Here is a 72,089-nt window from a genome sequence, read left to right on the forward strand (position 1 = left end):
CCCGAGAGAGAGAGAGAGAGAGAGCGAGAGCGAGCGCGAGCGCCCCGGCCGCGCGCGCACTCACTCACTATATTCAGAGCGGTCAAGTTTTTGAAAGCGTGTGAAAAGAGTCAATTGCGTGTGTCTCACGGTGACTGCTTGAGAGTTGGCAGCTCTGGTTACGTTGGTTGGTGCTAGCTTGGTCAACATCAGCTGTCTGATGTTGACCAATGATGTTGACAGAATGCTGTCTGTCAAATTAATTTAATTCAAATAATGTGTATATACAATTCAAAATGTAATATGAACAAAACGAATATGAACATATTCACTGGGTAAAGGTGAAGGTAGCTTGAAGATGTCATGTTTCAAAATCACTTGACATCACCCAACATTACTCTGGAGGCAAAAACGTCCTCTTAGGCTTCGGCTATGGCTCTAGGGTTGTTGTGAAGGTAGGGGCGGAGCATAGAGACTATGCCGTTTCTCGTTTGTTACTCTAGAGTAGACCAATTCACTTTATTGAGGCATACTGCCCCCATCTGGTATGGAATGTGGAGTATGACTTGATTTTTTTGCCAGACATTACACATGGCTCCTTTAATATGACAACCACTAATTATTTTAGTGAAATCTCTGGTGTTTTTTTGTAAGCTGACCCTTACTGCCACAAACTTTTTTTGTCTTGTACTGTGGCCTGGTTGTATTGGGCAGTTTTTGAAACTTGCCATCAAATGTACAAAATTATGAGATGCTAAACCAAAAGAAAACATTCCCAAGATGTTGCTGTTGCATTCCTGATTTTTTTTTTTTTTTGTAAATAAAAGTTAATTATTTAACATTTTGAGGCTACAGGTAAACGGGTAGGTAGTTTCACAACGTTTGTAAAGTGTTTTGTGTTGGTAAAAGTATAAAACAAAGTCTAATCTCTTGAACTGAAGACCTTAAAGGGATAGTTCACCCTAATGAAAAATTAACTTACCCCCATGATTACTCACCCTCAAGGCCATCCTAGGTGTATATGACTTTCATATCAGAGTACAATCGTACTTATATTTGTAAAAATTATCCTGGTTTATTCAAGCATTTTAATGGCAGTGAATAGCTGTTGAGATTTTGAAGCAAAATAAAGTGGATAAATCCATCATGGTAGTAATCCACATGATTCTGGGGCTTAATAAGGCCTTCAGAAGTGAATCTAAGAGTTTTTGTAAGAAAACTATCCATATTTAAAACTTTATAAACCATAATTTCTAGCTACCGCTAACTGTCATATGCACGTTCACGAGAGAGTGGCGTTTCAGTGAATAACTTAGACGCACAGCTTAAGCATAGCTTGCGCTAATCTAGCAATAACAGATGGTGAAAGAGCACATTCAATGGTGATGTCATTACTGTTTTTCAGTAGATGGTGTCAGCACAGCATATAGCTCTACAGGGTGGAGTTCAGACATATTTGCTAATAGTACTGAAAGAAGGTAAAAAAAATAATTTTGTTTGTTTGCCATATGCCAGGGCCAGAGAATTCTCTACTGTCTGTCAGGTAGGAGGAACATTTTCTGCATGTCACTTTATAAGAAAAATCAGTTTTGTTAGGTGTGGCAAACACTGTATTCTTCTGAGTATCTTATAGTCTCACATACAGAACTTGAACAAGATGACAAAAGCTCAGGTTCACATTGTAAAATACTCAAGAAATATGTATAGTACAAGCAAAAATGGAGCTCACAGACTCTCTCTGCTGGTCACAAAGTGAACAATTTGCTTAGTGTTCACTTTTTGTGGGCCATCGGAAACCACTTGTGGATTTTAGTTAAATTAGGTAATTTTTAAAGCCTTTTACAATGTTATTATTTTTACTGAGTTGAGTTTATTTATTTGTTAATGTCATGCTAACACTAATAGACATTTTTAGGATATAAGCTGTTATTTATCAGTGCTTTTATCTCGTCTCTGCAGATGTTGGGCTTTGATGCTGAAAATAAACTGGAGAGTTTCCTGCCTCCTGTAAGTATCATACGTGTGTGTGTGTGTGTGTGTGTGTGTGTGTGTGTGTTTGTGTGTGTGTGTGTGTGTGTGTGTGTTTGTGTGTGTGCATCCCCTCAGTGAAACGTCTTGATGTATATGGAGAGGAGGAGCTCATCAGCACTGACAGTTTTTGATTTATATGGAGAAAATCAGATATGTGTCCTCTGATTTGTCACTGAAGTTGTTTGATGATTTCCTCTGTTGTGTCTAATAAGGTAATAGCGAGTGTGATTGGAGGATGTTGGGCCTCTTTCTCTCTCATTAAAGGTGCCATGTTGTTAAAAATTGAGGTAAAAATATCCAAAAAATGACCTACACGCATCAAAAGAATGAAGAAGAAAAAAGGGGCGATGATTGTCATTAAAAAAATGTCAAGTTATAGTGCTGCAGAGATATCAACCTTAATTAGCATTAGCATTACTAGCCACGGCCCGACAGGTGTCGTAATACCAGTTTTGGCCATGGGAGGCGGTATGCGGGCAACATAACCACCAGCCAACCTGCAATACACGAATAACTCGCACGGCTTGTGGGCGTACTTGAAGCTGATGTCAAGCAACCGCGCTCGAATCACAAATCAAATCCGATAAGAAAAGGAGCCGAAACAGAGTAAACATCGGCACTGCTTTCCATCGCTGGAGACAACTGATGGACTTGAAAGAAATGAGCTCGACTCCGAACTTGCAACATTTCTTTTGGATTGGTAAAGATGCTGTTAGTATTTCGCTAGAAGTTTGTTTTATATGTTTGCGTATTTTTTTCGGGAAGTTATAACATAGAAATGTATCGAAGGCTGTTCGATAAACGTGCTAATGTTAGCGATGGCTAACCGTAGCTGCGTTTGATAGTAAGCTAGCTATAACTTACCCACAGATCCGATCCGGTTTTCACCTGTTATCTACCAAAGCCCGTCTCTACCAAGCTGATGCTAAAATGTAACATTACCTAAGAAGCTTGAAATGTCTTCGATGATAATGAACCCGAGAGAGAGAGAGAGAGAGAGCGCGCGCGCGCGCCCGGCCGCGTGCGCACTCACTCACTATATTCAGAGCGGTCAAGTTTTTGAAAGCGTGTGAAAAGAGTCAATTGCGTGTGGTCTCACGGTGAATGCTTGAGAGTTGGCAGCTCTGGTTACGTTGGTTGGTGCTAGCTTGGTCAACATCAGCTGTCTGATGTTGACCAATGATGTTGACAGAAATGCTGTCTGTCAAATTAATTTAATTCAAATAATGTGTATATACAATTCAAAATGTAATATGAACAAAACGAATATGAACATATTCACTGGTAAAGGTGAAGGTAGCTTGAAGATGTCATGTTTCAAAATCACTTGACATCACCCAACACATTCCTCTGAAGGCAAAAAGTCCTCTTAGGCTTCGCTATGGCTCTAGGGTTGTTGTGAAGGTAGGGGCGGAGCATAGAGACTATGCCGTTTCTCGTTTTTGTTACTCTAGAGTAGACCAATTCACTTTATTGAGGCATACTGCCCCCATCTGGTATGGAATGTGGAGTATGACTTGATTTTTTTTTTGCCAGACATTACACATGGCTCCTTTAAGAAGTGAGTCATTGTGAGTGAACCCAATCATTTAACGGTTTATTCATTCAGGAACAAAACAGCGTCATGTTGCTCAGAGACACAAAATTTGAATTATATTTGTTGTCGAAATAGAGCAAAAACAGTTAATATTGTGTCTAAAACGTAAGTGTCTTAATAATAAATTATTGTTTATTGAACTGCTGTATAAAATTCAATATCATATTTGTAATCTTGCTTTTTGGTGGAAAACGTCAAACTTCGCTTGATACTAATTAACTATATGACATGATATAAATATACTCATTTCTGCCCCAATATCTTGAATTTTGTGATCATTCTAAACGCATTTTAACAAACTGAAACATGCCGTGAAAGAACTCTAAACTACTAGACTTGCTATTGTCTTAACTAAACTTAAGTTAGTATGTATTGGTTTGTGTTTTATATGTATTAAGTAAATATTATACAAGTTCAAACTGTTGTAGCTTTTTATATATATATAATTAAAAAATAATAGGATGCAGAGGTATACATTTTTTTTATTTTTTATATATATAAAACATTTTTTCTTTTATTGTACAGTTACCAAATAAACCAAATCTAATTCTCGGGTCATGTAACTGTTGTTTTAATAGTGATAATAATTGTAGATCCACATAAATAAATAAATAATTAAAATGTATAGTCTAAAACACTGGAATATACACATCATCATAATAATAATGAATTATGTAGAGCAGCTATTAATGGTTCTGAATCTAAATATACAATTATTCTGAATAATTGGACTATTTAACTTTTATCTAAAATCTAATGACTATTAAAGTTTTTAAGTGTCATTATTTATCCGGACCACTTCTAATGTCTCCAATAAGACAAAAAATGCAACCCAACAGAGGCTCTTTCTGAGTCAGTGAGCGCTCCTCTGAGGAGAACAGCATCCTTTGTGCTGTGAACATAACCCTTTTAATCAATGTTTCTGATTATTTTTTATTAATCTGTGGTTCTCTGGTGTCCAAACAAATATGTTCCCAGGTCATGTTATTCTCTCTCTTTCTTTTCGTGCTGATGAAAATAAAGTTGGTTTGCAGACTATTAAAAAAAAAAAAAAAAACCCTGATAAAATGAATGCTCATTTTACATTCAGATCATGAAAATAATACACTTTTGATTTCTGTATGAGTGAGCGTTTCTGATGAGTAAATATTAAGCATGCTAATTTCCAAAAAAGTAATGTGATGATAATACTTTATATGGCATTTATTGTATATACAGTATGGTACACACAGTAAATTTTTTTCCAGAGCTGGGTAGCAATGTAATCAGATTACAAAAATCAAGTATTCATAATTAGAGTATATTACATTTAAAATGCTCATAATCAGATTACAGTTACTCCTTTATGGATTACATTATTGCATATTATTCACACAATGGGAGTAAATACTTCATAATTTATGATTCTCCCAAATTCATCTTTTTTTCTCTCTCTCTCTTTTAAAACTTCATCTTTGTGTCTCATACATTTAGTTTTGGCTATTCACAATATTGAATGTTCATGTAAATGTTATCAGTTTTCAAACCATGCTTCTGAATTTGGGTGAAAAAAGTGCCTCTCAATCAATGAGATCATGTATGAACACAAATAATTATGCAAGTTACTAAATACTGGTGATGTCTAGCTGTGAAACACTATACAGTCCTCATCACTTCCAGAAGGACCTTAACTGTTGAATTGAGAAATCTGACCTGAAAGAATTTGGCTGTGGACAAAACAAATAAAATATTTCTGTTTTTAGTGTTCAAATAATTTATTTTACATGTTTATGATTTTAATAATTATTAGCTTTTTAATCAACTCACAAACCCACTGCAGTTCTTACATTAAGCCCAGTTTGGGAAACCCTAAATTTATGTCATTTTTAATGCATTGTATGATGATGGTATCATTTAATCAACTCACAAACCCATTCTTTCTATTGCTTTTTTATATCAATATGGTTACGTTTTAATGGTAAGTTTTAAAACAAGTTAGATAAAAAAGTTATTTAAAAAGTAGTCAGAAAACATTACGCTATTAACTACAGTTTTCATCATGTTACCTGTAATCTGTAATGGACTACAAGTAATAATTGATGACAGACCATTAGATTATTCGAAAATAATACACACCTGAGATGGTGATGCGGACACAATGTGAAGTGCTTTTTTTGTATTATTAGTGTTTTAAAAATTATTCGAAAATAATACACACCTGAGAATACAAAAAAAATCACATAATACATTATGAATAATTAAAGCATATTATTATTACTCCAAAAGGATTAAGGACAATCCCAAAAGACTTATAGTTTTAGGCAAAGATTGACAAAAAGAGCAGGATGTGTCAATGGTATTTTTACATTTTTGTAAGTAATGCTTAACAGGGTCAAATCTGTGAATAATTTTGTAAGATATTTTTCTTTAACTTTATTCATTAAGAATTTTTTATTTATTTATTTTATTTTTTTATTTTTTTTTTTGAGGGAGTGACCACACACGTGGCCAGTTGATATCATCATAATATTATTTCATTAGTGTGCAGAATTGAGGTAAAATGGTCCAAAAAAAGAATCTGACTTTGTAATTACACTTTTGCATTGAGAAACAAATATCAACCAGTGAATTCAACAGAAATCATTGAGCCAATATTATTGTGTCTAAAGAGCTTTCCAAAGAGATAAAAGCTATATTAAATTCTTTCTTGGATACTGTAAATGAATATTTCAAAACAAAATCTGAGTGACTGAATAAATTATTTTTATCAAATAACTGGGATCACTCATTTATTTATTAGTTTGGAAACTTTAGCATTTCACATAATAAAGGCTGTCCTGTAATACTTTCACTGGTGAGAAGTTCCTCATGCAGCAACACAGAGACAAGACCCTTGTCTGCTCCTCTTTACAATAAGAAGTGTTTTGCTGCCATCTGCTGGACAAATGCAGCAGCGCAGTATTAAACACATGATTATTGCTGTTATTTTATTATGAAAGTTATACCTAATGAAAGTAGATAATATTTAATTTATTAAAAGCACATCAGAATATCTTTAGCAACAATATAGTTTATACTATGGTGCAATCATATTTTATTATTTCCTTGGTTAGAATAAAGAACAAACTGAGTAAAATCCATTAATTCATTAAAATTAGTCATGAGAAATTTGTTCTAGTTAGTTTTGTGTAAGTGTTTGAAGTGTTCAGACTTACAGAAGTCAGTTTGATCAGAGCTTGTATCTGCTGTGTTCAGGTTCAGGTTTGATGCTGAATATAAGCTGCAGTGTTTCTGTATCAATCTGCTTTAAGTTTAGTGTGACTTTATCTCCACACTGACTTCTGACTGACACGAGTCTGTCCTCAGTGAAGTGTCTCTTCACGCTGGAGGAGGGAGTCCTGCTCATCAGCGCTCACACTTTATTGATATATATGGAGAAAATCAAAATGCTGCTTTCTGATTTGTCACTGATTGTGTTTGATGATTTCCTCTGTTGTGTCTAATAAGGTAACAGTGAGTGTCATTGGCAGCTGTGAGTCTCTCCCTCTCTTTAGGGGGCTGACAGGAGCCAGTTTCTTCAGTGTGTTTGGGAGCAGACGAGAAACTTGTGCTGGGTTCTGAGTTGATGAAGTAGTGTGTGTCGAGCTGAAGGAGAAGATGCAGAACTGTCTGATGCTGATGTTGTTTCTGTGTTATATGGTAAAACTCATCACCTCTGGTAGGTACATACTGAGGGTCAAGATGTAATCTATTTTAAAATGAGCTGAAATAATTTACATGTAATGTTGTACTTTACTATAATTTACATGTACTGTTACGCTTTACTACATATTGCAGTATGTTTGGTATGAACAACATATATTGTATGTTTGGTAATTGTCTCTCTCTCTCATGTGTAGACAGATATAGAGGTCAGTGTCATCATCGGTCCTGGGATATTACTGATGCTGCAGTGGTGTGTAGAGAGCTGGACTGTGGGAAGGCTGTAAATCCAACATATAGTGCTCACTTTGGACAAGGATCAGGACCAATTTCAACAGGTTATGTACAATGTAGTGGATCAGAGACTGCACTGAAAGACTGTAGTTCAAACAGCCGGTATACACAGGAGGACTGTTATCATGATCTTGATGCTGGTGTCATCTGTTCAGGTAAGCTGCTCCAAACCTCAGTCTGTTATTTTATTACTCTCTTTCATAATTCACACTCAAGCAATAACATATTTATGCTGGTGTTTACAAACATTATTATCAATCTTATGAAACAGGAAGTCTGTTTAACTGTTTTGTTCATAATAATATAGGCTATTCATCTTAATTCCTTATTATCTTAAAATAAACTATGATGAAGAGAATCACCATTAAATATGTCATGTGTTTTGTATATTCAGACAGTCTGATCTGACAATCTTATAATGAAGATTATCAAATTATGGATGGAAGATAAAATTACATATCTAGGGTGAGCGGGAGGGACATGTTTGTAGTTTTGTCGTGGTCATGAGATCATTTTGTCGAGATTAACGTCATTCTTATGTTTACGGCTATATTTTTATATTTATTGATATTTATGCTTATTTCCCCTTTCAATTCGTGTATCATTTTTACCTTTTTGATTTTTTTATTTATTTTTGCTAGTTAACATTCTGTATAATTATTATTAATAACGCCTGACAATTTAAACCAATAAAGTTTTGACTTTATGATTGTATTTATGATCGTATGTGACCTGTTGTGTTTTCATTTACAAATGAAATAAGCAAATGATTCAATTATCAGCGCAAATGTATAATTATAGTCTAATTATAATTATAGCCTAAATTATAATTATAGCCTAAATGCCAGGAAATTTATGTTTATGTTAAATTTTAAATTTAAATTGCATTTTAATTTTAATTTTATCATAATTTATGTTGGAATAAACCTTTAAACTGCACTTCCATTACAAATTTCCTTAAATCATAGAGCACAGAACGTAAAGAGATCAAAATGAATGGAAAATAAATCAAATACCTAACGAATATAATAATAATAATAATAATAATAAAAATATACAAATATTACGGGTAAAAGACGATCAGTTTAATGGACTTACAAGACTGGGAATGAAACATATTTTCTTGTAGGACTATTTTATTTTATGTACTTTATTACTTTTCTTGTAGGACTTTTTTTTTTTATGTACTTTATTATTTTGTTAGGTTTGTTGTTTTTTGAGTGGATAATGCTGAAAAAATATTTGTATTTATTTTAGATGCATTAAGTAACTTTAAAAACTTTCTACAAAAAAATAAAATAAAAAAATTATCTTATATGATATGTTTTTAACCATTTAATAAATATGCATATTGCTTGTCTGCTGGGTATTTTATTTTTATATGCATCATTTATCAGACTATAGAAGTGTTAATTATAAAATATATATTTCTTCTCTATACACCACATGTAATAATGTAATAATATAACAATATATTATGACTTAACAATGTTTAACAACAGAACGTTAGAACACCAGTTCAGTTCATATCATATTCATCAATATAAAACAAACGCAGTGGTCGGTTGTGATGTCATGGAAATTTCATCTATAGTTAAAGAGTTATTCAAAGCTGCAGACAACATTATGAGAGCTTCTTCATTGCTAACAAACAACAGTATGTAGCTGTAGATTTCATTTTGGTTGATTGTAGGCAAGTATCCTCTTGACAGTGTTCCTATTTTGTTATCTCTATGTTCATACAGTATACACTCACTGACCACTTAAACTGCCTGTTTACACTAATACTGTATCTAATAAGCCAAGTATCCTCTTGACAGTGTTCCTATTTTGTTATCTCTATGTGCAAGTGCACATGAAGTGTGCCCATTTGGGACAGGCCATAAATGAATGGGCCAGCTAAGCTTTAGATCTTCATGGCTGAAGTAGCAACATATAAACAAGTAATAAACATTGTCCACAGCTCACAGAGCAGAAGACAAAAAGTAAAATGAATGTGCTGTGCAGAAGACAAAAAGTAAAATGAATGTGCTGTGAAATGAGCTAATCAATTAGAATTGTAGCTGTAATGTAGCTTTGTTTTTTTTTCTTCTGTAATTGTAGGTTTAATGTTGATATGTAAATAGTGTTTTTTTTTTTCTGAAATTTTGTCTGCTCCGCTTTACAATAAGATTTTTTTTTTGTCTCCATCTGCTGGCCGAATTACACATGACAGTGTAAAACACACATCTACACCTCTACAAATGTATTTGATTTGATGCCAGATTATTATCTTTAGAACGAAAGCCAATGTTATTTACAAATCTTATCTGAATAGCCCTGAATAGTTGTACACAATCAGTCCAGTTAATTTTATAATGTTTTAACATAAAGTTCATTGTGCTCTTGGTTAGAACATCAGGACAGTGTTGTTAAAATACACTTAATAATAAATAAACGGTTCACTTTCACAGGTTATTAACATTTGTAACTCATTCATAAATGGTTCACAGGTGTTCACTTTACATTAAAGTTAATTTTAACAGGTGATTTGCATTTATAACTTATTAATAAATGGTTCACAGGTGTTCATGTTACATTAAGGTTCACTTTCACAGGTTATTAATGTTTATATCTCATTAATAAATTATTTACATTAAGGTTCACAGGTAACTACTATTGGAATTAAAATTTGTATTATTGATATTTCAACAAGCCATGGTTGTGCTTTTAATGATTTTTTTTCTGCCCCAAAATAAAGTTTGATAATTTCAACTTGATAAACAAAATATATCAGTTTCTAATCATTGCTGTGGATAGGCATCATTAACTTTTGCAACACATCATGGGTAAGGTATTGCATTAAAACCATCCTTTTTATTTATGCATTTTTTAACTGCTTATCAATGATTTATAATGCATTTGTAAATGAGTTATTAATCATTTATGAACACCATTATAAACACTTTATAAAGGGAACCTTAATGTACAGCGTTACCCTAATTCGTTTAATTTACAGTGGAATGGTTTTTTTTTTAATTTCACGATTTCGGGGATGAGTTCCTGAACATGATGCATGATGGGATATGCTTAGCCTCAAATACCGTTTTGGAGCAGGACAGTGTTGGGTGTAGTGTGCGTTAAGGGGACCAAGCTTTGACCTTTTTAAGACCTTAGATAGTCTTGCACACGGACCAAAATCGCGAATGGACCGAGGGGGGCCCCACTCCCTACCTCATACCGGGCCCCGCTTCAGCTAAGGACAGCCCTGCTGTGCACACTTATTTCTTATTGTGTGCACAGCACACACTCTCAACTGGCCAAGACCACAAGTATTTGAACACACATCTATACACAGATGCTGCTGTCATATAAATGAAACCATTGTAATGTACTGCTACTTTTTGATACTTTTAATATTCTTTCGGTTGGAAATTGTCCTTACCTGCAGTACTGAGTCATTCAAAGCTGCACACAACATTTTAAGAGCTTCTACATTGCTGATAATCGATATTATTTAGTTTCAGGTTTCATTTCGGTTGATTATAGATAAGTATCTCACTTCATCGAGTGCACATTTTATCTCGATGATAATGTCTCGTTGAGTCTCAGTGAGCTCCAATGATTCAATGATTAAGTTTAATTATTTTAACAATTCGGTAGTCATCAAGTTTACCATCTCAGTCCTTTACTGCCACCCAAAGGAACAGATCGGTATTGCAGTATTAAACACACATGATTAAGTTTAATTATTTTAACAATTCTTCATTGTTTTTTTTGTTATCTTTTATTAAAAAAAATGTCTCTCTAATATACTATATGTGTGTGTGTGTTTATATATATATATATATATATATATATATATATATATAAACTAATAGATACTGTGTTGACAAGCATTGCTAAAATACGCTTCTGAATAACAGTAATTAAAACAAATCTTTTACATTTGATTTTAAAACGAATATTTCTAAACATGAACTCAAAGCAAAAAGGATGAAGAAGTCTAACAGTGTTAGTATTTCTATATCTGCAGTTGCTCTAAATATCTGCAAATGCTGGGTTTTGATGCTGACATATCTGCAAATGCTGGGTTTTGATGCTGACCATAAACTGGAAAGTTTCCTGTCCCTGAAATCAGTTTCCTTTATGAACGGAGTCTTGTTCATCAGTGCTGACGTTCTTTTAATAAATATGGTGAGAATCATAAATACGTCTTCTGATTTGTCAATGAAACTTTTTGATGATTTCCTCTCTTCTGTCTAATAAGGTAAAAGTGTCTTTGATTGGCTTCTTGTTTGGTGGTTGTGCAGCTTTCTGTCTCTGTGTCTCCTGCACCTGTTAGTTCTGAGTTGATCAAACAGAGTGAATAATCAGTAAAGATGGAGTGTTATTTAACTCTCATTTTTTTTTGTCTTTTCTGATCAGACTTGCTGCAGCTGGTACGTACACATTCAGGGTTTGTGTGAGTTCATGTTATGCAGTGATTGACTCTGTGATATATAGTATAGAATATAGTTCATAGTTTGATTTGTGTGTGTAATATTTGCATTAATATAGAAGTGAATTTCCTTCTCTCATGGTCATTTTCTCTATTCCTCTCTTTCTCAATATATGCTGATGTCCATCGTCTCACACATACATTTTATGTACATCTTTCTATATCTTGTCTACAGGTAATGTGAGGCTGGTTGGGTGGTAATAATTCCTGTGCTGGTAGGGTGGAGGTTTATTATAAAAAAGAGTGGGGAACTGTGTGTGATGATTACTGGGGTCTGGCAAACACTGCAGTCGTGTGTAAAGAGCTGGGCTGCGGTGATACTTCAAATATAATGCATGTTGCTTACTTTGGACCAGGATCAGGAAAAATATGGATGGATAATGTGCGATGTAGAGGGTTGGAATCCTCAATATTCAAATGCCCAAAAGCAGCAATGGGTAGCCATAACTGTAAGCATAATGAAGATGTTGGAGTTATTTGCTCAGGTAGGATGATTTTTGATGAGCTTTCATCATCAAAAGCACCATTACTATTAAAATACATGCATGTACTAAGAAGAGTTTCAGAATTAGATTTCGAACCACTTGACTAAGGAGTGATGTAATACTGAGTGAGAACCATCAACCAATTAATATTGACCTGTGGGTAAATTCGCTGAATATTTGATCAATCGAGCATCACCACATTCAGTAGAAGTTGTACATATAAAAGATCTACAGTACATGACAATAACAAATTTCAAACAAATCTGAAGTAAAAATGTTGGTTTATGATTTGAATTGTGATTGGGTTAATACATGTTTAATAACAGTACATGTATGACCTGAATCAACAGACTTGATTTAATTTCATATGTAACATTGGTAACACTTTAGATTAGGGAAAACATATAAACTATTAACTAACAGTTTTTTTCCACACTGTAACATATGTTACAATGTTTTAAATGGTTTGTCGTCACTATGATTTCAGGCATCAGACTGGTTGGAGGTTCTCGCTGCTCTGGGAGATTAGAGGTGCCTCATGGGAATACATGGCACACAGTGTGTGATGCTGTCTTTGACCAGCAGGATGCAGAGGTTGTGTGTAGAGAGCTGGACTGTGGGGCTCCTGTACAGGTGCTGGGAGCAGCTGCTTTTTACAAAGGAGACACTCAGATGTGGACACAAGAGATTCAGTGCAGAGGAAATGAATATCAGTTTGCTTTCTGTCCAGTATCACCTTCACACAGCAATTGTTCCCATAACTATAATACGAGAGTGGTGTGTGCTGGTAGGCAAACACAAAACGACTCTGATTCAAAGCAAAACAAACCATTTATAGTGTCATGCCAAATTTATTTCCTCTCTTTCTCCTTATTTCTTGTGTATGTCCTCTTTCAGAATCATTAAGATTAGCAGGTGGTGGCAGTTCCTGTGCTGGTAGAGTGGAGGTTCTTCATGATGGTCAGTGGGGAACAGTAGCTGATCTTGGCTGGGATTTGGATGAAGCTGCAGTGGTGTGTAGAGAGCTGGGCTGTGGAGAGGCTGTAGCTGCACCTAAGCGTGCCCACTTTGGCCAGGGGAAAGGACTAGTCTGGATTATTAATGTGATGTGTACTGGAGAAGAATCTGCACTGAAGGACTGTGGATCACATAACTGGGGAAAACATACGGCTAATCATGCTGATGATGCTGGGGTCATCTGCTCTGGTAAGCTGTTCTAGACAAACAATGGTGCTTGAAGTGATGGGAGGGTAAAATTTGTCCTCTGAATTTATCCCATCTAAGTAAGCGTGCACACACAGGAGTGAGTATTGTTCATTCGCTCCCCCCCACCCTACATTTTCCTGCTAGTACTGAGAATCAAACCCACAACCTCTGAGTTGCAGGTCTGACTCTCTAACCATCAGGTCACAGCTGCCCCCACAACCTGGTGAGCAATGAGCATTAATGAGTGAGCAACAGCTTTTCATTTCGTTGCAAACTTAATTTGAGCTATTGCTTTTTGAAAACCAAACAATTTGGTTCTCATAAGCCAGACATAAAAATAGTTAATGTAAATGTGCCAAAATAAATCAAATAAAAATATTAGAAAAAATAATAATATCCTAGTCATCATTAGAGTGCCATTGAAGTCTTAAGGCGGAATTGTGTGATGTTTAATTTGTTGTGTGATGTTTTTGAGATCTGGGCCTGTATTCACAAAACATCTTAAGGCTAAAATTAGCTTATTACTCACTGATTTAGGAGAAAATCGTAAAAATAATGGGTGTGTCAATCCAAAATTTAAGACTCCTACATTTTTCATTTCATTTCAGTATTTCACAAAGCGTTTTAGCACTAAAACTAGCTGCTACATCTGTGAAATGTTAGGAGTAGTGAAGAGGACTCAGTAAGTCAGTAAGACCAAACCACAAACTATCCTAAAATTGCTGTTAATCTGCCTCAGAAGGTAAACATTTTATACAGACGATAATGAGCTTTTAAAAAAAGGTATCGCCTTTTTATCCCAACTCCAAAATTTTCCTTTGATTATATCCTTGTAACAGCTGTTCTTGCGGTCCAGTTTTGTTTTCTTTTACGTTTGCATGTCTTACTTTCAGCCATTATTATTCTACTCTGTTAATTAAAAGGTGTATTAGTTATTACAATGCTAACAGACTTCTTGTGTCCTTGTAACCAAATGGTTTAAAAAATGTACTAAACAGTTTTTTTTTTTTTTCTAAAAGTGCTGAAAGTTTTCTGTGATGGGTAAGTTTAGGAGAAGGGTTAGGGGTATGTGTGTCTGAGTGAAAGAGCGAGAAGAAGAAGAGAAAGAGTTTGTGTTTGTGTGTGTGGTTTGTGGGCATTTTTTATTGATGAATCACACCTGCATTATAAACAGAGACAATGCATGTGAAAATGTATTGTTGTCAGTTGGAGTCTGTATCACTCCAAACATCTCTTGTGTCTAGTCGAGTCGGAAACAATATCAATTCAATATCTGTACAATATCAACAATATCAAGTCTAAATCACATTTCTGAAAATATTTTATGTAAAAAAAAAAAAAAAAAAGGCATGAAATAACAGCGCATGTGTTTTTTTTTTTTTTCATTATCTGCCTTGGGTATGTGGTCATAAGCCACTACTGTTCTTTTTTGTTTTTTTTTTCTTTCTTTTTTTAAAAAAAAACATTACTGTTATAATGTGCAAATTTTTGAATACCAAGATAAATGCAATTTTTTACTTAATATTGTATTTCAATCCTGATATAAGTTCGCCAGTAAGATGGCTTTATGATTATTTTTGTACATTATAATTACTTATGTGTTAACATGCTTGTGAGGATCACAATTAGAAAATCTGAAAGTTACAAAAGTACCCATCTTTCTAGGTGTCAGGCTGGTTGGAGGTTCTCGCTGCTCTGGGAGATTAGAGGTACTTCATGCGAACACAAGACTTTCAGTGTGTAGCGCCGCCTTTGACCAGCAGGATGCAGAGGTTGTGTGTAGAGAGCTGGACTGTGGGGCTCCTGTACAGGTGCTGGGAGCAGCTGCTTTTGGTAAAGGAGACATTCAGATGTGGACACAAGAGATTCAGTGCAGAGGAGATGAATCTTACATATCTGTCTGTCCAACATCTTCTCTCAAACATAACTGTACCCATAAAAATGCTGTAGGACTGTCATGTTCTGGTAAAAGTATTTTTCAACTTAATATTAAAATGTAAACTATCTTTTGCTTACTAACTGTTTTAAACTGCTTCACTAAACCCCCAATTCTCTGTCAAGGTTACACTAATCTCAGACTGGTAAACGGCCCTGACATCTGTTCTGGTCGAATTGAACGTGAGTACTTCAGTAAAAGGGGGCACAGTGTGTGATGCATGCTGGGATATGAGAGCTGCCAGTGTCCTCTGTAGACAGCTGAATTGTGGGATTGCTGTGTCTGTTGTGGGATCAGACTGGTTTGGAGAGGGAAGTGGTGAAATCTGGGCTGATGTGTTTGATTGTGACGGGAATGAAAAACAACTCTCAGAATGTTCCATCTCTTCATGGAGTCGTGCTGAATGTTCTCACAGACGAGATGTTGGAGTCATCTGCTCTAGTGAGAGGATTTTATTAAAAAAATCAAAAGTTAAATACATTAAATACATAAGTTACGTTGCAATAAATGTTAAATACATAAATCACCTTGTAGTGATTCCTCTCTGGCTCTTCATGATGGTCTGGTGCGGTTGTCTGGAGAGGGACAGTGTGAGGGGGAGCTGGAAGTTTTCATCCATCAGGTCTGGAGGAGAGTTCTGCTGGACTCCTGGAGTCTCACTTAATCCTCTGTGGTCTGCAGACAGCTGGGCTGTGGCTCTGTGCTGAACTTCTATGGCTCCTCTTCATCCAGTCCTGAACACAGTCATGAGTGTGTGACAGGCTTCCAGTGCTCTGGGAGTGAAGCTCATTTGGGGAACTGCAGCTCTCCACAAACTCTCAACTGCAGCTCCACACAACAGCTGCCCATCACCTGCCTTGGTGAGAACAACAACATCTGGACAGATATTTTTTAGTTGTTAGTGATGAATAATGCGTTTTACTTTTTTTTAGGTCGCGGGTCCATCAGGCTGGTGGGTTCTGGGGGAGACTGCGCAGGGAGGCTGGAGGTTTTTCACAGCGGCTCATGGGGGACAGTGTGTGATGACTCCTGGGATATTAAAGATGCCCATGTGGTGTGCAGACAGCTGCAGTGTGGAGTGGCCCTCAGTAACCAGCAGGTACCAGCCTGGTTTGGTCCTGGTTCTGGACCCATATGGCTGGATGAGGTGGAGTGTGAGGGGAATGAGACGTCCCTGTGGAGCTGCTCTTCTCCAGGCTGGGGAAAACATGACTGTCAGCACAAAGAGGATGTAGGAGTCGTGTGCTCAGGTAAACAGTACACTAGTGTGCATGTTTTATCAAAGAAGTATTTATTGTTTTCCACAAAATATGCAATTATTAAACTCATGTGTGATGAGGAGTGGAGAGGTCTTGTATTACACTGATGGGGTTTGTTTTGCAATAATAACTGACTGTAGAGTTCGTGGCTACTTACCAAAAAATAAATACGTGGACATGAAATTTAGTTTTTTTTAGTGTAAATTATGTTACAATTTTAAATATCCATGTATATTAAGTAATATTACTATGAATGTTTCCCAAGGTATTATGTATTAAACATTTTAATAACATTAAAAGATGCATGTGTTAGATGCATTTTGTGCTTGCAGCATGCATTAGACTTGGATTAATCAGTTATTTCTGTGATATTTTAGGTTTAACATAACCTGAACCGAATTGTTTTAATGCACCTTTTTCATTTAGAGTTTAAAGAGATCAGGTTAACTGAGGGCTGTGAAGGGAATGTGGAGGTTTTCTACAATGGATCCTGGGGTAATGTGTGCTGGAACCAGATGGACAGAGACACAGTGAGTCTGATCTGTCAAGAGCTGAACTGTGGAAGATCTGGTGCTTTGTCTGATTCTACATCAAGAGTAAAATCAGCTCCTAACTGGCTGGATAAAGTAACATGTCGACCACATGACTCAAATCTGTGGCAGTGTCCATCTTCACCCTGGGGACAAAATAAATGCAACGAATATGAAGTAGCGAAAATCATATGCTCAGGTAGGATGATATTTAAATGATTTAATATGATCTCAATAGTCATGTTTTTTTTGTACATACCTGTTTACTGTATGTCTAATGTGGTGAGTAAACTAATGAAATAAGCTGAAGTGACAAAATTATTTTTGAGGCTTAAATATTTAGCAATTTCACTCTAATGATTTGTTTTCAGTTAGAGATTAAATGTGCTGTTGTTCATTTTTATTCTCAGAGGATCAGACATACGAGTCTCCTCAGAGTCGTCTGTCATGTTCTTCCTCACCATCTTCTCACAAGAGACAGTGTTCAGGTAATTTATATATATATATATATATATATATATATATATATATATATATATATATATATATATATATATATATACATACAACAAATGTGTTAATTGTTTCATAATGTAAACAGTATATTTTCCTAGTAAATAATTATTATTAATATCTGCATATTTTAAACAAATATTATTTACCTCCAAAATGAATTATGCTGTAAAGGCATCCAACTTCAGTTTTAGTGTGTTTTGTTGTGAATGTTGCTGAAGCTGCTCAGTGCTGTTTTATATGTGTTTTAGATCATGTTCCTCTCAGACTGAGTGAAGGTAAGGGCCGGTGCTCTGGGAGGCTGGAGGTGTATCATAACGCTGTGTGGGGCTCAGTCTGTGATGATCAGTGGGACATCAGCGATGCTCAGGTGGTCTGCAGGCAGCTGGGTTGTGGAGCAGCACTGAGGGCTGATGGGAATTCAGTCTTTGGGGCTGGTGAAGGTGTTGTGTGGCTGAACAGAGTCGAGTGCAGAGGGAATGAGATTCACCTGTGGGACTGTCCTCTCTCCCTGAAAAACCACACTGACTGCTCCCACAAAGAGCACGCTGGACTCACCTGTGCAGGTCACCGCAATCACTGAGGAATAATATTTATTTTTATATCATTTTGGAGTGTATAATATTTGTGTATTTAATACATTTGTATGAATTGTATTTACTTTTTTTTTACATTGGCAGATTTGTCAGTGTCCACTGCTACCAACAACATCAGCTTCTCCTCCAGTGCGCTTAACATCAGTCTCTCCTCCACAAACTCCTCCAGCAGCGTCTCTCTCCGTCCCCCCAGAGCTTGTGATTGTTCTGGGAGTTGTATTCTTACTGCTTTTAGTGCCACTGCTTATACTGATTCAGCAGAACAGAGTGATGAGGAGAGGTAGGAGAGATCCAGAGACTGTCATATTGTGTTTTATTCAGTATGTGATCAGTCATGTGTTTGTGAACTGACAGCAGGTTTGTCTGTCTACACTCACAGCTCTCTCTAAGAGGAGACACAGGACGATGTCTGAGGCCGTTTATGAGGAGATTCAGCACAGACACAATCATTTCACTCAGAGGGGTGAGACATGAGCCATCAATCTCATTTAATAGCATTAATAAGAGTCTGTCAGACAGTTGATGTTCATCTATTATTAGTTCTGTTAAACCTCCTGCTTCAAACCACAGAATTCCTGACAGAAAACCACAGAGCTGCAGGTGCATGTTTATGTGTGTGTTTTTCTAACTATGTATATTTTTGGAAGGCAGTTAAGAACGGGTTCATGCGAGGTTACGTGTGTTTGCTAATAGGCCCAACAAAAAACATGGCGTTTCTGTTTCTAATGCTTTTGTGTGTGTGTTGTCACTAACTCAGTGCTACATGATCCTAAGGAAATGATGATTCAGTCTGTTTGTAATGATGAACATGTTTCTGACTGCTCTGCTCTTCTTTAACAGGGAGTCTCAGCTCTGAAGAACTGCATTCTGGGTATGAAAATGCTGATGAGATTCTCTCAGGTCAGAGAGCTGAAATATAATTAAATAATACCTAAAATAAATAATGGTCAGACTCCAAGAAATATCTAAAGTGTAATTCACACTTATAAAATCACACATATAAAATGTAATTCTATCACTAAATGAAATATTTGACAAATGACTGAAAGGCTGTGTTGAGGCTGTTCTTAATACTAAAACTTTTATCTTATTAAAAAAGTAAAAGGCTGTATATTATAATAATGTCAGCAATGCCAGGTCTCAAGACCTGCAACAGCACAATTTACATTTTGTTTTAAAAAATATTCCACAAAACCCCAAATATATGACATGTTGTTGATGCAGAAGAGATGAAGGAAATGATGCCAGGCTACTATGATGATGTCATCACTGATGGACTGAAACCAGATCGTAAAACAGGTGTCACTCTGTTTTATATACATACATACACATGTATTTTTCTTTTGATGATAAATTTGTAGAAGACACACAGAGAGCTATAATTATGTCATGAGAGGTGGACAGAACTCTAATATTAATGTTTTTGCTTTTTTATCTGTTTGTTTAACATAAAACCTTTAAAATGATACTCAGTGAGTCAGTACTGATATGATAACATTTGTTTTGTTTATATCTTCATGTATGTGTAGTGGACTCACCAGAGCATTATGATGATGTAAGGGGAGAACTTTAAATGTGTAAAAGGCGAGTCACACAGAACTGCCTTTTATCATCACCTGCTGTATTATATATATATATCATGTTACATAATGAACATGTATTTAAATCATTAATGAATCATCAGGTTTATCAGGTTTAATCGAATAGTCTCAGACAGTCATGAGAAGAAAGAGATAAGTGACACAAGCTGTGTTACACATTACAATGTGAGGTTTTATTTCATGTGTATCAGAGGGAGATCAGGAGGAGTATGATGATGATGTGAAGAACAGCAATGAAGATGAGAGAAACATGCTGGGTTGGTTATTGTTACCTTTTTACATAATCTACTTTCAATCATTATATTTATAATTTAAACCCAATTTCAACTAAATAATGCTGTACTTACAATAATTTAAAAATGTATTTGCTTTTTTTTTTTTAAACAGACGATGATGATGATGTGGGGGAGTAGTCAAATAAAGAGGGAGGAGCCATATGACTCTGAGGAGACTGTTTATGAAATCATATTACAGTTACTGGTTCTACTGAGAGTTTCTTATATTTCTACTAATGCATCAATGCCTTCTGTTTTTGTTATTTTAATATTTTTTATGAAAGTTTACATGCTTTATCAACAAATCTTAGTATTTGTATTTTTGTATTTGGCCTTTTATTTTGATATCAATGCTTTTCAACTAAAACAAAATATACCTAAATATACAAAAAATTAATCATGTCACAAAAATATTTTTAAAAGAACGGTTAGAAGAAAGGAGAAATTATGCAAAATTCTATAATGTTTAAGAAAGCACTTTTAGGCAGTTCAGCTTATAGCTAAATATTATAATAAAATATAGATCTACCACTTATTAGATATTATAAAGCATCATGTTTTTTCACAAACGTGAATTAACTCAAGTAAAACAATTTAATATTTTGTTTACAAGAAATATTGCTGGGAAAGACAAGGGTATGCACATCCTTGCGGTTAAAAAAAAAAAAAAGTGTGGTCTAAAACGAAATGCAGAGTTTATTGTGTGATGGTCTATTTTAACTCTAAACAGTCTCATTTTATGGTTGATACTGAATTATTTGTGCTGAGCTTGAATATTTTGCAGCAATAGCTCCATATGCAGATTGAGGTTGAGCTGACCTTTCTTAGTTCTTCTCTTCAACAACTGATATGTGGCCATTTTCTTCTCCTTATATATTTTCAGCGCCTCCTCTCACTGAGCTTTGTCTTTCAAGAATTCCTACACAGACACGCACAATAAAACATGCATCAATCATTTGCCAAAGAATGTAAAGGATGATTAAAATGTGTTGGTTTACATGACATAACGAGTCTTCCTTAATGACATCACAAAGAAGATTGATTAGGAAACTGAAAACTGTACAACAATTCCATCATACTGATGGCTTAAAGAAGTGCATTTGTCAGTTTTTATTTCCTCACCTCTTGTTTTCTTGCACGTTCCTCCTTTATCCTTTCATATTCTTGCTTTGTCTTCTGATACGATGACATTTTCTGCTTCCTTTGGATGAATGGAGTCTTATGGGAGCTGATGACACAAATCAGAAATGTGGCTTAGTGTGTGTGTGTGTGTGTGTGTGTGTGTGTGTGTGTACTAAGCCACATTTCGGGATATTCCTCCTCTAACTGGATTGATGATGGTTGCATTTTCTTCCTCTTTTCAGAGAAGTTTGTTATATTCATGTTTTATCTTCTTCTTCCTTTTGAAGGCAAATCCCTGACCTGAGAAAGAATGAGAGGGAGATGAGATTCAAACAGTACACACTCTACATTTAGTCCTAGTTAATATTTGTTGTATATTTCGGTCGATGACATGACGCTCTTTTTTCTGGATCTATTACGTTGATCAAAAATATGTTGTGGCAATTTATAAGAAAAATACGTAAGTTAACTTTTTTTGTATAACATGATATTAACGTTTTCAAAAATGTAACCAGCGTTAAAGCAAGGATACATATCTAAGAACTAAGCACGTGCGTTTTACAGATTTTTCTCATTTCGGACGTCTTTATTTGTCACTGACCATTATGTCAGATTTGTTTATTCAGTGTTAACTTTCTACATCTAAAACACATTTTCTGAAAAAGTGGCTATGTTTAAAGTGGACTAACGTTACTCACCTTCTTTTAAACTACCATCAAAAACTTTGTTCTCTGGAACCCATTTTCTTTTCTTTTTGTCGTTGTGTGTTAAACCGCCATGTGCACATTTGTTATTTAAGTATTTTCCTTTAATCCGCCCTTTAGATTTCGCGTATTGTTTTAAAGGTTCCATGTTTCACGTTAACATTTAGTCATTTGTGAACAAAACGGATGTTTGTTTCTCGCGTAAAGACGCAAAGTAATGACGTAAGGATGGTCGCAAGGCATTACTATTCAAGATAAACACCATTTGTGTGAGGGCAACGTATTCGTTTCTCCATTCAACAGAACGCACGCTGGTACACTCAACATGGCCGCGCAGTCGGTCGCTCAGAGGAATCATATCCTGATTCGACTACTTATGTCTTAAATACTGTGTCAACAGCTGTTGCTCAGCCTGCTCACACTAAATATTCTCTCTTTTCTGTGCCCATGAACAATGGCATTTAATGACATACCCGTCGACACTTTAAAAAGAAAAATAGATGAACTTAAGCGCTTTCTTTCCATATCATTAAGTATCTCAAATGCGCACACTGTGGACTTTTACACGCGTGATGTTTGGAGCACGTTTATATGTGTCCAGATGACGTGCTGTGTGCTGTCAGCTCCACACAAGACCGCATGAGGGCGATAGAAGGTAAGATGCTCTCAATCTGATTTGCATTAATATATATATATATGTATATATATTTATATATATATATATATATATATATATATTTATATATATATATATATATATATATATATATAATATAATATAATATAATATAATATAATTTTTTTTTATAAAAACATTTTTTTAAGATGCTCTCAATCTGATTTGCATTAATATATATATTTATAGAAGTTGGTGGACATATCAGCCCTGCTGAGGGCAGCGAAAGCCCACTGTTTACCAGCTCCGGGGGTCTGTATGCAGCTGGAAGATCTGATGCAGAATCTGAGACTGATGACTGGAGACACTACAGCAGGTAACTGCAGGCAGATCAGAAGCACTGAAAATCACATTTATATTCCGCTGGATCTTTATTGTGATTATTATGCATGTCACATTCAGGTTATTAGAAGGTCATATTTCATGCATTTTCTGTAATCTCCATAGGAGACTCATCAGACAAAGTAGTAGCACCGGATGAGTTTATGAACTGTAAGAAGGCCCATGAGGTTCATCTGTTTCTGCTTCTCAGGTGATAGATGTGGGTTCAGGGAAAGGCTACCTGTGCTCCTATCTGTCCATGCGGTTCAACCTGCAAGTGTTCGGGATCGACTCCTCCAGCACCAACACACATGGAGCTCATGAGAGGAACAGGAAACTGAAGAAGTTCTCCAAAGCTTATCAGAAACCGAACAAAGCCACTAGGAAGCAAACTCTGGACAGTGAGGATGAGAGTAAACAACACAGCAGAAACTTTGAAAACAGTGATGGCATCAAAAACATTATTACTGAGGAAAAGGAAAGCTTTGAGGCTCGAGCGGATAGCAGTGCTTTATCACAACAAGTCACCAATGATTTATCTGCTTTAGATAATGCTGCAGAATGTCCATTAGACCCGAATGATTCAGATTCAGGAAGCAGCTTCCTCAGTATGCTGTCTCTAGACGTCATAGAGGATGTCTCTCCCCGCGTCCACCCCAGCCAGCTGAGTCTGGAGGAAAGAGAGAAGAGGAAGAGAGAGAATCTGGAGAGGAAAGCTGGAGAAGGAAGGGGGAACATCAGAGATGACAGCCTGTTTTCCCCTCTGACCTCATATGTCACCGCAGAAACTGAGCTCAAGACGCTGATCACAGAGCTGGAGGTGAAGAGATGATAGTTTTGTACAAGGGAGAAAAAATAAATAATAATAATAATAATAATAATAATTATTATTATTATTATTGTTATTATTTTAATTTATAAAACCAATTATGTAAATCATTGTTTAAAAATAATTATTGTTATTTATTCACTATGAAATAATTAGTAATACATTTTAGAATTATTTTAAGAAAAATAGTGTAAATATGTAAAAATAAGTAATTTTGATAAATAAATATTAAAATTATAATAATAATTCTACAATTCTAATTCTAAAAAGAGCACCAGGGCAGAAAATGTGTTTAAAAAAATGTACAACAGTAAATCTGTCATTTAATTCATTGTTAAATAATAATAATTAAAATAATAATTTAAAATGTTTAAATACATTTTGTCAAAATAATGAAAACAAAAGAAGTAGTAATAATAATAATAATTTATTATTCATTGTAAAATAAATAACAAGGAGAGATAATAAATAACAATGAAAACAATATTAATTATAACAGTAATTACTGTATTATTATTATTATTATTAAAATGTAATTGTAATAATAATTTTAATGACTACTACTACTACTAACAATAATAATAATATTTTAATGTATAAACATTATTGACATGATTGTTATAATCACAGTTAAACTAATTATCATCATTATAATTAATAAATAAATTAAAGAATTTGACTGTTGTTTTTATAATATAATATCATATCATATAATATTGTGCTTGAAATACTAAGTGGGTGCTGAAGATGTTTGTTTTTTTTATTCTATTTGAAGCATTACTTTTTTTTCTGGTAAATGCACTGTAAATTCATTAAATATGACATTCAGGATCAAAATAATTGATGTACACTAAACTCATATAATAGCACTATGCTGCAATAGCTGTCCCAGCTGCTGGCTCTGATTATAGAGCTGAAGTTGTACCATTGCTATTACAGCTCAGCGAGACGCCTGCGATTATCCTAATCATGTTAATGAGGTGGAATTGAGCTCAAGAATGGAGAGGGACTTGGATGTGTCTATAGCACATTATTTATGATCGATGAGAGATGGCAAACGGTCTGTGTTGATTTCACTAAATTACCCCCCATTTTTTCTTTCTCCCTCTCTCTTTTCTCTGGCTGGTACCCAGAATGCAGTTCTGGTTGGTCTGCATACGTGTGGAGATTTGGCCCCCAGCACTCTGAGGATGTTCGGGGCCAAACAGGAGCTGCGCGCCGTTTGCAGTGTGGGCTGCTGCTACCATCTGCTCTCTGAAGAGTTTGATCAGGACAGACAGGGTAAGAACACTTCCTCTCTGCGCGCGCGCACACACACACACACACACACACACACACGTGGGCAGATCAGTCTCTATCAGAACGGTTGAACAAGTCTTCAAACAAGACAAGCTCGGTGGAATTGCGTTTCTCTGTATAATATTTTTTTTCCGGCAATGTGCAGCCCTGTACCAATATGTAGTTAATAATAATAATAATAACAATAATAATAATAATAATAATAAGTTTATGTGTATAATATTTTTAATAATGATAATATTATTATTATTGTTAAATGTGTTATTATTTTTATAATTGGAACAATATGATATACAATATATAATGTAATATAATTTAGTAATATAGTAAATATAATAACTGCAACAATGGTAATAAATGTATTATTAATTATATAACATAATTATTATTTATAACATAATAATAATCTAAATTTTTATATTATTTTTATATTATATTTATTGTTATTATTATTAATAAATAATACACTGTTGTTTATTAAATAAATTACTTAATTCATTGTTTATTATAATTATTGTTATTTTAAGTTTACTAGTCTCTAAAACAACTCCATTAGGCCCCACTGACTTTTACTGTGTGGACGAAAGCATTGACAGTTTTTTCAGATTATGTTCAAAGAGAATACAGATTTGGAACAACATAAGAACACAGTTTTTATTTTTAGGTGGACTTTCTAACTTGGTGTTAGTTTTAAGAGAGCATGTGGTTTCTGTCTGCCTCTTAGACACGTTCTCTTAGAGCAGACAGTGCAGAAACGATTGGAGTGCCTACAAAATATGATATTTTCATCACATAATTACTGTGTTATGAAGCACAGCAGGGATAAAATAATATCTCAGTGTCTTTTAAAGCCCGGTGATCACATCACAGACCCTCGATTGCTGCAGGGACAGAGCTAAAACACATGAAGTGTGTGCATAAGCTGTCTCATCCATTAAATCCAACATTGACCAAATATTTATATTTACCCAATCCTCATAAAACAGGGATTTGTTTCTGTGTAGAATATATTTAGTCCATAAAGGATTATTATGGGGTGTAAAATTGTGTGTGTGTGCCAATTTCCAGCATAATTAGATTGTTGGTGGAATGCTGAGCTTCACTGGAAGTTTGGGTAAATCAAAGTCACATTTGAGAAGGAAGCGGATACCACCCACTTTACCAAACAAAGCTGAAGGCTCTGCATACCAAAAGCTCTCAGTATTTTACCTAAAAACATTTGAAGCCACTTAAGTTTTATCAAAGTGTTCATACTCTCAAATTCAGTAACATTCAGACCACCTTCTTCTTACCCTTTGATAATATCAGATTTTCTAATATAAAGAGTTTTGTGCCTCCAAATAAAGTCATACATTTTTGATTGCTTATTTTTATAATACCTGAAGAGGGAGCTAAAGAGAGAGCTGGACAGATCAGTCTAGATACATATTCAACTTTAGATAGAAGAATTCTCCCAAAAATAGATACATCTCTCTGTAACCAGCTATTCAAGATACAGATGGCTTTTTGTATTTTATTTTCAAAATGTTCTTTCATACTAATCTTCAAATCTTTGGAAATAAAAAATGCCTAGATATTTCACCGTCTCTTTAACTGGAATGTTATACAAGGACAAATCTTGAATGGGGTGTAGGGCCAAACGTTCACATTTGTTTAGATTTAGTTGAAGGCCTGAAGCTTTACAAAAGGAATTGAAGGAATTTGGTCTTTGTTTTGTAAAAATAATGCCGTATCATCTGCTAGCTGACTGTTTGCTAAGGTTTTCCCAAATACATTTAATTTCTTCACAGATACATCCTGACTAACCAGAGTGGACAGCATATCTACAGCTAAAATAAATAAAAGAGGGGACAATGGGCATCCCTGCCTTATTCCACGGCCAATCACGGAAATCTTTGTGTAGTACCAAAAGGGAGAGAAACGGAACTATTCATGTCTCTGTAAAGCATTGGAGTAGGATCTGTGCATTCAGCACCATTAATCATTAGTGAAAGTTACTTGATTGCCGTCTTTTTTTCTAATCTGCAAAAGTAAAAAAAATAGTATTTTTACCCTCTTCTATCTATTTAGCTTTAGAACATATATATGCACCTTTAGCTTTCTTAATGTAAAGATTGTCCAGTTCCATTTGTAGAGAGACCATTTTGCTTTTTTCAGTATCATTCAAAACACTCTCACTACAACATTTATTAATCTCATAAATAATATTATGTTCCTGTTGTCTCCTTACTTTGGCAAGTATTTTAGTGTAATTAATAGATAATTCACAAATTTTAAATTTGAGGAACTCTTTTGTCATCCATGGCTTCTGGTTGGCACTTGTGGTGGTGTTCTTGGTGACTGTCACATCATCAGTGCACTTTTTGATGTAAGCAGTCACTACTCCTGCAGGTCTGTGTGGTCATGGTAGGTGGCTGCCTCTTTAAACACGTTCCAGTCTGTGTCCTGGAAGCAGTCCTGCAGTGTTGAGGTAGCATCATCTGGCCAAACTGTGATCTGCTTTTGGACCGGTTCTGCAAGTTTGAGAAGTGGTCTGTATGCTGGTATTAGCATAACAGAGATGTGGTCTGAGTACCCGAGATGGGGGCGGAGTGCAGCTTTGTATGCATTTTTTTCTGTGTAATTCAAGTCCGATGTGTTGTTTTCTCTTGTTGCAAAGTTCACGTGTTGGTAAAACTGTCTTAAAGTTTGCGTGATTGTCTAAGTGTTTGAAGTGTTCAGACTTACAGAAGTCAGTGATCAGAGCTTGTATCTGCTGTGTTCAGGTTCAGGTTTGATGCTGAATATAAGCTGCAGCGTTTCTGTATCATTGAGTGTTTTTTTTTTCTGTATAAAAGATTATTATGAGAACCAAATAAAAATACAAGAATTATCACTGCTAGTGTATTTACTTCATTCTGTCACGCTGTGTCTTATAATCTGTGTCTGTGTGTCTGATATTATAGAATGATGTGCTGTGAAATGAGCTCTACATGAAAAAAAAATAGATTTGTAGCTATAATGCATCTGTAAACAAAGAAATTAAGTTTCTGTCCAGAAAAATAATCAACAGTAAGAAGCTCCCTCATGTGGAGACACAAGGACTAGACTCTTGTCCGCTCCTTTTTACAATAAGTAGTGTGTTGCTGCCATCTGTTGGATGAATTACACATTACAGTATTAAACACATCCACAGCAAATGTATTTTCATATAATATCAGAGGAATATCTCTGGAATAGAAACCAATGTTTATTTACAAATCTTGTCTGAATAGACCCTCTATTTGTGTACACAAACACTCCAATTCATTTTGTATCATTATTAAAAAAAGTTAAGTGTGCTCTTGTTAGAATATCATAACATTGTAGTAAAATTATCTTAATGTTATGCACATTATCCCCAAAATAACTTTAAATGTTTAGTTCATTAAAATTGATAAATTTATAGCAAAAATCAACTTTCTTTCTGTGCGAAGTAAAGTTTTAGTAAGTGTCTGAAGTGAGCAGTCAGTGATCAGAGCTTGTATCTGCTGTGTTCAGGTTCAGGTTTGATGCTGAATATAAGCTGCAGTGTTTCTGTATCAATCTGCTTTAAGTTTATTGTGACTTTATCTCCACACTGACTTCTGACTGACACGAGTCTGTCCTCAGTGAAGTGTCTCTTCACGCTGGAGGAGGAGTCCCGCTCATCAGCGCTCACACTTTATTGATATATATGGAGAAAATCAAAATGCTGCTTTCTGATTTGTCACTGATTGTGTTTGATGATTTCCTCTGTTGTGTCTAATAAGGTAACAGTGAGTGTCATTGGCAGCTGTGAGTCTCTCTCTCTCTTTAGGGGGCTGACAGGAGCCAGTTTTCTTCAGTGTGTTTTGAGGAGCAGACGAGAAACTTGTGCTGAGTTCTGAGTTGATGAAGTAGTGTGTGTCGAGCTGAAGGAGAAGATGAAGAACTGTCTGATGCTGATGTTTCTGTGTTATATGGTGAAACTCATCACCTCTGGTAGGTACATACTCAGAGTCCAGAGGTAATCTATTTAAATGAGCTGAAATGTTTTACATGTACTGTTACACTTTACTACATATATTGTTTGGTTTGTTCACTAATTGTCTCTCTCTCATGTGTAGACAGTGTGAGTGTGAGGTTGGTGAATGGCAGTAATCCCTGTGCTGGTCGAGTGGAGGTTTATCATGATGGTCAGTGGGGAACAGTGTGTGATGATTACTGGGATATTGCTGATGCTGCAGTGGTGTGTAGAGAGCTGGACTGTGGGACGGCTGTTAAAGCAACATATGAAGCTCAATTTGGACAAGGATCAGGTCGAGAGCTGGACTGTGATGTTTTATGTAGTGGATCAGAGACTGCACTGAAAGACTGCAGTTCATACAGCGAGATTGCACAGTACTGTTATCATGATCTTGATGCTGGTGTGATCTGTTCAGGTAAGCTGCTCCAAACCTCAGTCTGTTATTTCATCTCTCTTTCATAATTCTCACTCAAGCAATAACATATTTATGCTGGTGTTTACAAACATCACTATCAATCTTTTGAAACAGACAGTCTCTGTTTAATTGTTTTGTTCATAATAATATATTCATCCTAATTCCTTGTCTTACAATAAACTATGATGATGAAAATCACTATTAAATATGTCATGTCTATTATTAAATATGTCATGTCATTATTATTCAGGCAGTCTAATTTATGATAAATGAAGACTGTTAAATTACAGGTGGAAGGTAAAATTACATATAAAATTTGTGCTGATTAAGTGAATTAATGAAAACACAAAATGTGGAAAATTTAATGCCAGTTTTCTCTAGTCCTCCAGCTGAGTAGAGATGTTTAATTAATTATCTGCTTTTATAATTCAAAGACTCAGAGCAAAGACTTCGACTTGTGGACGGGCTTCACCTGTGTTCTGGGAGAGTGGAGATGTTTCGTGCAGAAGGATGGGGTTCAGTGTGTGACGCTGTCTTTGACCAGCAGGATGCAGAGGTTGTGTGTAGAGAGCTGGACTGTGGGGCTCCTGTACAGGTGCTGGGAGCAGCTGCTTTTGGTAAAGGAGACGCTCAGATGTGGACACAAGAGATTCAGTGCAGAGGAAATGAATCTCAGATACACGTCTGTTCACGATCATCTTCACAGATTTACAACTGTTCCCATGACAATGATGTGGGAGTGATCTGTTCTGGTTGAGTATTAACATTCGGCAACTCTTTAGATGAATTGCATACACATGTAATATACTGCTGTTGTTTTGTTCAATTATCTTAACTCTAGTTTCATACTGTTTAAAAGAGCTGTCAGTTGTTTGTCCAGGTTACACAGATCTCAGGCTGGTGAACAGTTCAGACGCTTGTTCTGGAAGAGTGGAGCTTCAGTTCCTCAAAGAGTGGGGCACAGTGTGTGATGCATGCTGGGATATGAGAGATGCCAGTGTCCTCTGTAGACAGCTGAATTGTGGGATTGCTGTGTCTGTTGGGGGTCAGACTGGTTTGGAGAGGGAAGTGGTGAAATCTGGGCTGATGTGTTTGATTGTGACGGGAATGAAACAAAACTCTCAGAATGTTCCATCTCTTCATGGAGTCGAGCTGAATGTTCTCACAGACGAGATGTTGGAGTCATCTGCTCTGGTGAACACATTCACACCACACTGAAGTCATGGGTTTCAGAATAAAACTACACATTTTAACAAATGTAAAATATGTTAGATAAATATTGAAAGAGAAATAAATACTCTCTCCAGACAGTAAAGCTCATCTGGAGAACTGCAGCTCTTCACAAACTCTCAACTGCAGCTCCACACAACAGCTGTCAGTAAAGAACTTTGGTGAGAAAATCAGCATCTGGGCAGATTCTCCAGTTGTTTGTGATCAATAATTTGTTTTTCTTTCTCTGAATATCAGGTCGTGGGGTCCATCAGGCTGGTGGGTTCTGGGGGAGACTGTGCAGGGAGGCTGGAGGTTTTTCACAGCGGCTCATGGGGGACTGTGTGTGATGACTCCTGGGATATTAAAGATGCCCATGTGGTGTGCAGACAGCTGCAGTGTGGAGTGGCCCTCAGTAACCAGCAGGTACCAGCCTGGTTTGGTCCTGGTTCTGGACCTATATGGTTGGATGAGGTGGAGTGTGAGGGGAATGAGACGTCCCTGTGGAGCTGCTCTTCTCCAGGCTGGGGAAACACAGACTGTCAACACAAGGAGGATGTAGGAGTCGTGTGCTCAGGTAGACAATAATGTAAATAATTAATTGGGAGGAGTCAGAATTGTTAAATTCTGTATGATTCCCATCACTTATATAAATCGCTGTCATTCCATGAGAGCTGAGGTTGATTCTTGTCAGTTTTCATCTAGAGTTTAAAGAGATCAGGTTAACTGGGGGCTGTGAAGGGAATGTGGAGGTTTTCTACAATGGGATCCTGGGGTAATGTGTGTTTTAAAACCAGATGGACAGAGACACAACGAGTCTGATCTGTCAAGAGCTGAACTGTGGAAGATCTGGCAGTGACCCCATTTATTCAGAGGGACTGAAGCCTCATAATTGGCTTGATAAACTTAATTGTCGACAACATGACTCCACTTTATGGCAGTGTCCATCTTCACCCTGGGGACAGAATGACTGTGATAATGAAGTCGCCAATATCACCTGCTCAAGTGAGATGATATTAACTGATTTAACATGGTACCTTAATTGAAATATGATTATTTTTGTCTTTTAAATAACTTTTCTGTTCAGTAGTAAATTAAATTGTAACGTTTTCAATCTCAGAGGAACAGAGGAAACGTGAGTCTCCTCAGAGTTTTCTGACATGTTCTACCTCACCATCTCCATACAAGAGACAGTGTTCAAGTAAGATTAATATAAGTTCATTATTATCACAACTTTAATCTTTGTTGTGAATTTTGTACTCAGTGGTGTTTGATGTGTGTGTTTTAGATCATGTTCCTCTCAGACTGAGTGGGAGATAAGAGCCGGTGCTCTGGGAGCTCTGGAGGTGTATCATAACACTGTGTGGGGCTCAGTCTGTGATGATCAGTGGGACATCAGCGATGCTCGGGTGGTCTGCAGGCAGCTGGGTTGTGGAGCAGCACTGAGGGCTGATGGGAATTCAGTCTTTGGTGCTGGTGAAGGTGTTGTGTGGATGAACAGAGTCGAGTGCAGAGGGAATGAGATTCACCTGTGGGACTGTCCTCTCTCCCTGAAAAACCACACTGACTGCTCCCACAAAGAGCACGCTGGACTCACCTGTGCAGGTCACAGCAAAATACTGAGGAATAATATTCATTTTTAGATAATTTTGCTCCCACAAAGAGCACGCTGGACTCACCTGTGCAGGTCACAGCAAAATACTGAGGAATAATACTTCTGCCACAACAACATCAGCTTCTCCTCCAGTTTCTCCTCCAGTGCGCTCAACATCAGTCTCGTCTCCACAAACTCCTCCAGCAGCGTCTCTCTCTGCCCCCCCAGTGCTTGTGATTGTTCTGGGAGTTGTGCTCTTACTGCTCTTAGTGCCACTGCTTATACTGATTCAGCAGAACAGAGTGATGAGGAGAGGTAGGAGAGATCCAGAGACTGTCATATTGTGTCTTATTCAGTGTGTGATCAGTCATGTGTTGTGAACTGACAGCAGGTTTGTCTGTCTACACTCACAGCTCTCTCTAAGAGGAGACACAGGTTTGAAGACTGAGGCCGTTTATGAGGAGATTCAGCACAGACACAATCACTTCACTCAGAGGGGTGAGACATGGGCCTTCAATCTCATTTAATAGCATTAATAAGAGTCTGTCAGACAGTTGATGTTCATCTATTATTAGTCCTGTTAAACCTCCTGCTTCAAACCACAGAATTCCTGACAGAAAACCACAGAGCTGCAGGTGGGTGTTTGTTGTGTGTGTGTGTGTGTGTGTGTGTGTGTGTGTGAGTGTGTGTGTGTTTGTGTGTTTTTTATTTTTGGTTTTTTTTGTTTTTGTTTGTCTGTTGATTGGGTTCATGTGAGGATACTTGTGTGTTTGTTAATAGGCCCAAAAAAGGGAGTTATGCCTATAATGCTTTTAAATGTGAATAATTAATATTTGTGCTGTGTTGTCTTCTTTATGATGCAAAGGAAATGAGGATTCAGTCTGTTTGTAATGATGAACATGTTTCTGACTGCTCTGCTCTTCTTTAACAGGGAGTCTCAGCTCTGAAGAACTGCATTCTGGGTATGAAGATGCTGATGAGTTTCTCTCAGGTTCGAGAGATGAAGCACACCTTCACTCCACATTCCACTCAAAAAAGACCCCTTGTTAATGAATTCACATAAATTAATAAATAAATGAGTGAACTAATTATTTTACATATTTGATTAATGACCCAATACTATTAAAATACTGCTGTTCACTTATATATTAACAGTTTTATCTCCTTTTTTAGCAAAAGAGTTCAAGACTGCATCAGGTCAGTAACCTATTTAACTGATCACATGATTCACTACCAGATGTTTAATAAACTCTGATGAAAGAACATATTTTGGCTTTTGTATCCAAACATATTGTGTGTTGATGCAGAAGAGATGGTGAAGGAAATCACACCGGGATACTATGATGATGTCATCACTGTTGGACTGAAACCAGATCGTGAGACAGTTGTCACTCTCTTACTCTACAACAGCATAGAATATAATATAATTAATAATAATAATAATAATAATAATCCTTTAAAATCAAGATTGTTACAGATAATATTTTAAACTACTGCCTTAATTGTTTTTTTGGTTTACATTTAAATTGACTCATATTTTTGTGTGTAGTGGACGCACCAGATAATTATGATGATGTCATCATTAATAGACTGAGCTCTCAAGGGGTAACAGGTGAGATGCACAGAACTACATTTTCTATGACCCTTTTCATGTTTTAATGAGGATCAGACATGTGTTCTGTGTAATCAAGTCACTGAAGGGAAAAGGGATCCTTCAAATGTGATAAAGTGTTTTATAAACTGAAATTATATTTTTATGTCATTCTTGATCAGAGAGAGTTCAGGAGGAGTATGATGATGTCATGAGTGTGAGTGAAGATGTGACAAACCTGTCGGGTAAGTTACTATAACCCTTTTGTTCTCATTTTTATTATCATCTTAAATTTGAATATTTTTTATATTTTTCCAGTTGTTTAGACTTAAAATATTTATTCAATTACGGTATTTGACATGATTTAAGATTTTGTTTTTAATAACAGATTATGATGATGTGGAGCAGGAGTCAAACAAAGAAGGGGGTCATTTGGCTCAATGATCTCATCCACTGCTTCGGTTCAACACATCTGAACAAAGTTTGAGTTATTGATATATTGATATTGTTATTAATATTTCAAATCTCAGGTTTTTATATTTTCCCCCATTTTTTGTATTAAATCTGTTATGCTTTTGTGGGATTTTGTTGGATTTTTTTGGCCTTTTTAATAGCAAAAAAAAAAAAATGTTTTGTATGTCAATAAGAGATTACATGATTCGTTAAGTCAAATGATCTTACATTATAAAGCAGAAACACAGTGACAATCAAAAACATCCTAAATATAAACACAATGACCATCAGTGATGTAACAGTCCTCCGCTTTATGTCAATAAGAGATTACATAATGCTGAAAAAATACTTGCATTTATTTTTGGATGCAATAAGTAACTTTCACAATAGAAAGAAAATGAATAACAATCAACTAAAATCAACTATTATTATCTTATGTGGTCAGGGCGTGTTATGAACCAATAAATAAATTTGCATATTGCTTGTCTGGTGGGCTTTTATATTTTACTTATAAACTACTTTTATATTCTACATTTTACTGTATAAGTACTGTGTTATATATGTTTAATTCAACGACCTGTAACACGTTTAAAATATTTATTCTCTATACACCATATGTAATAATATAATAATATAACAATATATTATGACTTAACAATGCTTAACAACAGAATATTAAAATCCCAGTGCAGCTCATGTCATATCTATCAATATATAACAAGCACAGCTGCATGTTGTGTGACGTCACAGCAGTTTCATCAATACACAAGGTAATGTCCTTCTACTTTTTTTTTTGACACAAGAGATTCAGTGCAGAACATTCGACGCTGTCCATTGTTAACTAATAAAATGTACCCATGATAATGACATAGGACTGATATGTTCTGGTAAAATGTTTAACCTCTTTGTGGAGAATAGAGTTCCAGTTGTTAAATACTCAAATTAATTTATTTGATCAATAGCATAATATGAGATCTCTGACTATATTAAACAGAGATTAGAATTAGAGAATTACTCAGATTATCTCTGTTCTCTCTTTAATGTTGTTTATTTAGTATTTGTTTGTTTAATATTTTTTTATTTGATTAGAATTAGAGAATTACTCAGATTATCCTGTGGTTACACTGATCTCAGGCTGGTAAATGGTTCAGACTCTTGTTCAGGAAGAGTGGATCTTCAGTTCCTCAAAGAGTGGGGCACAGTGTGTGATGCATGCTGGGATATGAGAGCTGCCAGTGTCCTCTGTATACAGCTGAATTGTGGGATTGGTGTGTCTGTTGTGGGATCAGACTGGTTTGGAGAGGGAAGTGGTGAAATCTGGGCTGATGTGTTTGATTGTGACGGGAATGAAACAAAACTCTCAGAATGTTCCATCTCTTCATGGAGTCGAGCTGAATGTTCTCACAGACGAGATGTTGGAGTCATCTGCTCTAGTGAGGGATTTTTATTGAAAAAAAAAAAAAAGTTACATACGAATACATGTATTACCTTGCGATCAGTGTTGCCAACTTTGCAATTTTGTTACTAGATTTAAGTTACTATAACCCTTTTGTTCTCATTATATTATCTTTATTTATGTTTTAATATTCTTAAAAATGTCAATTTTTTATTTTAATTTTCATTCACTTACAACATTTGACATGGTTTGTTTTTAATACCAGATTATGACGATGTGGAGGAGGAGTCCAACAAAGTAGATGGCCGAATGCTTACATCCAATGTCTTGGTTCAAAAAATTTGAACTCTTAAAAGCTTTGAGTAATATGTTACTGATATGTCAAATCTCATGTTTTTGTGTTCTCCCTTTTTTTGTATTAAAACTTCTATGGCTTTGTGAGATTTTTTTGTAGTTTTTTTTTTTTTTTTTGCCTTGATAATAGCAACACATTTTTGTGTGTATTTCAGTAAGACATTACACAGCCCCTGAATCCAAATGTCTGATCTTACCTTTTAATGCACAACCGTGGTGACAATTAAAGACATCCTAAACATAAGCCCAAATGACCATCAGCTGGGTGGTCATTAGTATACGTTATTGACTTTTTAACATTTTTTTTGATCAGTAATGATGGAGAGTTCTGTGGGATCTTTACTGTAGTACTTTAGGTTGGGGTGCAGTTCAAAAGTGGACTATGTAATTATATATAGGCTGTTTTTATTTATTAGGCACTCTTCACCTTTTTCTTAATGGGGAAAAGCAATAATGAGAATTGTGATAATTGTGGGGTTTAAAGAAAATGCTGAGTATGTCATATTACACTGTATATATTATCTGAGGAAAGACGGGGTGTTTCAAGATAGGGTTCAGGAGGCAGGGCGGGAGTGGAGTCTGATAGGGATACTAGGAACAGAAGGAGAGGGAGGGAGATAAGGATCAGCAGGAAAGCATTATTTAAATTTCTTAATGACATAGGGTTAATGAGCAGAATATGAATACACTTAAAATTACATGATGTTACACACTCTTGTACAGTATGTGGCGGTATGCACCTAAAAGTTATTTGCAATCCGCCATTAACCAAGAGAAGAAGATTATGTGCTCTTCCATGGGAGTGGAAAAACCTGTGTTCCTCTATCCTAGCTTTTTTGAGATCTCATAAAAGTCTCATTATTTATGGATGCCTCTTTGTGATCATTCAGCACGACACCACATGATGCTGGTCTGCTCCTAAAAAGGAAAACGTGAATTCCTTCAAAAAGAAATGTTACTTGGGTCATGGATGCCCAGGGATTACACCCACTAAAAGACAAAGTGCAAGCATCGACAGAGGCTCTGTGTCCTACCACTGTCACTGAATTAAAAGCCTGTTTTAGGGTTGTTGAATTACTATAACAAGTTTCTACCTAATTTGTCCAGTGTCCTAGCTCCCCTCCACAGACTGTTAAGAAAGGGCACTCAATGGTGCTGGGGCGATTCCCAAACCAAGGCTTTCCAGAAATCAAAGGAACTTCTACAGTCTGCAGATGTGTTAGTACACTATACTTCTGAGAAAGATTTGATCCTCTTGTGTGATGCCTCTTCATACGGCGTGGGAGCTGTGCTTTCACATCGAATGGAAGGTAACACTGAGAAAACCCCTGTGGGCAGGGCCGTAGCTGGGGTTTGCGGGGCCCCGGTGCAGGTTGTACCCGTGGGCCCTGTTTGAAATTGTGTAAATAGCACAAATGTAACAATGCTTAAGTTTTTTCAAGGTTGTAGGTGTCCAGGTACAGAAACTGAATAATCAAATGTAAATAGGATTGCATGGTCTTCAATGTATAAATTAAAGATTATTTAATATTAATTCTTGTTAAAACTACAAAGTAATTCAGTAAAGAGCAGTAAATAATTTTCTCCCATTTAATTTATTGGATTAACATTAAGGACACTGACAGCAGCTAGTAAATTAGGCGTGGTCACTTTAAGAGATAATACATCCAATATGATACACATCTGATTTCTTTCTCAATTGTTTACTTTCAGTTTAGACATAACCGACCATTTTTGAGAGGATAATCGCAAAGACGAGTTTTTATATGTATATTTATTTTAAGAGCAAGAAGAGACCGAGACCAAACTCATTTCGGTGTTCAAGGACTGTGAGATGCGGATGTCTGTGCGCGCTGTGTGAAGAGGAGAGCGAGCTCAAGCTTGAGTGAGATTTTCATGTATTTTTGTGTTTGTATGTTTAGATTTTCATGGTGTATTTGTTCGTTCAAGCATGGGATGAAGCGAAGAAAAGCTTGGTTCGGTGTTTGCTAGGCTCTCCGTGTGCGTAATGAACTCGGCGTGCGAACTCTCAGTTGAGTTTTTCCGCGTCTTGTGTTTGAATGCACTGTTTTGAATGTTTAAATTGGCAAGACTTAAAACACGTGCAATTGATAAGATTTCGTGACGACGCGCAAGGCCGTCTTCTTATGCTGGTCTCGGGCAGTCGGTCGAAATCATCCGGGGGGGCCCCCCTCAGCCGTGGGCCCCTATAATCGTCACCACCTTTCACCCCACTAGCGACGGCCCTGCCTATTGTCGCGCGTCTTTTAAATGAAGACTCTGGATTCAAACTGTATGAACGTGTTCACTTTACTTTCTTTATGCAACGTTAAACATACATAACTCACTGGCGCTTCCTCGTCGCCCTTTCTCGTGACATCATCAACCATTCGCCAACCTAGAACACCATAGCAACAACACCACATCTCCCCTTTCTAGAGATCAAAGGGTAGACTACCTTTGTCTCAACAGACCTTAGAGGATTATTCTGCCTCTTTTGCTGGAAGGTCTGCTCCTATCTAACTCTTAAACAAACCAAGTAATTATAACATTTGTCTTCATATTTCGAACATTCTTTTTTTTTTTTTTTTTTTTTTTTTTTTTTTTTTGTATGTACATTAAGTGGCAATGTATTTGTAACTATAATGCAGCAGTAAACCACACACTTGTTTACAGGTTCAACCTTGCAGGTTTCACGATCCGTCTCCCACACCTAGTTCTAGGTGTAGACACCACATCAGGAATGTCCTGCTCCTCTGATTCCTGAGTGACAGGGTGCGACTCAGTGATTGTATCCGAGGACTGATCTTGTGTATCATTTTTATCATCCTTAGCTGACGCTTGCATAGGTACCAGATGGTAACGATTACGTCTCACAGTCCCATGTTGCGTATTCACAAGGTAAGACCGTGGAGCAAAGTGACTGGCCACAATCGTTCCTGATTCTTTAGCATCAGACACCCAGACTTCTTCCCCCGGCTGTAGTGTGCTGAGTTTTCTAGCTCTATGATGTTTATTGAAGCGCTCTGCATCTGCACTCTTTCTTTCCTTCTCTTTTCTGAAAATTGCATCAGTATCAGGGAGTGCTGGATCCAGCAATGATGAGAGTGTGGGCACAGTTGTTCGCAGCCTTCTTCCCATAAGAAGCTGTGCTGGGCTGTACCCATTCTGCAAGGGAGTAGCACGATACGCTAGGAGAGCAAGGTAAGGGTCATCAGCTTTCTTGAAAAGAGCTTTTATTGTCTTGACTGCACGTTCAGCCTCTCCATTGCTCTGGGGGAACTTTGGGCTGCTAGTAACGTGGACAAATCCATAAGAAGCAGCAAAAGATGCAAATGAGTGCCCAGAGAATTGTGGCCCGTTGTCTGTAATTAGCGTCTCTGGAACTCCATGCCGTGCGAATATGGATTTCATGTGGACAATGACGTCAGTAGACTTGCTGGGTGATAACTGAGCAATCTCCACATACCTGGAATAGTAATCCACCACTAGCAGGTACGTCTTAGTTCCCAGCATGAATAAATCAGCTCCTAACCTTTGCCAGGGTCTGTCTGGAAACTGAGTGGGCATGAGTGGTTCTTTTGGGTTTAGTCTCTCCTTGAGGCATGTCCTGCAGTTGAGCACCAATTCCTTCAGCTGATTACTTAACCCTGGCCACCATACTGATTGTCTTGCCCGCTCTCTGCATTTTACAAGTCCTAAATGCCCCTCATGCAACTTGCTAAGGACACCATTTCTCATAGCGGCTGGGATGACCAACCTCGTGCCTCTCAGCAACAGGTTGTCCTGCACAGTTAAGAGAGCCCGTTCTGCCCAGTAACGCTTCAGTATTGGATCTCTCCGGCTGTGCTCTGTCCACCCTTCAACACACAGTTTCATCACACTGGAGCATACCTTGTCATTCTTTAAGTCTTCTCTCAGCTGTCCCAGGTAGGTTGTGCTTGCTGGCAAATTCCCCATGATAGCGTCAACATAAATGTTAGTGTCCTCCCAAAACTCTCTCTCTTCATGAAGCTCACACTGCTTTACCGGAGCACGTGACAGAGTGTCAGCTACCCACAAATCCTTTCCTGGCACGTGAACAATGGAGTAGGAGTAACGCATCAGTCGCATTTTGAACCTCTGGATACGAGGAGGGAGAGCATCCAGAGGCTTGCGATCCTAAGAGACTCAGTAATGGCTTGTGGTCAGTTTCCAATGTGAAATGTTTGCCAATGACAAAGTCTTTGAATCTTTCGCATGCCCATGTGAGCCCCAAGGCTTCTTTCTCCACTTGCGCGTATCTCTGCTCAGTCTGAGTAAGAGATCTTGACGCATACGCTATTGGCTTCCAACCTTCTGGCCACCTTTGAAGTAGGACGGCTCCCAGTCCGTAGGACGAAGCATCCGCTGACACTTTACAGTCTCTATTCGCATCATAGATGGCAAGAACAGGGGGGGATGACAGTACGTCTTTCAGAGCCTGGAACGCATTGGCTTGTTCCATGCCCCAAATCCAACAGTTCTTTTTCGACAGCAGGTCACGGAGAGCTTTGTCTTTATCCGCCAGTCGGGGAATAAACTTCCCAAGCTGATTTACCATCCCCAGGAAGCTCCGCAATTGACTCACATTTGAGGGCTCCGTCATGTCCCTGATGGCTGCTGTTTTCATGGGGTCTGGGCTAATGCCATTAGCAGAAATTATGTCCCCTAAAAAGTGTACTGTCTGCTTTGACAACTCACACTTCTCGACATTAAGGGTCATGCCTGCCTTTTGCATTTTCCTCAGTACTGCATGCAAACGGGTGTCATGTTCCTCCCTTGTTCTCCCCCACACCAGAACATCATCAATATGACACACCGTGCCTTCCAGTCCTTCAGTAACCTCAGTAGCCATTCTATTCTGGAAGTGTTCTGGGCGCAGATGATATACCGAAGGGAAGCCGTTTGAAAAAGTAACGGCCAAATGGAGTTATGAACGTTGTGTAGCGCGCAGAATCCTCTGACAATGGTATCTGCCAGAATCCCATATTGGCATCTAACTTACTGAAGATCTGTGCTCCAGCAAGCATTCCTAATGTCTGTTCAACTGATGGCAGGATGTATTTTTCCCGGCGAACTGACTCATTTAACTTGGAGAGGTCTACACATATCCGAACAGCACCTGACTTCTTTGGGACCACCACCATGCCAGCACACCAGTCTGTTGTTTAATCCACCCTGCTGATTACCCCCAAAATCTCCATACGGCTCAGCTCTTCTTTAACTTTACTCATTAAAAGTAACGGGATACGTCTTGGGGTTTTAAGAGAGAATGGAGAAGCCCCCGGTTTGAGCCTGATAACATATGGCTGTCGTACTTCCCCCAGACCGCTGCACAATTTTGGATAACTTGTCTTTAATATTTCCATATCAATGCTATCTAATCGTGCCACAAGCTCAAGCTTTGCAATAGCCGGTCTGCCCAGAAGTGCAGTGTGCAGATTTCTGATTATGTACACATCTTCCTCAGACTGTTTTTCACCTCTCTTCAGCAGCAGACTAGTAACTCCCACAACATCTAAGGGAACTTGCCCTGGACCAAGTAATGGCCTCGTTGCATCTTTGAGGGTAGGTAGGTCTTTATTAAAAATCTCCTCAAACACCTCTACTGGAATGACAGTGACATCCGCGCCGGTATCAATCTTAAACGGCACACATTTGTGTCTAATGTTTAAGTTTACCATCCATGGTTCGCCAGTACCTGTGATGCTGCCAATAAATATAGGGTCCCCCTCACACACTTCACGCACAGTTTTTGATGATGTGCACACCCGCTTGTAGTGCCCTTTTTTCCCACAGGAGTGACATTTTACGTCATTTGCTGGACAGTCACGTTTTGCGTGTGTTGGGGAGCTACCACACTTATGGCACTGGTTGCTATTCATCTTACTGGAGTGTACTATATGTGATTTCTGTTTAGGACCATTTCCTTTTTGGGGTCTCCCCACGTTATACTTTCCTTTGTACACTCTGTCGACAGAGCCCGCATCTGCAGCCACAGTGTCTGTCACACTTCTCAGCGCAGCTTGCTGTCGTTTCACCTCCTCACTTTGCCGCGCCATTGCTATTGCTTTTTCCAAGGTCAGCTCGTGATCCAGCTGCATACGCTCAGACAGCCGTTTGTCAGCCAACCCCACGACGAGCCGGTCCCGAATTAGCTCATCATGTAATGCTAAATAATTGCAATGTTCAGCCAGAGCATACAAAGCTGTCACAAATGAATCAACAGTCTCATTTTTCCTCCTGTTTACGCATATTGAAACGTGCCCGTTCGTAAATTACATTTCTTCTCCCAACGAAATGTGCCTCAAAACCTGCTTTTACTGCGTCATACTTTGTTTTGTCAGCGTCTGCCAGTGGTAACCCACGGAGAATATCATCCGCCTCATCTCCCATGCAGTAAATGAAAGTATTCACCTGATTTTCATCCGAGTTTTCTTGCAGGTTGCTCGCCAATCGGAACCGTTCAAACCTCCGGATCCATTTTGCCCAATCTTGTGGTTTAGAAAAGTCGAACGGCTCAGGCGGCCGTATGCTGAAAGTAGCGCTCGGTCCCGCTGCTCTCGGTGCAGCGACCGCATTATCTCCGCCATCCATTTCAGCTCGCACGTTCTTCCCATGTCTCCGGGCTTCGCGAGCAAAACTCAATCAGGTAGCACGTCAAACTACAGCACTTCTGACACCATGTCGCGTCTTTTAAATGAAAACTCTGGATCAAAACTGTATGAACGTGTTCACTTTACTTTTCTTTAGGCAACGTTAAACATACATAACTCACTGGCGCTTCCTCGTCGCCTTTTTCTCGTGACATCATCAACCATTCGCCAACCTAGAACACCATAGCAACAACACCACATGTACTTCGTCACACACTGTTCCCAGCTCCCGCAGCAAATGACCTGGGGTCTCATTTATAAAACATGGCATATGCATTTTCTATGCCCGTTTTGTGAAAATGCAGCTTTTTATTAAGAGTTATTTTGTTGAAACTTCGGGCTAAAAAAAAAAAAAAAAAAAATAGAAACTAGTTATTTTAACTGTTGATCTATGATTTTAACTATTTTACAATATTACTGATTTTGTAGTCTTTGTGAGAATAAGAGACTTCTTTCAAAAACATAAAAAATTGAAATAATAATCATTCAAACGTTTGACCGATAGTTCAATAGTTAGGAAAAAACTTACATTTCCGTATACTTGTCTGTAGTGCATTGCACCTCATTTTTATTCAGCGGTTAAAGGATGGAAAAGTATTAAGTGTATTACTTCCTGCCTGCTGTAGGTTAAGTGGAATCAATAATCCAGGGTTGGATTTGGTCCCCACTACTCTCTTACAGTGAATCTGATCTGAAGCCCCTTAGCTTTGTGTGAGACAGGGCTGTTTAAAGCGCTTTGACTGAGCTGCTGTTGCTGAGTGTGTATGTCTGTTGTGTCATTCTCAATTTCCCTGAAGTCCAAGTCTAATATCTGTGCCAGTGCCCTGTGAAGTATCTCGCCAAGGTCTCGGCCTTTGAAAATGGAAGAATTAATTTAATATTCAATGAAAAGTCTCAAGCAGGCAAATTGCCAGAGAATTCATTCTTTATTCAAGGAAACACCCACAGTCTGAATGCAAAGAGGCCTCTTTAAACTAACAGAAAGAGGTTAAAGCAGAAAGAAATCATGTTTGCCTGTTGGTCTCAGATCTCATAGAGCAGGTAACCAGAGAAGATACTGAAGCGGCTTTGTGAGTCCCTCTTGCTTAGTTCACTGTTGTTCAGCCCGAACAAACAGCCGATCTCCAACTTTAAGCTGCCAGCACTACATTGTTGCTTGCAGTGTCTGTATGAAGAAACATCACCACTGCCAACCGCACTCGCCACAACCTAGAACACACAAGAGTGGAAATGAGCAGATTTATCAGACTTATTATGCTGCAATAGATGTGAGTCCTTAATATTTTATTATGTAGCAGCTGTTTTATTAAAGCAACAAAGCAGGAGTTTTCAGAAAGCTTCTTTTTTTCTTCTTTTTTTTTTTTTACATTTGAATTGAATCTTATTTATTTTTTTTATAAAATCTATGAAAGTGTAAGGCGTACAAATGTAACATATTAATTTAAAATTGAATTAAATATATTAAATCTAACAATTTTCTGACCCTGGACCACAAAAACCAGTCATAAGGGTCAATTTTAAAAAACTGAAATCTGAAATAAATAAACTTGATGATTGGATATATGGTTTGTTAGGATAGGACAATATTTTGCTGGGATACCACTATTTGAAAAATCTGGAATCAGAAGGTGCAAAAAAATAAAAAAAAATAACTAAAATAAAAAAAAAAAAAATTGAGAAAATCGCCCTTTAAAGATGTCCAAATGAAAGCAATGCATATTATAATCAACAAAATTACGTTTTGATATATTTTTATGGTTGGAAAATGATCTTAGTTAATATCCTAATGATTTTTGGCATAAAAGAAAAATCAATAAATTTTGACCCATACAATGTATTTTTGGCTATTGCTACAAATATACCCATGTCTTAAGGTCCAGGGTCACATAAAAAAATAAAATAAAACATAAATAAATAAATAAATAATAAAAATATTGAATTTGCAATTATCTTATTCCCAGCTTTACTTTTTCAACTGAAATAAATACATTTGCATAAGCTTTTGTAAAAAATACAAATAAAAAAGCAATAATAATAATAATAAAATAATTTCAATAAAAAAACTTTATATATGCATTATATATATTAAACATTATAAAAATGATATAGAATTTTTATTAATAGGGTGTACAAAAAAAAATACCTAATAATACAAATATTGTTTTGTAGATGGCTGTATTTTGACAATGAAGAGAACATATTGTATTTACACTTTCGTTCACGTTCAAAGGTTTGGGGTCAGTAAGGTTTTTATTTATTTATTTATTTTTTGTAAGTCAGCAAGAACACACAATAACGTGATTAAAAGTCACAGTTAAGACATTTATATTGTTACATATATATATATATATAATATATATATATATATCTATATATATATATATATATATATATATATTATATATATATATATATATATATATGCTATATATATAATTTTTTTCTTAAATTATAAATGGGTCTTTTTTATGCATACAAAAATATAAAGCAGCCTTTATAAGGCTTACATTTTTATCATACTTAGATATCTTTGTTTGAAAACCCCTGCAAAAAAACCTCATGTTGAGGTAACCTCACCGTCTGGTCATTAAGAATCAAGTCCACTCGTAGGTTTTGGCCGGGTCTTCACAATGCTAAAGATGAAGTAGTACACTCCCGCTGTCTTACAGGTGCAAAGTCCCTGTCGAGGATTCATAACCTCCTCCCAGATTAGTAATCACGTCGTTAAAAACTTTATCACATCATTCTTGCCGAAGGCGTCCTGCAGCGCAGCACTGAACGCGCGGACCCTCCCTTACTCGACGAGCCTACAACCTGAGGGGTCCGGCTGGGCCAGGCGGACCTGCTTACCTGGAGGTCCCGGTGGACCAGGAGGTCCTGCTGCAGATGAGGTGAGAGGGATGACTAAGCCATTGCCTCTGGTCTTTAGAGCGATCTGAGGAGGGGGTCACACCGATCCTGCAGGAGCCAGGGAGGGTCTCCCAGATGCCTGCTCTGGTCCAGAGACAGAAGTGTGAGGAGAACTGCTATCCAGTGCTTGGCCATGGTGAAGTATGAGTTCAGAGAGATGAAGGGACTCAAATGTAAAGCCCATGGTAAGAAGTCACACAGATTTTTGGCTATGAATGGTTCAGTTAGCTGGTCACGTGATGAAGTTGAGAAATTGTTTGTCATCTGACATTTTTCAGCATCAGCAAAAACTAATATTATGCTTCTTTAAAACTAACTTATGCTTCCCTATGAGTCTTATGAAACTGTTATTGTGCAACAATGCTGTCAGAAGATTGGACCACTGACTTATATTTTTACCAGTGATGAACCAACCAATTATTAAAATAATGTGAATGGGTGCTGTCAGAACAATATGTGTTCCAACAAGCTAACAAAAGCTAGCAACAATCCACGAGTATCCATGAAAAGTCTTAACAATGGATTTTTTTTTTTTCTTACAACCATGCAGCTTTTCACTTCATAAGGCATTAATTGATGTACTGGGAGTCATTGTGGATTACTTGTAGATTATTGTAAATGTTTTTTTATCAGCTGTTTGGATTCTCATTTTGACGGCACCCATTCGCCCTGCATCCATTCATTGGTGAGCAAGTGACGTAAGCTAAATTTCTTTCTCCAAATCTGATCTTGGATGGGCCTGAGGGTGATACATTTTCAGCAAAATTCTGATCTATTCCTTTATGCGAGTGTTAGATGTTAAAGTTTATACCATTATAGCAGAAAAATATGAATGGTTTTTGGGTATATAGGTGCATACGTGCATAAGTGTCAGACTATTACAGTGATCATTTTGTCAGTGATGTAAATGTTGAGAATCCATACGCTCAGATTCACCAATGTATACCCTTACCACATCTTTCAGGAGGACTGTCACTGAAAATAAAAATTCTCCAAATGTCATCTTAAAAAGTCAAGATCATCTACAGTAAACATATTCAAACACCTCCACACACACATAAAACAACACAGTCACGTTTAAGTCTATTAACAGCTGCATGGATTAGGCATATGAATGAAAGGTGCTTTAGACCTCCCAGGGTCTCTCTTTATGACCCAGCAGTCCCCCACACACAACCACCAGAGGTCTGACTCGCCTCATCATCAGTTACCCTGACTAGCACACACACACACACACCACACACACACACACACACACACACACACACCACACAACACACACCACACACCACACACTACACACACACACACACACACACACACAGCACACACCACACAAAACTTCATTTTGTATGACCTATAAGTTTGTTTCTTCAAGGATTTTGATTGCCATCTTTGTGCAAACATTCAGAACAAAACTTAGGGTTGGGGTTGGGAAGTTTTTGAAGTAGATTATAGGCTTGCAATTTTCAACTATATATAAAATTCAACAGTTTTTAAGCTTAAATCTCTCTAAATTTTGTTTTATGAGTTAAAAAAAAAAAACACCATGGGTCAAGAAATATAACATGTGAATATAATATAATATAATATAGATATAATATATATAATATAATATAATATACATTTAATATAAGATTTTTTTTTTTTTTTGCATTTTTTTTTTTGCATTTTTGCATCGGACAGCAACCAACTAAAAATTAATTAATAATCATTTCACAAAACCCATGCCTGCTTTCAATATATACATTACTCATACTTTTTTTTTCACCCATATTTTGTTTTTGAAGATATTAACTGTGGAAGAAAATTGTTTTAGAACTTAAAACTATTATACTTGAATAATGTATTTTTTAACCCATTAGACACCATATTTTTGATACTTTACGTTTCTTGTAAATATTACTTTTATTTTACAAACTACGAAAAAATGCATTGGGTATCAACCGATAAAAGTTCTTAACACAAGTGTTCTCAAATTAAAACACAATGTCTTTGTACTCTCAAATTATGTGGGTTTGTCTACACTGACAGTAGTTGGCTATTTCTCGTTTCCAAAACTCCCTCAGGCTTTGCAGGCTCTGTATTGCTTACGTAGGGTTAGCATTTGCTAAACACCATTCTTCTTGACTTGCTTATATTTTTCTGTCCCTCCCTCAATACTTGCAACTGTGTGACAACAGGGTGTCTCACAAAAAGCCGAAAGGCTCTATTCAGAAAAACACCACCCTTAAAATATTTTTACAGTGAATGTTGATATATTACTATTTCTCTTGGAATAACTACTAAGTGTTTTGTATCTGCTATAATAACAATCACATTATGAAATATTGAAATTTGTTTCAAACAGAAGTTCTCCGGTAAGATTTAATTAGCTGCCATCGATTTAAAGGCCATTTTTGATAAAGAATTGCTTTAGGAATGAAGAATTAAAAACATGATCACTTTAACAAAATACCTCTTTAGCGAGGACGACGGTTTTATGCTATTGGACTCCCAAAGGATCTCAGTAAGAGCTTGAAGAAGGTACTGTTAAACAATTCACTAAAACCATCCAGAGAGAAAGTGGCAGGAAAACGCAAAAAAGAACAAATCTGTTTTTAAAAAAGTCTTTTTGCCACAGAATTTATTGCTATGTTTGAATAAAATCGTTCGCATGTCTTCGCATTAGATCACGTATCATATTGATATACAGTATGTTGCTCTTATAGGAAAAAGTGCATGTTTGTAAGAAATAAATACATCATTAATACACTTTCAGAAAAAAAGGGTACAAAGGGGTTCATTGGGGTGGTTACCCTTTCAAAAGGTACCACTTTTGTATCTTTTTACGGTACTAAATACATTTAGGTATATTGGTCTTTAGGGTATTGTCTCTTTAAGAGTACCAATATGGGCAGTCTTATTTAGGTACAAAGGTGTGCACTTTTGAAAAAAGCGTACCCGCCCCCCGCCCCAGTGAAGCTTTTGTACCTTTTTTTTCTGAGAGTTGTACCCATTCTATGGTTTAATTGTGGATTATTGTGATTTTTTATCCGCTGTTTTGGACTCATTGTGACGGCACCCAGTTCACTGTAGAGGATCCCACTGTGGAGCAAGAAAGTGATTGTAATGCTAAATTTTCCAAATCCTGTCCAATGGAGATACAAACCCATACTACATCTTGAACAGCCTGAGGGTTATACATTTCAGCACATTTTTTCATAAAAAAATGTCTAAAAAAGTTGTGTCCATGGTTTACTCAGTTAGCCTTATGTCGTTTGATACAAAAACCAGTATGACTATTATTCTAAAGAAAGAAAATAAGATTATTTTAAGTATGGTGGTATCCAAGCTGTTATGGTACCACTCCTACTTTGATTGTCCAGACAAGATTGAATTTAATTGACAAAACTAAGTGGAAATTTTGCCATTTTGCACCTCGGACTCGAAATTGCAGCTTAATTTGGCTATGCGAGTATTGGACGTATCCAGGTTAAAATTGGTCCTGTAAAGTGTCCCCTCCGTAGGCTGCTTTCAAATCCCTCAGTGGGACGGCTGGATTTGTCTATAAATCTGATTTAATAATGTTCTTGCTTCATATCTTATTTGATTTTTTTTTTTTTGTAGTTTGTATTTGTTGGCTCTCACTCCACCCTGTGTGTTTCCCACCTTAGCACAGCGAGGACACATCATTTTCTTTTTACTGTTTGCACCATGTGCAAACATTCAAAAACGTCCCTCCAATGGTGCTGTTCATGCCAAAGAAAATATCTGCTTCATTGAGATGATTTACGCAGACACTGGGAATAGAAAGCTGTGCGGGATGGGCAAAGAACTAGCATGTATTCTCGAAAGAAGATCTTTTTTTGGCGGTACCATAATAAAAAATGATGGTAAATCGATGAAACTTTATTTAAATGTGACTATTTCCAGCCCCTAATGTCCTAAAAGAGTCTTTCACGGTGGTGATGTGCCTGTAAAACAGAAATGTTACCAGAATATCCTTTATTGCTTTTGAGAATAGGAGAGATGTTTCTCTGCATTTAAAGGGGGAGCGAGGGAGGCTGGTGTGAGCTGTTACGGCGGGCATAATCAGATCGAAGATACACTTATCGCTCTGCTCGTTTTGAACAGTCTGCAGGCCTCTACTGCTGTGAGGCTACAAGCTTTGCGAAACGGCAAATGTTTTAACAAGATTGTGGAGTCTCAGGTGTTAAGAAAGTGTTCTATAAGCTTACATCTTGTTCTATAAATTGTGCAATCCTTCATAATGCTTTATTTGACACCGGAGTACTCTAAAAATCTTTATTGAACATTACAATGTGGAGTTCACTAGGTTTGCTTTTTGTGCTACAGTAACAAGTAGGTAAACCAACAAAGTTGACCCAGGATGTTACAGTTTTATGTTAGTATCATTGATATGCTATTGTTTTTTTTTTTTGTTATATTTTTGATTTAGATTATATTTTTATATTTTCTGCTTTAATTTAAATTAGTTTTTGTTTTTTAGAAATGGTTGTTTTTTAGATTCATTTGTTTGCAATTGTGAAACAGCTACAGTATATGATGGTGATGATTAATGATGATTAGTATGTACCTTTTATCTGTCGTTTAAAGTGTGACACAAACATTAATTTTTATTTTAATTGGTTGTATTTTCTTGACTCATGCTCAACATTGTAGCCACTGTAAACAAAAAACAACCACAAACAAACAAACAATAAAAATAAACCAACAACTAAATCAAATATAAATAACTCTTCTTCTTGGCAGGTACCTTGAGGAAAACCAGGACATGTCTAGACTGAGTTTTTTGTCACGACCAGTTGTACTCGTATTAAGGTTTTTTCAGTGCAGCACCTATAAGATTAAAAACCATTCTTTTACTGTATAGGGCTTTGGAGTGAACTATATGGTTCTTTTTTTATTTTTTTTTTTTTTAAGTATTGGTTACATTATGGGTTCAACAGATCTGTGTATTAGAGTGCTTATAATACAATGATGGCTGTAAGAAAAAATTCTTAAGGCCACAAAGTTATGATTGTTCAAGTACCAATTGTGTGTTTTGGATTACAGGGTGTTTTGCCTCGTATGGGCCACCTGATGGCACTGTTGTCCTTCATGCACTTTTTGTCAAAATGTAGGGAGCCTGCTGTATGTAAAAAACAGATCAGATTGTGTCATGGTATGATATATTTTTTCACAAATAGGAGCTATAGACTATTTACTGATTGTGTGAAATGAAAACTTGACGTAGAACCCAATGATGAAATCCAAAAACAAAAAACCCTTCTTCCCAGCATTGTGCGTCATACGCTGTCCCCATATTTATTCTCCATTATAGCATTTCTTAATATATTGGATCACAATATTAGAACATATGCATTTTAAATATAGGAATTCCATATTACTTAACTTTTTTTTTTGTCTTTTGTTAAACTCTAACATATTTTTTAATGAGAAAAACAATATGTGTAAGTTTTAGTATGGATTTAATAAAACCTGTGGATGTTTTTTTTTTTTTTTTTTCTTGATGTACTATATTAATTGGTTTGTCTCAATGGTAACATCTTTTCCTGTTTTTAAAATGAAATTACGGACATATGCTTGACATTAACAATGCAAAGAGATGGTTTTAAAAATAAATGTATTAGTTTCAAATCGACCTCCATGATGTAAAATTACTCTTAAAGCATTATAACCCAAAGCTCCTAAAAATAGATCTTTCTCCAGCATGGTTATAATCCTGTTTTTTAAAAATTTTATTTCCTTTTTAATGCCAAGATTTTAATTTAGTTATTCTTGTTCACTGTGAAAACCAAAACCAAAAAACAAAAACTAAATAAAACAAAACAAAACACAAACATTTTTTGCAGGACACACACACACAAACAATTTTACAAACAAACAAACAAAAAATAAAAACAAAACAAAACAAAACATTTAACAAAAACAAACAATGTCCAAAGCACAAAAAAAAAGACAATACAAAAAAAATAATGTTTCTGATTAAAGGCATCTCTTTTTACACCCTTTAAAATACGATATCCAATGACAACACACACCATTAAATTTTAAAGGTAACCATTTTCAGAAAAGATAACATAAAACAGGCAATGGCATGACTTCATTCCTCATACAGCAACATGTATCTGGCCTCTCTCTATCAACATGTTTGATTGAGTACTCGATTACCACAATAAGCTTGGGACATCTATCTACCAAGATGTCTGTTTAAACACAGCCATTTTATTAAAATAATAGGATCTTCTGATGTTATTAAGTAGTGATATCAATCAAACATGGCCCCAGTCTCAAACTAAGGTACGATAAGGGGAATTCCTCATATGCGTCTGTCAAGCCTATGGGGATGATCTCTGCATGCGGTATTAGGATGGAAGAAAGGACAGTTGGCAGCACCCGGACCTGCTGGGTGTTCACACACCATCTGTTGTACATCAGACTGCTTTACCTGCTGCCTTGAGAAAAAACCTCAGGGAGTTTATTAAATCTCAGCTGGCTTGTTCTTGGTTTGGTGTGTTGTGACCAGTGAGGAGAGGAGTGAGAGGCATACAACAAAGAGTGCTTGAAGTCACAGCACACCCGAATCTGTTTACTTGAATGTAGTGTTTTCACAATGGGACACCCATGGGCCAAGAATCCCACAGTCAGAAGCAGAAACAGACCGAGGAAAAAGGACCCGCCTTCCGTATGTGCCTGGTGAGCGCTGGCAACAAGGGTCATGTGCTGGACTACACATTTAATATAGAAGTTCTATATATATGCTGTGTGTCTCTTATGCTTACCAAGGCTGGCATTTTTTTTAAATAAAAAATACAGCAAAAAGTCAATATATTGAATTATTTAGAGTTTACAAAATTACTCTGTATTCTACTTTGAATATATTCTTGTGACCTTCTACATACCAAGCCCTAACTCTAATAAACAAACCTGACACGTTTTTATAGTTAGTAAGCATTTGTTGCATTGATGAATTGATTTTACAAGTGGATGATATCCCCCAAATGTCCCCAAAAGGCCCCAAAAGAGGTTTTGTCAGATAACTTCTAGGGACAGTTTTTTTGCCTTCAACTATAGTAATAATAAGCTCACAAATTCACACAGAGCAATAAGCTCCACTTCATTCCTGTAAACACTGGTACTAGGACAACAACTAGACGGCCTTCAGGGACACATCTCAGGAAAATACCATGCACACACTTGGTGCACTATTGGGATACTCCACCCCAAAATGCAAAATTTTGTCATTAATCACCTGACCCCCCCATGTCGTTCCAAACCTGTAAAGGCTTCGTTCATACTTCGTAACACAATTTAAGATATTTTGGATGAAAACCGGGAGGCTTGAGATTGTCCCATTAGACTGCCAAGTAAATAACAGTGTCAAGGGAGCCTGGGTGCCAGCCTGAACCCCCGCCCACGGAAGTCAGGCTAGTGTCAAGGTCCATAAAAGGTATGAAAGGTCGTCGGCAGAATCTCCATCTGCCATTAGACGTGCAATCTGGGTAATATGAAGTGACGGGAACACTTTTTGTAAGCGAAGAAACGAGAAAATAAGGAATTTAATTCAAATAAGGCCCTTTGTCAATTCCTTTCCTCCCTCTGTCTCTCCATATCACCGTGTGCTGCGGTATTGCTCTTCTGTAATCATCTGCACCACAAGGATGTGCTGGTTTCTTTCAAATCAAAAGCTAAGTAATGTAATTATAAACAGTGCATCCTTGTGGCGGGGGAGTGATACAGAAGAGCATACGGTGCAAATGTGCACTTAATGTTAACTCATTGCCATCTGTCCCTTTTTCCACAGAGTCTGATAGAGTTCAACCTTATGGTCCTGTGAGACAAATGGCAGAGAGAGCAAATCAGCAGATGAGCAAGTTTCATCACTTGGAAAATCAGTGTGAGTAAAATGTCCAAACATTTAAATCGACAGGGCACAGCTAGCCGTCATCAGAAGGACCCTATACAATCACAATCACATACTGCAAGGTAAAAAGTCTGACCACAGATATATGGGATACAGACTTGTAATTTACAAATCTGAAAAAGTCAAAACAAGTAACATTATGTAATGTAATTACTTTTTTATCTTGCTAATCAAATAAGCACATTTATCACATGAACCTTTGTGTGAGTGGACGTCAGATTTTTTGCTTACATTTGATGCACAAGATTGCATCTCAACTCAAAACATGCTGGAGAACATAGATCATCAGGTGGAGTCAAATGCTGGTGCCATCAAAGAAGAAATCAATTGTACTTAAAGTGATAATTAAACAAAATAACAATGAAAAAAACCTTTAGTCATACAAAAATACAGAAATTCACATTTTGTATCTTTGTAGATATAAGTTACACCGGTACTGCCCCCCTTTTGGCAGAAAAAACCGCTTGTAGCTGGTTTCTAAAACGCATGAAAGTAATAAAATGTATGTGAGATACTGTATGATGACATATTATAGTGATTTTTTTTCCTAGCGGTGCAAGATGAATTAAATAGTTTTTATGATGTTTTTGTCATTTTTTATACCTAAAACAGCCTTGTCATTCACGCACATTGTAAGACTATAAACAATATATTGTAATAAAAAAAAAATACAACACTAGTATCATGCATAGTGACTGCATTGTGTAATGGTTTAAAGTCAAGTTCAAGACATTTAATGTAGCATCAAATATGGTCAACCAAGAAGGCACACTTTTGAGCTTCCATGTTTATCATTAAGTATTAAATTAATAAGAAAAAATGGAATATTTATAACTTTTTCAAATGTATGTATCAGGGACACAGAGTGCAAGCAAGTAATATCTTTTTTAGAATGTTTGTTCTGCTGCTGTCTCATGACCTGTGCTTGAAGGAAGAGGGACCACGTTCAAAACCTATTCAAGTTTGGCAGCTTATGTAAAATCAAATTTAGCTATCTAAAAAAATTTACTTTTTTATTAACTGTTTAACACACATGTTAGAAATAATAATTTTAAGAGTAGGCCTACTCTATTTATTTAACTCTACATTATTTGTTTTGTTCAAAGTTTCGTCATCGTATGTGAGATAAAAATTGTGACATTGAGTGTATTGTTACACTGTATGGAAAAAAGCGGCCATGAACATTGTGCTCCTAAACTTGACCTAAACGTCACTTTCACATGTTCAACAGAAGAAAAAAAAGTCATTTACATTTGCAACAACATGAGGGAGGTTAAATAAGACAAACTAAAGCATTTTGACGTTGTACTCTGAGATTGGATCCTACAGAGTGCGCACACAATCACAAATACACCATGAAATCCTCATCAAAAAAACAAAAAACAGACTGCATAACCCAGCAAGCACACACATGCATGGATCAAAACACCTCCTCAGATCCAGGGTATACATGTCTAAAAAATACTTTCACAACCTGTGAGTCCAATAAGCAAAGTCCATATTAATGACTGCAGTGGCTTCTTTCCATTCCCACACCCACATGACAATAGGCTGACTAAATTGATTGCATTGTAAACAAGTGAACTTAATGAAAAATATTCTTATCAGGGCCAATGCACCTTGCCAGCGGGGAACACGCACCTTAATATAGCAATTAAATTTTTGCAAATGAATTATTTTCCAGCAATATTTTCTCCCAGTAGCACAGTACTACATCCATTATGTGTCTGATAGCAGCCCTGCTGATGATGAGGCCACTAACGCTTCTCTGTAGAAAAAGTCCAGAGTGAGCCCACACAAATTAAACACAATGTGGAGATTAATTAATCAAACGGAATTGTAAACACACAGACAATGACAGAGGTTTTGAAACTAAAGCAAATGTCCACAGGCCTCAGATACCACAGATCCAACCATTGATCAGCAAAATATGTTTCATTTAACTTCTTAACACTCATTTGCAAGTGTACACAGGGGAAAGAATAGCGAGGGTTTGTGGCTATTTATCTGATTTGTTTCTGTGAAAATAATGAACATACTTTTAGATGAACAGAAACTGAAAAAAAAAACGTACTACTAAAATATTTTTTCAATTGCTATTAGATTTCACAAATTCAAAGAAACAGAAAGTCACATTAAATTAAATGTGAATTTTGAACAGAGTAGAAAATGTAAAGTACCCCAATAAATCAGTATTTTTACAGTGTATGGGTTTCTCATGAACTTTCTTGTAATTATGACCAAGTATCTATCATAATAAGAAAACTTTCTTGTAGAATCTCATAAAATTGTTATATTAAAAAATACCTTTCGCTATGACTTACTCTCTCATGATATTGAGCATATTCTCATTAATAATGATTCTCACAATAGAGAAACTTGTCATAATGATGTAGAGTAGGATTTCATGTTGAGAAATTTCTCACAGTAAAGACTTCATATCTCATAATACTGAAAAAGGTTCTTATTATCATTATGAATACAGTAAGGCATTATGCAGTGGAGCCATGTACAAGAATCTTTATATCTGCATGATGGAATATGAGATTGAGATTACATATAAATAAGAAACTCTACTGAAACAGCTAAATTGCTCGAGAGAAGAGCCGATCATCCAACATATATATTTATACGTTGTAAATATGACATTCTGTCTACGATCACTGTAAATATGTCCCAATTCTCGTGAACCAATTGCATATTAGATTGCACCAGAAAACAACAAACAGTTCGTTATTTTGTCATCTGTCTTGGAGTGTAGAAAGAAGCGGTCAGTAGAGTTTTTTGATTTCCGATGCTTGGTCCAAAAAAGGTGACACATACTCGGACGTCTGTGTATTGTGTTCCACTCACATGTCAGAAAATATATAGCATTACTATGGACATTAAACACTCACTATTGCAACGATCTAAGTGTCACTATTATTGGGAGATCCATTTTAGCTTCCTCAAAAGGATAGGATGACATATAACTTATCGATATATATAATATATATATATGATATAACTAGTATATCTATAGTATAGATAATACACACCCACAAACGACATATACAGTGTCAGAGAAAAAGTATTGTAAACCCATTGGAATTGGTTGGTGTTGTCTGCATATAATTAGTCATAAAAAATGTCATTTGAAATCTTTAATCAAAGTAACATTGTAACAACAAACCACTTATTAATCGCTTTTAAATCTAACATATTTTTTAACATTCACAGTTTAGTTTGTCGAGAAAGTAAGCAAGGCCTTTTACCTTATTGATTGGTTACGCCTCTGGATGATCTCCACTGCGTGTGTGTTGTTTTTTTTTTTTCCCCACTGATTCTTCAGAAAAGTCCTTGATTTTACAGCATATTTTGAACCACTTATAACAGTCTGGATTTTGAGATGGACAAAGGGTGCAGGACATTCACTGGAGGCTACACGAAAGAAACACAAGGCATTAAGAACTATTTGTGGCTGACTTTGTTGTAATTACATGATTCCACAAATGTTCAAAGGAATGTTTAAATCCAGAGAAAAGCGATTTTAACACCGTGGCGCGTGCCCTGGTCTCATTGCGTCGACCTGCCAATGATGTCATACTACCGTCGATTTCCCCGGTTTTTTTGTTTTGTAGCAATACATGGAAACACCAAACGACGCTTTAGATAGGTTTATTGCGTTTTTATTAGACAGTTGGGCAACTGCACAGAGAGAGCATTGTAACAGAACTTTCAAATATATAGTAGGATAAACCAGCACTGGCGGGTGCTTACCCCACAGTCGAAACGGAGCCGGAAGGAGCGACTGGCATAATAAAAGCTCCGATGCTTTCGAGTCGTGTTGTCAACGGATCGTTCAGCCGGCCTCATGTTCACTTCGACGTTCCGTTCAGCCTCACCATGCTTCATACGACTACGTTTTATAAACCTTTATAACATTAGCTCATCCATTGAAAATGATTTTCTGGTGGAGTCCCATCAGATTGTGTCGGCTGTGGGGATAAAGATGACATCTCCCCTGATTCTAACACTCAGTCACGGCCGGTCAACAACTATGCCTTTGTTTCTATGTTTGTTTTGAATACGCGCCCTTTAATGGCAAAAACTTACATATTGTGCCTTTAAATTTTTAAATTGCAAAATATTATTTAGTTGCCATCAGCACTGTCAATGATGTCATGCATTTGCAGTAGGGTCAAGTGACTAGCTCTAAGAAAACTGCCAGCAGAACAAAGTGCATATGAGCAAAAGATGGCAGACTTCAAATCACATTTCTGGAAAGTTCTGCGCCAGCTGAGCATGTGCTATTGAAAAGAATGGAAATGCTAACAGATAGCTTTCTCCAGGTATTATAGAAGCTCCTAGCACACACAGATACAGTGCATATGCTGCCACCTGAGAATTAAACAGCATGTCGATGAATAGACAGTGAGGACAGAAGCATTGCTTTCCATTTTCACCCTTCACATGCAGTAAATGGTGGGCAAAAACCTGAATAAGTATGTGAAACAGCACAACTATCCCAACTGAGCATGTACTTGATTAAATGTATGACAAACAGCCCTTTACCCACGCTGAACTCTCTATCCTTGAATGACTAGAAGTTCCTATAGCAACCCTGGCAAGTAAAAATGTATTTTTGTTGGTGACAAAAGGTGAGATGAAAATCTCAAGGATTCATTAGGCAAATAGAAACACCAGAGGGAAAAAAACTATAATGGAACGTCAAAAAAAAAAAAAAAGTGCCAACAATGTGACAGTCGCCAACAACCTGAGATCCATAATCTGCTGGCCACTCTTAGTATAATGGATTTCTTCAGTAAAAAAACATAGATGGTGGTGGCCAATCAACCACGGAGAGCTGTGGTTAAGAAATAATGAATCAACGGGAAAATTCTCACACCACTTTTTCTGCATGTTTAAACACGACGAGAAAAGATGTAGAGAGAAAATGGCCTTGACACAAAAACATCTATACAGGTAAGTGTTTCAGTGGCAAATTAAGCTGCAAGTACTAGTACATGGATATTGAGTGGCGTTGTTACCCAAAGGGGGTCCTACTGTCAACAACACAATACAAACACACTGGCATTGTACGTTTTGTATTTCTTATTTATTTATTGTACTGATAATGTTTTGACACTTTTTTAGTATTTAGATGGTCTTTCCTCCCTATTCGTTCACTAACTGCAGGTGTTGAATTTAAGAACTGTGATGGATGGTTTTGCAGGTTTGATTTAATTGATCGTACTGTAGTTAATATTGACACTTAATCTATCCAGAGATCGTTTGTTTTCTGTGTTGTGAAGCTTCGCTTAATGTTGTTATGGCAGTGGTATCTCCAACCCTGCTCCTGGAGATACCGTCCTGCAGATTTCAGCTCCAACCCCAATCAAACACACCCGAACCTGCTAATCAAGGTGTTCAGGGCTACTTGATAATTACAGACAGGGTGTTGGAGCTAGGGTTGGAACTGAAAAGTCTGCTGGACGGTAGCTCTCCAGAAGCAGGGTTGGAGATGGCCCTGTGTTTAACGGGACTGGGAAATCCGCTCCAAATGATTCAGCGTCTGAGTTAGCTGTGGCGAACAATTGAATATGAATATAACTGTATCAGGACCGTTTTGCTTATCCGTTTGGACAATTCATAGAAATGAACTGACTCAAAAAAGTCATTCACTCACGAATTTAGCATCGCTTGTTCTGATTCTACACAGACTTGCGGAAAAACATGGGAGCACACGACATAACTGTTATTGTGATGCAAAATATTGAGGGGATAAAAAAATGATTATCAGGTCAGTAAATGGTGGGATACTTTCTTCCTTTCAACTCGGAACCTCTGACACTTCACCACTGTTGGATTAAGGGACCATGAGATACAGTACATGTAGGGAACTATTGATTTTTTCTCGTGACTGTGTCTTATGTTCAATTACATGGTACAGTCCCAGAACATCTAAAGGTAAATATAGCTGGCGTTCAGTGTGTTGTCCATCAACATGCATATACGTTTGCAAAGGAGTCTTGTTTCCATGCTTCAAAGTGTTTTTACACAAGGGCCTTTTGAGTCGCCCTTTGCTTCTGAATGAATCATTCACATTCCGACATATCTGTTTTTATTTTTTATTTTTTAAGTTACATTTTTTTAAAAAACTTTGCAACACATTGGTTGCCTCCTTGTACTGTGTGTCCATTGAATTTAATGTGTGATGGTTTGAATGTGGAACCTTTTCAAACAACAAGCCTTGAGCTACAAACCAATTTATCTGTGTGTGCTTTGGCTCAAAAGAGAGCACTTAGTCCACGTAACACTGTGTACCAAAACATGTACCCTTCAAAACCATCATGTAACCACACAGACAGATATATATATATAACACACACGTCTGGTTTTTGCTATCCTTGGTGGGGACATTCCAGAGGCGTAATGGTTGTTTTCTACTGTACATACCATGTAAAATCTTAAAAATAAAGGTGCTTCAAAAGGTTCTTCAAGCAATGCCATAGAAGAACCATTTTTGGTTCCACAAGGAACCATCTCTTTCTTACCTTTTTATCATTTGAAGAGCCTTCTTTCGCCACAAAGAACCTTTTGTGATAACAAGAAAACGTTCTTCGAGATATTAAAGTAGTATTTTGCTTCAGATATTTAGGATATTTTGGTTGTTCTATTTAGACGTGAAGGTTCTTTTTTTTTTAAGGTTGTGTTGTTTTATTTTTAAGAGTAACTCCCTTTACAGAAAGCTTTCTGCATTTTTAGATTTTCAAAAAACTTAATTCTGTCTGATTTATAAGCTTGTTTACCCATCGGGACCTCAAATTTAGGTCCCGACAGTGACACGAGTCCCCATGGGTCTGTGTGTATTCAGGTTTAAGTCCCCACTGGGACTGGGATATAAAAACAGGTACACACACACTCTCATGGTTCAAACAGAGATGTTCAGTTTGTAGTTCCAAAACCTGAAAGAGAATTAGTTGTTTTTCATCATGAGTTCTGATTCACTATGTAAATGCGTATGTTCTAAATTAACAAACTTTAAATAATGAGCTAGTAAGTTTGTAGTTCCAAAACCTGAAAGAGAATTAGTTGTTTTTTTTTGCCTTTCACTTAGCAAGATTGTAATAACTTTTTTATATTTTAGAGCAGTCAGGATGGACTCTGTGGGAAACGTAATGCTTCCATCTTTTGTATATGAGTTTTTTATTCCTTATTTTTTTTATTAAGTGTTTTAGATTGATATTTTACTGTCATTATATTAAAGTAGGTTCTTATAGTTTTGAAATTACGTAGTAGTCATGATGGTTTGACTTATTGCTTAAGCTCAAAGTTGTCATACTAGTGTAATAAAACATGAATCACAACACCAGTTGGCTTTTTCAGAACGCATTTCATTATGCACAAACAGTTGTTTTTGCTACACATGCCCCACCCCAAACAGCATGGGCTACTTTACTCTGCAAATAAACATAATTGTTTTACTGTTATCCATAGTTCCTTTAATTAATAATTGATGATATTAGTGTTGTTTATTGCTCATTGATCTATTTATTTGGAGTGCCATAAGCTATATTTATCCACGAAAATAGGGAGCTGAAGCACAACTTTTTTTTTTTTCTTCTTACTGGTTAGACAACTGTCCAGTCATTATAAGACAAAGTGCCACTAGCTTCAAGGTTACCTATTCAAAACGCTTGTTTTCTCATTCTCACCCTCTTTAAATAATTAATTTTTCCATTACTTTTCCAGGTCCTTCAGGTTGCTGCCTACATATGTTTGACCAAATAATTTGCATGTGAGAATAAACTTAATCTACACAATTACATTACTTGTAAAAAAAAAAAAAAAAAAACCTTTACCATCTTAATTGATGGTAATATGTTTTTTTTTTTGCATGCCTATAAAGATGCCACTATTGGTAAAAATTCCCTGATTTTTCCCTATAGGTTTACCATGGACTGGTTAAACGATTGGTATAGGGGATTAAGCATGTTCATGTGAGGAAAGTTTTCAACAAACAGATTGACGAACTAATAATAATAATAATATAATAATGAAATATTAGTAATATTGTTAATTAATAATTAAATAAAATAATAATAATAATAATAATAAAAAAATAAAACCTTAGTGTTTTCTGAATTGGCCTTACCAATTTAACATCATTATTGCACAGCTCAGTACTGAGACCTTTTCCATGAACTAAAAAACTGATTTCAGATGTTTTGGAACAGCCCATTCATTTTTCATGCATTGTGTTGTAGCAGCATATTGATGTTTCAAAGTAAGTAGCGTGTGTTGATCTGGTGAGGTTTGAGAGGATCGCCCACTGCGACTTGCTATGAGTCTGTCGATCCAGTCTGGTGAGTGGAGTCTGATTGTTTTTTGATGTCATTCGTGGTCTAAGGCTGCGAAACAACAAGAAGAAACATGCCACAGCAAAAGACTCCATCAGTTGAAAACCAAACCACCTTGGTGTTTTTCACCAGTCACAGGGAGAATCAAAACACCAAGACAGATCCTTGTCACTTGTGCAGCTCTTTCTGTCAGTCTCACTCGCTTTGTTTTATCCTGAAGCCCCTTAAGGACTTGGGTTGTAAGGTTTTTTGAACCCTCTACCAATCCGTGCCTCTGTCTTTCTTCTTCGTTCCTCAATTCTTACTCTGCTTCGCACTTTCTTCTCTCACATGTAAGTGGAAGGCCTCGCTTTGTAGCTGTTGCCACAATCTGTTTGGCCTCTTGTTTACTTTTCAGTGGTATCAGAGAAAGTAGAAATCAGGAAAGTGGTTTAAAAACCAACTCCAAAATTCAACCCTGAGAGCAGAGAAAAGTTCATTTTGTTACAGAAAAGTTCATATTTTGAGAACTCCCTCATTTTCAAATTGTAATATTTTTGAATTTTTATTGGCAGAGCAGTCCGTGGCAGACAATATTGAGATTTCTTTCTTCAGAACCAGCAGTTCAGGCAAATGTGATATTACATGTGGCCTTTTTCTTAATAAGGAAATGCTAACTTGCGGCAGGCTACAGCAGACATCTCCATTGGCTTTCCATTTATTTTCATAGCTGTGCAGGAGAAACAGTTGAGCTATTAAGAAATCTCATTTGCGGTGGTGCCATTAGATAGGGCTCAACAATATAGGGATGGCTCTCTGACAGCAACTGTCACTTGAAAAAAACCGTCTACTATACAATGCATTATTTTATTTTTATATATGTACATGGAGATTTATGTCTTGCTAATTTAAACATTTGGTTTTTCTGCAGTGTTTGGTTGCAGATTTCTACTTGGTCATTTTTTTCTAACTTGTAAGCTAGATAAAATCTTATAACTTTATTAACATATATGTACCACAACATAACATTATAAAATTATATATAAAAAATGTAAATTATAAAATGATAAAACTAACTGTAAATTTCGAAACCACAAACCCCATTTGCAGTTTAACAATTTATATACACAATTTTAACAAACTGCCTAATTCATTTGAGTTTATTAATTTTATTGATATATTGATCGCAAGTTTAACAATATGTGTCCTACCAGTCACCTTTTTTGTTTAGATGGCTCTTAAAAACATAAAATAACTTATATATTTCAATTCAAGCTGATTAACCTTACATTTAATGTAATATTACAGTATAATACTGTTAAATGTGTAATGTTGGAAGTAAAAAAAAGACAACAAGTCATCTTATTATTTACGGTGAAAAAATTGTAAATGGCTTTCCCCCTGACACTTCAGATTTATTTCAATGGCACCATTTGTGCTTCTTAAAAGTGTTAATTATCAGTTTAATTTTATTTATTTATTTATTGAATTGATTGGCAAATTACAGTGTTAAACTGTAAATCTACAGGTTCTGTAAATGTTTTACGTTTTTACTGTATTTGTACAGAATTATTATGGCAACCACAGCTCATTTCAAATCACATATTGTAATGATCAAATTACAGCAAATTGCATATCAACTAATATGAGATTATTGGAGATGCTAATGGATAGTTTTCTCTATCTATTCCTCTATCTATTCATCTTTTAGACAAGACTAGGAAAAGCAAATAAAGAGAATCTGTGAACATACTGTTACTGTATGTAACTTTTTATCCATCCGCGTTTGAGAAAAAAGAACTGTCTTGCCAAGAACAAGCTGAATGAAAGCCAAGTAAAATCAATCAATCAATAAAGAAGCAAAGACTTTGAGCTCTTGTATACCCTTTTGTGTTTTTATATTTTTTCATCTTTAAAAATACATTCTTGCACGTGGTTCTCTTCTCTTTTATTACGCAATTTCAAGCAGCGTCATTTAAAGGTTAAATTCACCCAAAAGTTAAATTAGACTGTGGTTTATTTACCCTGAGGCATCCTAGGGGTACTATGATTTCTTCTTTCAGACGAATCCAGTCGAGGGTATAATTAAAAAATTGTCCTGGGTATTCCAAGGTCTATCATTGCAGTCAGTGGGTGTTGCAGTTGAACAGTCCACAGATCATCAAATAAAGGGCATCCATTCATGATAAAACGTGCCGCAGACGGCTCTGGGGGATGAATAAAGGCCCCCTGTAGCAAATCCATGTATTTTTCTTACAGAAAAATATCCATATTTCAAAACGTAAATAAAACCTTTTCTCTCTCACTTCCGCTGACTATCAGGTGCACTGAAGCAGTTCCGGCGGATTGGACGCAGGAACGTATGGCCGCAGCGCGTGCACCTCTGAGATATGCTTGTCTTGCGAGTTTAATTATAGGAGCAAAGGAAGCAAAGTTTCCTTACTTTAGCAAAGGAAGACCAATCTCCTCTGGTTTATATCAGAATCCTCCAACATTTTTTGTTTACAAATCCCGGTTCGTAAATCTAGTTTGTGACCGGCATGTTTGTTTTTTGTTTCTCCTCTGCATTCGTCACCCAATCACGCAAAACACCATGCATCCTATATGCAATCCGCCAGAACTGGCTTCAGTGTATGAACAGTCCGCGGAAGTAAGAGAAAAGTGTTTATTATGTTTGAAATATGGATATTTTTTCTTACACAAAAGCTCATGGATTCACTACAGGGGGGCTTTATTTGTTTCCACTTGAGCCGTCCTGCGACACGTTTTTATTATGAATGCGCAAGCTTTATTTGACGACTGTGGGACTCTTCAGCACTGCACACACCCGCTGACTGCAGTGATAGATCTTGGAATAGCCAGGACAGTTTAATAATATAACTCCGACTGGATTGTCTGAAAGAAGCGAAAGTCATATACACTAGGATTCCTTGAGGGTAAATAAAACAGTCTAATTTTAATTTTTGAGGGAATTAAACCTTTAACGTTCTCAAACTCGTTCCTCTGGATTCTGATCATTTCAAAGAATTCTTTTCTTATGCCTGCGATTCTTTGTACTCAGATTGTGCCTGTTAAGTCTGTTGCTTTTGAAGGTGTTATCACAGATTTTATCAGCCGCTTTGATTAGCCGATCTGACAGTTTTTTTTTGCTTTTCATTTTATTTTGAGCGACCTTAGTTTTGGTAGTTTGATTGTCAAAATGTTTGCAGTTTTCAATCTTGGAGAGTGTTTAAAAGAGACAAAAGTGGAGATGAGACTTAGGAAGAGCCCAGAGGCAGGTTGGCCGTCAGTTTTACAGAGGCTCGAGAGGGAGTGTTTTTAGTCATTTCCAAAAATTCTGCCTTTAACTTTTTTTGTTTTGTTAAATGATTTCTGCCAGGAATGCTTTGTTCATAATACTGTTCCTTTTGGGCGTTTTAAGTAATATTACATACAGGATGCCAGTTGGATATTTGTCACACTCACCAAAAATCTTGGAAAGAAAATAACCCACACACCCCACCGGGTGTCTGTCATCTCCATCTCTGTTTCCGCATATCTTGGCGCTCTCCATTCCTGTTGTTTTGACAGGCATCTGTACTCGGTTAATTTTATAGCTGCTGTTTCTGCTGAAGTTCATTTGCTTTCTGTCACCTGTCAATCATTTTTCAATCTCTGAGGAGTCATTCAGTTAAATTACAATGCGGCAAACGCAATAAAACCCGGCAGGGCATCTGTCTGCAGGGTCGGTGTAGAGTTGTCAACCTTGTAACCTCTGCACTGTGAACGGAGCCTCACTTCCTGTGCTATTGTCAGCAGACAATGTTTCTGGGAAAGAGAGCAAGATTGTAGGATGAGTTCACTGACGGCAAGCCAAGTTTGTCTTTGTCTCAGTGTCTGGCATCTGTCCATGCCGGCCTTGTGATGGAGAAAATGCTGTCCTTTTCCTTGCTTCCGTTCCATCCAATCAGTGAGTCTTTGCCGGTCTCTCTGGCCTCCAGGCACATCTGCCCTCAAAGACACTCCAGTCCCTTGATGCAGCAGTCAGCATGTGTGTGTCCCCAGTACTCCATCAAACAGCTCGTTTCTGCCCCGAGAGCACTGATGGCTGCTTCCACGGTGCACAGACTATTAATGTGCGCCAAATACATGCAGAATCTGCAGGGGAAACTGACTGAGTGTACTTGATTGAGTGCATCTGCTGCAAAAAACGGCCTCGTCTCAGTTTTGCGGTTTCTTACACACACTGTCTGTATGATTATGCTTGTGAAGAAATGCTATTGATTATGAGCAGATGTTTTTTTTAATCCATTATTAAAAAACTAAGATTTGTTTATAATGTGGAAATGATGACATGAAAGTTTTTACTTTAAATTTGTTTAACTTTTGTAATCATATTTCTTTTTTTTAATGTAATAACATTTGTTTGTATGTGTGTGTAAATTATGAAGTTGAGACATTTTCAGTTCTACCTTACTTTTTTTAATGATTTTATTTTTGCATAAATTATGAAAAAAAAAAAGTTTTTTTTTTAAATAAGCAATTAAAAAAGCAAATAGAGACTTTTGTTTCATATTTTTGTTTTGCTGATTTTTATTTTTGTAAAATAATGCATTTTTTAAGGAATTTTAAATATACTTTTTTACATAAATGTTTGTGTAAATTAAGTAATGAAAATGTTTTTGAGTTTTTAATTTCTTCTTTTCTTTTCTTTTTGTAAAATATATTTCTTTGTCAATTATAAATTGGAGACTTTATCTGTAAAATTAGGAATTTTTGTATAAATTATGTAATGGAGACTCCTTTTTGTTTAGCTTTTTATTTAAAAAGTAAACATCTGAAAGCTTAAATTTATGTTTTAAAATAGAGCATGACTGATAAACTGAAAAACTCAGTCTGTCAAAGTGATGCATTATGATCATTTGTAAGGAAGCCTCTGCGTGAGTGTTCTTATTCTCACGGTGTTGTAATTAAGCTATTAACGATTTTTAATCATTTAGCAAACATTTGTAGAATGTCGACAGTGAAAGTGTGGGTGTGCCAAGCTTTTTATTACAAATAGTCATTATTCTTTTAATGAGCTAGGTTGTAAATTTTCCATCTTTTTTTTTTTTCTTTCGTCTGTAAAATATAACCATGTTAATGTTAATGTGACATTAATTTCACAAGAACGTCTGTAAAATGAGCTCTTAAAATCTTTATTAAGCACTGTGTTTTGATTTCTTGGAGTTTATATTTTTTCTTCTTTCCTTATGTGAAATAGACAGCAGACTAACTCCTGCAGAATTTACTTCTGGAATCTCCCATATATTTTTTGCAAGAGCTCTTTAGAAGTTTAATTACAATTGTGAATTTTTTTTTTTTTTTTTTTATCAAGAATGCTGTCACAGTTATGGACTATTGTGTGTTTTTCATTTCATCCCTCGTGTTCCTTGACCTAGTTTCTGTATCCCCTTAAAGGGATACTCCACCCTAAAAGAAAAATTTTGTCATTAATCACTTACCCCCCATGTCGTTCCAAACCGGTAAAAGCTCAGTTTGTCTTTGGAAAAAAACTTTAAGATATTTTTGGATGAAAACTGGGAGGCCTGTGACTGTCCCATAGACTGCCAAGTAAAATAACAGTGTCAAGGGCCATAAAAGGTATGAAAGTCAGAATACTCCATCTGCCATCAGACGTGCAATCTGGGTTATATGAAGTGAAAATAAAAATAATGACTTATTCAACAATTCCTTTGTCAGCAGTCTTCTCTGTGTCTCTCTCCATTTCACTTTATGCTGTGTATGGTCTTCTGTATCATCCGCGCCACAAGGATGCGCTGTTTCCTTTCAAATAAATCATCCTTGTGGCGTGACTGATACAGAAGAGCACACACAGCATACAGTGATATGGAGAGACACAGAGGAGATTGTTGAATAAAGTCGTTATTTTTGTTTTCTTTACTTACAAAAAGTGTTCCCGTCACTTCATATAACCCAGATTTTGACGACGACTTTCATACCTTTTATGGACATTGACACTGTTATTTACTTGGCAGTCTATGGGAGAGTCACAGGCCTACCGGTTTTCATCCAGAATATCTTAATTTGTGTTCTGAAGACGAACGAAGCTTTTACGTGTTTGGAACGACATGGGGGTAAGTGGATTAATGACAAAATTTTCATTTTGGGTTGGAGTATCCCTTTAATTGTGTCATTATGTTCAGGTCTGTCAAATCATTATCCTTCCTATATAAGTTGCATTCAGTTCAGTGTTTATTTGTCCGGTCTTACGTCGATGTGTACGTGTGGTTCTGCCTTCTCTCTGTGGATTATTTAAGACTGTATATTGTCATCTTCTATGTCCTCGTCCATTCACTCATGCACCACACCGTGACAGAAGACCAGCCCCTAAACACTGAACTGAATACAACGTATAGGAAGGATAGTGACTTGACACATCTGAACATAATGACACAAACTTAAGGGGAGACAGAAACTAGGTCAAGGAACACGAGGGATGAAATGAAAACAAACACAATAGTCCATAACCATGACAAATGGCAAGGAATCAGATTAAGAAAAATAAAATATTTTTTTTCTGTAACAATTAGATAATCTTTAAGAAAAATGATTCACATGACAGTGACAGAGTTATCTGACAACAGCCAAGCCCTTTATTAAAGCCTAATGAGAACACCAGCTAAATTAGCATGACAGTGAGATTAATTACACCAACAAACAAATTGATGCATTCCGCCTAAAGTCTCTCTGTTTGTGTACATGTGAGTGTTTGCATCTGTCTGTGTGATATCTCAATCATCTCTGATTGATCTTAAGCATGTTGTTGAATGTGATACTGAATGATGCTAATGCTCAAAGTGTCCCGAAGTGGGTGAGAGACGAAACTGTAATGGACTCGCAAACATTTACAACTAAATTAAGCACTCTCACTGACTCCCATGAAATTACAATGAGGAAATTAATGGAGTTGTCACATGGACCTGTCAATCATGATTTCTTCTGCTCACAGATCCATCCGTGGAGATCTGCCTCTTTCAAACATTGGGTTCTAGAGGCCTGTCAGTTATTAATAGTAACAAATCTGTTTAATGTTAAAGTGCTTTCTAACCATGCCATCAGCAGCACAACGCGTCTTAGCTGAAGCGTGTCTGACTGTCTCGCCATGTTGGCTGCTTTTGATGTTCATTTTGTCAAGGCAGTCTTTTTAGATTAGCACTAAAAGTTGAGGGGTTTATAGTGTTTTTTTAAATATATTTTTTAGTGTTAAATGTTTTTTCTTCCATTAAAATATAAATGATAAAGAAAAGTCAAAATAATAAAAAAAATAAATGCTGAAAATTTACTGTTAAAAATGTTTGTTTACAGATTTTTTTTAATTTTTTTTTTTACTAACTGTTAAAAATCAGATTTCAGTACTATTAAGACAATATCTTAAAGGAATAGTTCACCCCAAAAATTTAAATTTGCTGAAAAATGTCTCACCCTCAGGGCATCCCGAGATGTAGATGAGTTTATTTCTTCATCTGAATAGGTTTAGAGAAATGTAGCATTACATCACTTGCTCATTAATGGATCCTCTGCAGTGAATGGGTGCCGTCAGAATGAGAGTCAAAACAGTTGATAAAAACATCACAATAATTCACAGGTAATCCACACAACTCCAGTCCATCAATTAATGTCTTGTGAAGCAAAAAGCTGCATGTTTGTAAGAAGCAAATTCATCATTAAAAAGGTTTTTTATATTTAAAAATTCCTTTATCATAATACTGCTTTCTTCAGTAAAAAAGAAAAAGATAAAGAAGAAATCCCATCTGAAACAAAAAATTTGTTTTAAACCGTTCCAAACAAATATATGGTGGATTTTAATGTGAGAGAAATCACTGTTGGTTTGGATTATTGATATTTTAGACAGAAGTGATGGTTATGGTGATGGTAATTCTAGATTTTTGTTTTTACAAGCACCCAGTTTTTCCCTTTGCAAGATGTTAATTGATGGACTGGAGTCATGTGGATTATTTTTATCATCTGCTTGGACTTATTCTGACAGCACCCATTCACTGCAGAGGATCCATTGGTGAACAAGTGATAATGCTAGATATAATTTCTCCAAATCTGTTCCATTGAAATAAACTCATCTACATCTCGAATGGCCTGAGGGTTTTCAGCAAATTTTCATTTTGGGTGAACTATTCTTTTTAAGGTAATATAAGTGATTTTCCATACTCCCTCAGCAATGCATCTGTGGCCTTCCTGACTGCGTTCATAGATGATACTCCATTTTTGTTTCGTTTTGATGATAATAACAATTCTGCCATGCAGAGACTATCATTTGGGTGTCTTTCTTTATAAATATATATGGTCTTTCTCTGAGAAAGTTCTCCATATTGAACAGAGACTGGTGTAGTTGTGCTCTCACAAAGTTCAGACTGTTCTGAACAGGTTTTAAAAGAGAACAGAACGAAATATAGCAGTTTTTAATATTGTAGGGTTGGATTTGAATGTTGGTGGGTGGGGGGGGTTGTTAGACTTTATTTTAATGGGAAAGGGTGGGCGGGGCAAGTTTTGGCTATTTATGGTCTATTGAATATTTCTAACATTATTGACCAAAAAAAAAAAAAAGCTATATCCCCATCTCTCCTTCCTCATGAACATTCAGGAGAGTATTTTGATTGGCATTTGGTCCGCTGCGCGACCCAGGTACACACTGCTCATGAGAGTCCATGACAGATGTTTGTGTTCAAGCTTTCTCTAATAGAGCAACAAATAAACTAATGTTTTCAGAGCAATGAAGCAAATCAGAGAAGCAAAGTATTACAAACAACTCAAGTCTAAGGCTGCAGCAATTATACTATTTTAATGAATACCTGCGGGAGTTTTAAAACGGAACGTTTATCTTTGAAGACACAGATTCAAGCAGTGTTAAACTCATACCATTTCATGGAGTTTTAAAAAAAATATCTAGCACTATATATCTGGCAAATTTTGTCCCATTACACAAGTAATCGCATACAATACCATATGAATTAAAGGTGGTTTTACAGTATTAATTAACTTTTTTTTTATGTTACTGAGATGAAGATTCTGCAGCTGAAGTGTTTACGGCAAAAGAAAAAAAATCAACTTAGTATTAGTATATTTTTTTTTCTTGCTTTCCTGTAAAATTTATAATGACATACTTGTAAAATTAGTCAACTTTATGTAGATTTATGCAAAATAAATAAAATAAACTATATATAATATATTTTTTTATTTTCAGATTGTTTTGTTTTTAGTTTTAACCATAAATCTAATGAAATGTATTGGGGTTTGTGCTTAAAACAAGAACAATCAATGCGAGAAAACATGTTAAATGTGAGAATACCACTGAAAGAAAGAAGAGGTGCACATGAAACAGGAAGTACTGAGACAAGTGCTGTTTTTCATTCTTCTCAAGCAGAAAAGTTAACAAATTTCACTGAGGCTCATTGAACAAGTTGATAAGTACGTTTCACTTCATCTCCTCCCCCCAGCAAAGGTGAAGCCCCCCGACACCTCTACACACACACACGTACACACACCAATTCCAGCCCTATGCATGAGCGCCTCTTGACACGAGCACCATGTGCCACAGAGGCACAATGACAGCAGCTTTAAGTGCAGAGCTAATTTAAAGCACTGAAAATAGAGGAGGTGATGAATGTGCTGTCAAAACCTGCGTGTGTGCGTGTACGTGCTCGAAAGAGAGAGAGAGAGCGTATGAAGGTAGAGGTGGTGTGAGCTGAAGAAGAGAACAAGGCAGCAGAAATGTGAGAAGCGTGTTCAAGGGAATCTGTGTGTGTGTGTGTGTGGGTGAAATGT

General features: G+C 36.5%; 3 protein-coding genes, 3 long non-coding RNA genes and 2 pseudogenes across 6 annotated transcripts; 6 read left to right on the top strand and 2 right to left on the bottom strand.

Moving 5' to 3' along the window:
* The first annotated feature begins 12,208 nt into the window (after positions 1 to 12,208).
* Positions 12,209 to 15,772, top strand: LOC122135962 (deleted in malignant brain tumors 1 protein-like). Its single transcript, XM_042717244.1, has 4 exons — positions 12,209 to 12,547; positions 13,035 to 13,334; positions 13,445 to 13,753; positions 15,419 to 15,772. Exons 1-4 carry the CDS (start codon positions 12,394 to 12,396, stop codon positions 15,751 to 15,753), a joined length of 1,098 nt encoding a protein of 365 aa, XP_042573178.1. The 5' UTR covers positions 12,209 to 12,393; the 3' UTR covers positions 15,754 to 15,772.
* Positions 15,773 to 16,506: 734 nt separating this feature from the next.
* LOC122135960 (scavenger receptor cysteine-rich type 1 protein M130-like) lies at positions 16,507 to 19,014 on the top strand. The gene is made up of 5 exons (XM_042717238.1): positions 16,507 to 16,939; positions 17,375 to 17,677; positions 18,243 to 18,557; positions 18,672 to 18,867; positions 18,967 to 19,014. The coding sequence occupies exons 1-5, from the start codon at positions 16,594 to 16,596 to the stop codon at positions 18,974 to 18,976; spliced, it is 1,170 nt and encodes a 389-aa protein (XP_042573172.1). The 5' UTR covers positions 16,507 to 16,593; the 3' UTR covers positions 18,977 to 19,014.
* Positions 19,015 to 21,157: 2,143 nt separating this feature from the next.
* LOC109074474 lies at positions 21,158 to 22,530 on the bottom strand. Its single transcript, XR_006153823.1, has 3 exons — positions 22,284 to 22,530; positions 21,586 to 21,885; positions 21,158 to 21,382 (listed from the first exon to the last, which is right to left on the bottom strand). It is a non-coding gene; the product is annotated as an uncharacterized LOC109074474 (long non-coding RNA).
* A 130-nt stretch (positions 22,531 to 22,660) lies between these two features.
* LOC122138662 lies at positions 22,661 to 29,719 on the top strand (annotated as a pseudogene).
* Positions 29,720 to 30,953: 1,234 nt separating this feature from the next.
* On the top strand, positions 30,954 to 31,364 carry LOC109098625. Its single transcript, XR_006153827.1, has 3 exons — positions 30,954 to 31,029; positions 31,143 to 31,226; positions 31,303 to 31,364. It is a non-coding gene; the product is annotated as an uncharacterized LOC109098625 (long non-coding RNA).
* Positions 31,365 to 32,131: 767 nt separating this feature from the next.
* On the top strand, positions 32,132 to 32,689 carry LOC122135966 (scavenger receptor cysteine-rich type 1 protein M130-like). Its single transcript, XM_042717251.1, has 2 exons — positions 32,132 to 32,245; positions 32,333 to 32,689. Exons 1-2 carry the CDS (start codon positions 32,205 to 32,207, stop codon positions 32,685 to 32,687), a joined length of 396 nt encoding a protein of 131 aa, XP_042573185.1. The 5' UTR covers positions 32,132 to 32,204; the 3' UTR covers positions 32,688 to 32,689.
* A 757-nt stretch (positions 32,690 to 33,446) lies between these two features.
* LOC122135969 lies at positions 33,447 to 34,204 on the top strand. Its single transcript, XR_006153826.1, has 3 exons — positions 33,447 to 33,629; positions 33,812 to 33,835; positions 33,946 to 34,204. It is a non-coding gene; the product is annotated as an uncharacterized LOC122135969 (long non-coding RNA).
* Positions 34,205 to 44,016: 9,812 nt separating this feature from the next.
* On the bottom strand, positions 44,017 to 46,154 carry LOC122138663 (annotated as a pseudogene).
* Between the last annotated feature and the right edge of the window lie 25,935 nt (positions 46,155 to 72,089).

This window comes from Cyprinus carpio, chromosome A3 (genome assembly GCF_018340385.1).
Source record: "Cyprinus carpio isolate SPL01 chromosome A3, ASM1834038v1, whole genome shotgun sequence".
NCBI lineage: Eukaryota > Metazoa > Chordata > Actinopteri > Cypriniformes > Cyprinidae > Cyprinus > Cyprinus carpio.

Excerpts from the sequence above, each read along its gene's own strand:
- LOC122135960 (XM_042717238.1), top strand. The coding sequence starts at position 16,594 with ATGAATAATGCGTTTTACTTTTTTTTAGGTCGCGGGTCCATCAGGCTG. Across the intron at positions 16,940-17,374 it reads TGTAGGAGTCGTGTGCTCAG|AGTTTAAAGAGATCAGGTTA; the intron begins GTAAACAGTACA and ends TTTTTCATTTAG. Across the intron at positions 17,678-18,242 it reads AGCGAAAATCATATGCTCAG|ATCATGTTCCTCTCAGACTG; the intron begins GTAGGATGATAT and ends TATGTGTTTTAG.
- LOC122135966 (XM_042717251.1), top strand. The coding sequence starts at position 32,205 with ATGTTCTACCTCACCATCTCCATACAAGAGACAGTGTTCAA. Across the intron at positions 32,246-32,332 it reads ATACAAGAGACAGTGTTCAA|ATCATGTTCCTCTCAGACTG; the intron begins GTAAGATTAATA and ends TGTGTGTTTTAG.
- LOC122135962 (XM_042717244.1), top strand. The coding sequence starts at position 12,394 with ATGCATGTTGCTTACTTTGGACCAGGATCAGGAAAAATATGGATGGAT. Across the intron at positions 12,548-13,034 it reads TGTTGGAGTTATTTGCTCAG|GCATCAGACTGGTTGGAGGT; the intron begins GTAGGATGATTT and ends CTATGATTTCAG. Across the intron at positions 13,335-13,444 it reads TACGAGAGTGGTGTGTGCTG|AATCATTAAGATTAGCAGGT; the intron begins GTAGGCAAACAC and ends GTCCTCTTTCAG.